Genomic DNA, 62,234 nt, shown 5'->3' with positions numbered 1-62,234 from the left:
AAATAAACAGCACAAAAGGAGACTTGATTGTATTTTGCTCAATTAAAATTAAACTTGACTATTTTTTCTTAAGATTTTATGTGCTTAATTACAATTTAGTTTCTTGCATTATCAAACCGTTCTATAGTGAATTCGCACTGATCGAAGCCGCACTGTGCGAGGTATTGTTGTAATAAATAAATTATGGCTATTGACTAAGTGAAATTATATAATAAAAAATATTTGTAATACAAAACAAAATTGATTTCTTTCAATTACACAAACTTATGCATAATAAAACGTTTATGAAATAATCTTTGAACAGTAGTCAATTATTATTTATTATTTATATTTTCTGTTTTTTTCTCTAAAACGTATAAATAGAAAATGCGCACAAGGATTTTTCTCAGGCCAGCCGGAACCATTGTTTTCCCAACCAATTTTTTTCTTCAATTATATAAGAAACACTAAATATAAACAATACGTACATATAAAAGCAAAAAGTGATTCAGTAAATAAACATCAGGAGATGAAGCAAACAACAAAACAATTTATGAATTCGAAGAATTTATTTAATATTTCAAAATTGAATTACTTCACAAACAAATAATTATTTAATTGAATTACAAGTAATAATTTTAATGAATTAAGACCAACAAATACAATTAAAGTTATTTTTTTTTATAAATTATATAAAAAATAATGTTACTTATATATTTCAGTAGTAATACAAATTATAATGATACTTGTATTGTTGTCTCCAAATAAAACAGAAAATATTAGGTTTGAAAAATGAAGTAGTTTTAATTAAAAAAATGTGTTTAATTTAATTTACAATCTTTTTTTTAAATAAAATTAATAATTGTTGTAAAGAACTTTTAAATGAGATTTTCCTAACATTTCTATACTGAACCAACTGTTTAACGATGATGTAACGCTGGATTATTACTATATAAATAACATTAAGTAGATTATAAAAAATTATCTATGACAAATAAATTACTGTTATTATAATTAACATTAATTATTAATTCCACTCGAGTGCTAAACTCCATTAGGTGACAATCCTATTTATTATTAATAGAAATGACACATAACTATTTATATTTACTAAATTTTAATCAATTTTTTTTTACGAAATATTTTAATGCAAACTTATCTTCAAATTATTTATAAATTCAAGTCATTTATTGTGCAAATTATTTTATTCATTTTGACAATAAATATTGATTTTTCCAGATTTACAAAGCTCCAAATTCTAAATAGGATATTTGCTTGTTTCGCGAGTTACTTGACAAGTATCGCACAGTAAAGCTAATTTAAATCCCCAAATGGTCAATACAAGAATTTTTACTCTTTTACAATATCATTTATTGTGCAAATTATTTGATTCAGTTTGGTAAAAGAAATGAGAAAGTTTTATTCACAATAAAATCATCAATAAATGTTGACTTTTCCAGATCCAGAAAGCTCAAATTACTTGACAAGTATCGCACAGAGAAGCTGGTTGAAATCATCAAATGTTCAATTCCAGAATTTTGACTCTTTAACAAACTGGTACAAGTTACTTGTCAAATAACGCTTTGATGTTATATTATTTGATGCACAATATATTTTTTATTGCAAACTTATATTCAAATTATCTGTAAATTCAAATCATTTGATTCAGTTTGGTTAAATTAAGAAATGAGAAAGTTTTATTCACAACAAAATCAACAATAAATATTGATTTTTCAAGATTTAAAAGGCTCCGAAAAATAAATACATGATATTTACTTGTTTCACAAGTACAAGTTACTTGACAAGTATCGCACAGTAAAGCGGATTTAAATCCCCAAATGTTCAATACAAGAATCTTGTCTCTTTTACAAACTGGTACTAGTTACTTGTCAAATAACGCTTTGATATTATTTATGCACTATCTTTCATTTGCTAATCAAAACGAAAATAATTCCAGTTATGAATTGAATGAAAATAATTTGAAACACATACACGGTTGTTTTTATGAACTTGAATTGATGGAGAAACGGAAATGATCCGAAGCAAAAGGCCTTACGAAAATGATTATAACATATGTTTGAGTCGCATTTATAAACATCGGGGTCACCGAGCAAGACCGACATATTGCAAACGCAAACAACAATAATTTTAGAAGATTTCTAAAAGACTGTTTGAACTAAATTTTCCGGAACACCATAAAACCGAATACGTTTGAACTGAAAACATTTATATTAAATAATTGCAATGTGCAAATTGTATTTTCATATAAACAATTACAATAAAATAATTTCAAATAAAAAGCACATTTATATCTTAATTGATGTAACTTTAAGAAATTTTGATTCGTTAAATTGAATTAATGTTTAACATTGATAACATCCAAGATTCTACATAAAATTTATAATTGATAGGTTTGTCATTTGTGTAAAATGTTAAAAAAAACCAATAAAAAAATACTTGAAGATAAAATGAACATCAAAAACGTTGTTGATTTTAACTATTTACATTTTGGTATTTCAGTAAAGCGAAGTTTTATGATATATCTAAAGTTATTTAAGTGCGATTCGTGGAACCATTCACGAATCGTTCAACTATTTTTGAAGCTTCGTTCGTTGACGAACACGACAATTTACTAAGATCCAATCTATCAACGTTATGAAAATAAGCAGACTGTAATAATATCTTGCCGTTTCTTTATTCACAATATTGCGATGAAAAGAGAAAGTTTCTCTGAAAATATACGCATTACTCATTTTCAGTCACTCCCAGTAAATTCATAACTTGTCCTGTACATACAAGTATATATTTTCAACCCATAAAATTCGCTTTCTTCGCATCAACGTAACGTTATTTATTTCCTGCAATTATGTGCAAAAAAGGAAAACTTTCATTCAACATATTTAATTTACTTAGGTTTATTTGGTAAAATTTATGGAAATTTCAATTAAAGAAATTTCGAATAAAATCTGTCCTTATGAAATTTAAAATAATTATTTGCATTTGTATATAAATTTTACAAATAAATTTCATTAAATTTATTTTTAATTAATTGTATCATATTAGCAAAATTTACTTTGTACATTATACAAAATTAAAATTACATGATTTAAGTATTAAAAAAAAATTTCATACAGAAAAAGAATCGGCTTTCTTTGCATCAAAGTACGATTATTAGTTAAAAAGGTATTTGCGAATTTCATTTTTAACGGTTTTCTTCTTGCATTTTGATGTTTAAGCGAGTGTGAAGTCATTTATTTTATTATTATTCTGCGCCTTTGAAAAGCGTGAGAATTAAACGCGTTTCCACTACTACAACTACTAAACAACAATATGATGAAAGAGAAGAAGCGAACTAAAAAGACGTCGGAATCGGAACGGAAGAAGATTTTCCGCTTTTCCATATCCATTGTTTGAGACCGTTGAATCGACGTCGCGCAGAAATTACGTAATATCCCTAACGCAATCTTCGTCGTCGTCGTCGGAGGTGTAATTTTTTTCCGGAGAAGATGAAAAACTTGGGAAGAAGCCGCGAGAGGTACAACAACAACAAGAAGTCATCTCCGGCAAAGTTAAAAATAGAAGTGGCGATAATGTAAACTCTGGAATGGAAATATATAGACGCGTTCATCTTTGCTCGGCTAGAAGCTATTTTCCACCATATATTCCAGTGGCGCTGTTTCTAAAGAGGGGAAAAACGGGATGAGAGGAGGAAAGGCAATTTTATTTATAATTACGAGGCCAAAAATACCGATCCTCTCGCTCCTTCTGACTGCATCCCGTCGTCATCGAGCCACACAGACACACCCCAACAAAACACCGAAATAATAATAACGAAGGAGAGAAGGACAAGGCGATGATGATGTTGATGGAGAAAAATGAAGCATCAACAACCAACATCGGGGAGCTGCGTATATGCACGCACATACCGCCCAGAAAAGAGAGAGCCCCAGAGTGTACGAGGAGACGAAACGAAAGTGCTTCTATTTCTGGACAACGTCTCTCCTCATTTCAAGCCTTTTACGGACTGAAAACACGAAAAAAATAAATAAAGAGTTGACGAGAAGACAGGAAAAAACTGCGCGCCGATCGCATCGAGCCTCCTGGTTTCGTTGCGTAACTTCCGCGAAAATCGAGCGCGACTTTCTACGTGGAAAAACGCAATTACATGGCGAAGGTGCGAACAACTCGGAGAACAAGAACACGGTGCATGCGAGCGATAAAAGAAAAAAAATCTAGCCAAAAGGGCGTAATCAGCTTTCAGCTCTGCTAAGTGAAATAAAGCACTTTCAGACTACTCGAGTTACTAAGTAAATATATTACGGAGGATCCTCTCCTCCTTCTCCGTGCCTCTTTATACTGGCGGTATTCGAGAGCAGACAGAGTAAACACTGTTTAAAAAATCGATATTCCTCTTGTTTGCAGTTAAAAATAGATAATGGCCTGCAAGCTCGTTTCTATAATGTATCAGACGCATTATTTAAAGGGACTTTAAAGTCTCTTCAAATTGTTAATAATTTATATAAATGTATTTATTTTGTACTCAATTGGAGTAATTTAGATGCATTTATTATTAACACTTTGTATTTTCATAAAGACATTTTAAAATATGAGTAATTTGCATAAATATTTTAGACTCAACTAGAGTGATTTATACTAAACTACAATAAAGGAACATTTTCATCGATATATTAATAAAGGTATACATTTTGTATTTTTTTATATTTCGGAAAATTTTCTTTACATTTTGAAATCAATTCGAGAAACTATACTATATTTTTTCCATAAAGAAACAATTCAATAGCTTAATAAAGTATAGCTAATGAAAGCCTCAACTTAAAGACATAAAGTGTATATTTTCAGTGGCATGTGGTTGAAGACCACCACATTAAAAGCCTTTATTTTCGGACATTGAGATCAAAATACTACAGACTTTAAGGACTTTCCGTTTTGTTTTGATAGGCTCTCAACGGGTAATGAAAATACAGAATGTCCAGAATTAGGTTTGCGCATTTGTTTTATGTATTTCTTAAATTCAATAGCAGTGTTATTCAACCTCTTTTTTGTCACACGAAACATTTGAGAGTTAATGTGTACTACTTATAGTGCTTCCAACTTCTTTACCAAAATACAAATTTTCGACGCTTTTTGAATATAATGGAAGAAAAGAAGAAGCAACATATTTAGAATAAATTTAAAATTAGAATTTTATAAGTTCGTAAGTTACATACTTCAGTAATAAACATTAATAGATAATGACCATACGTAGCAATTCTGTTTATTAATTGATGACTAACGTGGGGCATACAAACGCATAAATAGGACATTAATTCAAATTACAATTTAAACGAATAATAGTGTAGTGAATATTTTTGAAAGCTACAAAATGCGAAGTTTGTTTTACAAACACAAATTGTAATATCAATATAAAAATATTTTTTATTGTAAATGATATTTTCAACGGAAATGGACAAAAAATATCATCAATTATTAAATTTTGAATTAAAATATTAAATTTTTTATTCCAAACTTGATGTAAATATTTTGAATTCATCGCAATGGACTCCGTATACCAGACAAAAGCAATTAAGACACATTCATCGACGAGGCTGTTATTTCCCGTCTCCAATCAACCGTGGTACAATGCACATTGTTTCTACTTCATTACATATGTGCTACTGCATACGCATAGGCTGCAAATTATATGGCTCGAAATTCCATCAAATGCATACCACTCTACTTGCAATTACGAGTAATGAAGACATTAAAAAAATATCATCAAATTTACTCACAAATTGTAGAAAATAGTTAAATAAGAAACAATTGCTGCTATCAACAAATAAAATATAGACAATAGTTATAGATTATAATTGTATTGCAAAAAGCAATTCTATGAAATAACAAACTATTGTTTATTTGGAATAAAACTCAAAAAAATCTTAATTATCTAAATTTTGAATCATTCAAAAAATATGATTACAAAAAGAAGATTAAGAGTTATTGCAATTGTAACAGTGACAGTGTAATTATTGCAAACCAAAACTGACAGCGTAACAAATCGACTTTAGATTGTATATATTATCTGTACCACATAGCATGTCTAATTCGATTTACATTTTCTATTGAAACAAGAATCGTTCAAATATTAGTACGTAAATTAGGATAATTGATTTATGCTTCATGCTGTCACTTCAATATTTGTTACTACCATGATTACAATGCTTACTGTTTGTATGTGTTTGATGTTTAACAACTCTGTGTAAACTTTAAACTAAGATTTCATTGAGCATAAAACTTTATCACTTCGAAAACTACTAACATTTTGTTTGTTAATCAATTACTAAAGAAATATTTTATCAAATACAAATTTTGTAATCGCAATTAGAAAATAATATCAATTTAAGTTTAAATATGACTTTTATTTATGGCGACTAACGTGCGGCAAGATTTGTCGTTTTTTTTTTTAAATTATAATAAAAATAATCTTTATTACTTACAATGCAACCAAAGTCTTTCCGACCAACAAAAAAATATTTATTTATCACACATTTAAATATTTTATTTCAGAATTTTTAAGTTTCTTTTTCGTAATAGATATTGTTTAAGAAATGCCTGACAATTATGCACCAACCCAATAGTAAACTTTATAATCAATCATAATATAAAGTTCAATTTATTAAATATATTGTGTTATGTAAATAAAAAGTGATCAATATATCATTAAAGAAATAATACAAAAAGATGTTACTTGTATAAATTTCGAGTGCAATCTTCAAATCTAAAGAGTAAAAAATCTTAACTCTATGGTCACTTAGTATAGAAACCTTCTTTGCCAACGTGGGGCAGATTTATTGCTTATTAAATTAATTTAGTTGTAAATATGATGCAAATATTCTAAAAAATACAGATATTATAGCATGTAAGTAAATAACAACAAAAAAAGGTAACCAACGTGGGGCACTTTTTTTTTAAATTAATTATTAAATTATTTTAATTGTAAATTGTGTAAACTTTGTAATCTCCATTTTTACGTATATTTATTTAGTGGTTGAAATATATTGAATAGACAGAAATCATTTACAAAAAAATAAATAAATTAATCCAAAATAATGAAAAAAATTAAATCATGAAGGAATTGAATAGGATTATTATCAAATACATAAATTTAATGAACTGAAAAACCATGGGAATACGAAATGCGCTTTCTATAATTAGAGTAAACGAATTAGTGATTAAATATTGAATTTATTCCAATTGGGGCCAATCGAATTACACGATTTCGAGAGCCATCGATATTGCCCCGACGTAATGATTATATTGAATCAGGAAGCAGGACCCGTATGAAATGAATAAGACGATTTTCGATTGGAAACCGTCTGCTCCCTAAATTGATAGAATCAATATCCATCAGCAAACCAAAAAAAAAACATTCCACTCATAGAAGAAATTTCATCTGCACATTTACAGCTGTTCCAGCTGAAACTGTATGTTTTTAGTTGATTTAATTTCCTTCAGGCTTTCAATGAACCAACCCCGAAAAAAAAAACAGTTGGCGTGGGCGCAAGGGCCCAACCCAGGTTCTGCACGTCAGCAGAGAGTTGTGTAGAGGTTTGGAAAACTTTCCACCGTCCACCGCAATTACATCACGCGAATTTTTTATCTAAATTAAAACGAATTAGAGTGTTTATCCTATTTAAATATTATGCATTCGGTGAAAATAAAATAATTCTCGAGCATACATACATACATAAACATTTCAGGCGCGAATTTAATTCACGTAATTGCCCCCGGCGCTAATGACTATTTTTTAGATTCGTTTATTTATTTAATGACGAATCTAAATGCATCATGCGATTATGACGGTCGCAGATATATGGTAATTATTGTGATGCGTTTGAAATGCCGATGTGCACGTATCTATGTTTCAAAGACAAGGATTTGCGTTGGACATATGGGCGTTTAACTTTGAAATAACATTCGTAGTCTATTCTTGTAGTCATTGAAATATCTACGTTTAAGAACTTCAGTTTTACGAAGTAGACGTTTCGGTAAACTGTGTTTTATAAATTTAGATATTAGGAATTTCTAAAGGAAGTTCTCAATTTACGAAATCACGATTTACGAAAAACAAATCAAAAGTGCTTAATTCGTGAAAATGTGCACTTCATTTATTATTTGAAAAGTACATATTTCGTAGACATGGAAAGAACGAACATTGACCAAACTTCTTTATGAATTAAGATGTTTTGAATATTATAAATATATCCTCAGTTAACGAAATCTCGCTTTACGTAAAATTTTTTTTTCTGTCTTGGCCAAAAACATTCTACTTATAGCCAGGGATGTTGGCAGGTTGTGAATGAATAATAAAAGTTAAAAAAAAAACGTAAAAATCATTTTATTCGTAAAAAAAATGTATCTTTGTTGGTTCTCAATTTAAGATTAACAATTTTATGAAGTATACGAAAAAATAATTACAATAAATAAAAAGTGGATTCATGTAAAACAAAATTTCTCCTGAAAACCAAAATTTGTTATGGAAAGTTGCGGTTTTCAATGATATTTGTAATTTAACTGAGAAAATACACGAAATATTCGGTCATTGCAAGATATTCCAAGGAATTATATAGAAAAAATGTGCAATTTTATAAAAAAAAAGCAACAAAATGTTTCTTAGTTAAGATTAAAATAATTATCGAAATAATTGCAATTCTCAGTTAAATTACTTATCCAAATTAGTAGAATTTTATACATTTTTGTTTACAGAGAAAATTTCTTTTTGTGTTTGGAACTAACTTTAAGGTGTTTTGACACAATATTTTCAAGCTATTAATCACCAAATCTTTAACATTTAAAAACTAATAATTCTTATATTAATTAGTTTTCTATTTCTTTAAGAAAAAAAAAGTATAAAGATATAATTTTCTTTCATGTATTTTCTTTTGTTTTTTGTCACAAATTAGTAAAAATTGAATACACGATTTATTATAATATTTTACTCTTACTCAAAACTGTTTGTAATGTCGCAATTTGTTGACAAAAATTGCATTTAAAAACCTAATAAGTAAGTTTCAGGTAAATTGCACAAAGTATTTGATTTACTTTAGTCTTGAGTGAATATTAAAAATAATGAAAGTTTCTATTTTTCATTTTCATCGGGAATTCAATACTCACTACTCTTTTGTTCACAAAAGACCTATTATTTTTTAATACACAGTAGATAGATTCAATGAAAATATCAATATTATTTAAGAATTCTTGATTAATTTTTAAAGAATATGCTTTTTCTCAAATATAATACGCAAAACAAAAATAGATTCAATCAAAATATCAATTTTTTGAGGAATTCTTGATTAATTCTTTAAAAATATGTCATTTCTCAAATTTAATAAACAATAGATAAATTCAATCCAATATCTATATTTTTCAGGAATTCTTGATTAATTCTTCAAGAATATGTCTTTTCTCAAATTTAATCCACAAAAGAAAGATTCAATTCTTCAGTGACTTTTCTCAAATTGCAAAGTTTAAAAATATCCTTTATGTTCTTTACAATTATTATTGTAGACAATGATTTCAATTAAAAAAAATCAATTAGTAATTCCAATAAGAAACCGGACAACAAAGAAAAAGAAAACTTAACAAATAAGCGAAAACGCAATCCCGAATAAATTGGAAGTGCATTTCCAGACAATCGCTTTCCCTTCAAAAAAAACAAGAGCGTGTTGCATTGTTGGTGTCTACGTTTTGCAGTTTCCCAGTTGATCGTCCCAGTCGATTGTTGTTATATAAGTACGGATCAGAACGGAAAAGGCCTTTTGTTCGGAACACATAATAAAAACGGGGCAGCGATTTAATGGACTCTCTTAAATGCTCAATGGATCGAGACGGAGGTCTTGAGACATTCGAAACGCCAACAAAATGACTAATCCGGCGAAAATATTAACCTTTCTCGCCAATTAGCATTAAGATCGAACAGCGAGCACGGAATTGGAAAGGCAACGAAAGCAAACGGCGAAGAAGGAAGGAAAAAAAAGAACGGACAACAAATTGTCATTACAAACAAAGTGACATAAGACTATTTGAAATGAGTCATTTGTGGAAGAACGCAATATAAAAAATATAGATAAAAAAAATAAAAGAAATAATCATGGTGTAACTCATACCAATGACAAAAGTATATATAAATGGCAGAACTAGCATTTAAATTGAACTGGAACTATATATTGAATAAGAATTAATGATTTTGTAAAACTAAAAAAAAAATGACGTTGTAGACTGAAAATCGATACTGTTTGTTTGTCTGAAAATTAAATGATACGTTAATTAAACGAAAAGTAACATCGTTTCATGCAAGGTTCAATACACTCTTATTTCTGTCTTAAGTTTCGTTCTTTTTTTTGAGACTGCAAAGAGAAATTCGCGAGATTGGGCGTTGACAAATAGCACGCAAAAAAAAACAACAACAACAACATGATGTGAAGAATAAGAAGAGCCGTTTCCTCTCTCTTGCGTAAGCAAGACTTCTCCTCCCGATGCAGTGGAAATTGTCCACTTGAAACAATTTAATATCCCCCTTTATGTACGTATTTCTTCGCCCGGGGATTAATTAGGATTAAGAGAGCTTAAACGGTTTGTGCCGGCCTGTCTTCACTATCATACGAATATGACTCATAGTTCTAATGGCTTATGTCATATTTCGGTTAGTTCCTGCTATGGTTTATACAACAAAATATTAGTTTTCTTAAGAAAAAAAAACAGTTTTTTGAATTTGAGTATTAAAAAAAAACTTATGAAAATAGAAACCGGTATTTCAATTGTTACAAAACAAGAAATACATTTTTATAAAATCTCATATTTTGGAACTACATAAATATATACTCTTAAATATATGAAATCATTGAATACAATATATCTTACAAATTGCTATTCCGGTTAGTTAAAGAAATAATTAAAAAAAAAATAAAAACGGGTTTTTAATAACAAAATTATTTTTTAAACCGATAAAATCGAGTTCCTGCTGTTAATTTGATATCGATTTTCGGTTGATTTTAAGGTCACGTAAACATCAATATTGATCGTCGGCCGTTGGTGAACTTCAGATCTGCAATTCGATCGTTGTTTATCATCTTTCTTCTATATTAAGGCATTACCGTTTATTTGGATGCATTTATCAAAACGTTATTTATCTATTCAATTCATGAACAAATTTATCGATAAATACTGACCCGACTGGCCTTAATTTCGCGATTTGATTCACGCACAACGCTGCATTCCGCCACGATGACTCACACACCAGTTTCTTCTTCTGCTCATGCAGTTCAACAATCGATGCAACGAGAGAAGAGAGAGATAGGAGGCAAACGAGAAGAGGACGAAGTTTAAGAATGCAGGAAGAATCTGCTATTTCGGATGAAACCTTTTCTCTCATTCTCTTCGTCTTCTTCGCAAAATTATATTTATTTAAAGAGAACTCACACACATTTATCGATATAACAGTAATACTGTATTATACACATTGCATTATTTGCTTAAGATGAAATTTATTATTAATTTAATGTTATAAATTATGTAAAACTTTTTTTGTTGCAAAAAAAATGTTTTATGTGGAAAATGTAATTTGTCCATCTTGTCGTTTTTCAACAAATTCATATTTATTTTTTAAAATATGTATTAAAAAATAATACAAGATAATTTTAATTGATTCATTACATTATTTAGATCTTAATAATAGATTCGTATTTTTGGACGTGTTCAACCAAAGTTGTGACAACTTCGAGAACAAAATGCGGAACTTTTCTATGTATTGTATAAATAAAAACTATTTATTTGGAAGAAAGGTTGGAACAATATACATTACAGAATGTATACTTGCATAAAGTATAAGAAACAGTTTCTTATTTTTGCACACAAATAAGTTGTATATTTGGAAAGCGGATAAACAGAGATCAGGATAAACAAAAATATACGTTCAATGCGCATCAAAAACTTTCCCAAATCGAGTTGCAACGTTGCGAAATATATATATTCGAAAAGCATCCCGCTCTCATCTCATTTCCATACGTTAGAAGTGCAAATGGAAACAGCTAACTTATACTGTGCAAAGTCTGATGTGTTCATCACTTGAAACCCCTAATGCATTTTATATGCTCAGCACAAAGAGATGCACCAATTGCATGAATGCATCAAGAGATAAGACAACTGCAGAGGTGATGATGATGATGGTTGATGATGATTTGAAGAGGTGTATGAGGTGGGTTGGGTTGTTAGAGCAGACGGCGGGGGTGTAGTTCTCTCATTTCCAGTCGCGGATTCATTAAAGCCCATGAATCATACGTGGAGAGAGAGAGAGAACGCCCACTGAAAGATGCAAAAACGTCGACGACAGTTTGTCTTTCGAAAGACAAACAGGGCAGACCGGAGACGGCAAGACCCGGCGCCCCGGAAGACCTCAAAACACAATGGATCAGAAAGCCCATCATTATTACCACCTCTCTCTCTCACATAAACACACTTGAAACCGAAAAGAAAGCCAATAAATAAGCAAAACAAACAAAGGAAAAACTGTAGGCTGGGCAAAAATCAATTAACTTAATCTACCGAAGCCACGTACGAGGCGAGTCTCAACCTCTTCGACGAGTATAAGCAACACTCGCGAGAATCCCGCAGCTATGTTGTTAACATTTTCAACGAGTTTTCTTTTCCGCTTTTCGCATAGTCTCACGTAACGCTTTCGTAATCACCTTTAAGTAATGATTATGATGAGGTTTGATGAACTGCCCTTCGGACATTATTTCTCCTTTTCCCGTTCCGCACGAACCGCTCGTTCTAATAAACATTTCTACACTCTCTCTCTCTCTCACTCCTCTCATCTTCATCGTGTTCATTCCACTCGCATCAAATTTCCCATTGTCTTCCCAGGGCCTCGTTAGTTCGGGGTGTCCGCTAAAATCCACCCTCATCCCTGATGATTGCTGTAAGCCCGAGGCGCAGTAAGCGGACGACGAGAGGGCGTGAAAAGAAGGGTGGTTGTCTCGTCTGGTCCTGTTCCCTCTTTCGTGGACGTGCGCGTGCAGATGAATCTGCATTGACGGCTCAATTACACAACCCTTATCTTCGCTCGACAATTTACCCATTGTGCGGAGCAATTCGACGCGAAATGATCAATTTCTCCAAAGGGGGAGTGTAGGCGAGTAGACGGAGACAGCCCAATATAACCACCCTCATGAATAATCCTAAAATTTTCTATCGGTTTTAGCCCCCAAACAAAATGCAAATCCGTTCTTAAATTATTCCACATTAGAGGGGGTTGCGAACGTAAAAATCGCATTAGCTTCCAAGTTGACATAGATTCATCTCATCAATGACATTTTGCCCTCTGGGCAAAGGGATGGAGCAGAATAGATTGACACTTTATTTTATCCACTATTCTAACCTTGTATTATTAAATGTGTAAAGCGAGGACTAAAATTAACACTTGCGGTTAATAATGCAATATCCCATTTTCAGGAAACCAAACCTCAAGCACAATTTGTAAACGTCGTTTTAATATATTACACAACTTAATTATAAGAGACTTTATTATTCTAATATACAATGTCATAAAAGAAACGTTACTACTTTATTTTCCGACATTTTACACTATATACATGTTATATTTGTATTTATGTGACAGTACTATATTTTATTGTGACAGAAGAATAGCATGTCTATATTTTTCTGAATTTTAGAATTAACATTAATTCTACTTAATCAATATTTTAATTTGATAAATGGACCTGATTTTTAACTGTCCGAAGAGCAGCACTATTTATTATATTTGCAAAATATATATTACTTACGATATAAGACAATAGTCCAACATTTTTATATAAAAATATTTTATCTATTAAATTAAATACACTATAAACTAATTATATCATCATCAATTTCATTCTAATATAATCTAATGCTTCACATAATAGCTCTTAATCATGTGTTTTACATGTACCCAAAAAAATGTCGATCTGCTGTAAAGGTCTTTTGACCATATGACTTTTTGCCCGGACTTACTGAGAATGGGGAGACCGTGATCAAGAAGGCGATTTCACCCCAAGGTGAGACCTTGCCAAATACATCAAATTGATTATTATTCATTCTGAAATAATGTAATGCATCACATAATCATTGCTTTTAATCTTGTGTTTTACATGTACCAAACTAAAATTTCTAATATAAATTACTGCTACAATAATAATACAAAATAAAACCTTACTACAATAATAATTATAAAATGAAAAGACAAATACTGCAAAGGACTATTGACCATGGATTCTGGCCAGACTTGCAGAGAAAGGGGAGTACCGTGATCAAGAATGTGATTCCACCCCAAGGTAAGACCTTGCCAAATACATCAAAATTGATTATTATTCATTCTGAAATAATCTAGTGCTTTATATAGTCATAGCTCTTAATGACGTGTTTTACATGTACCAAAAAAATATCAACTGCTGAAAAGGGCTTTTGACTATACGACTTTTTGCCCAGACTTCCTGAGAATGGGGAGACCGTGATCAAGAAGGCGATTTCACCCCAAGGTGAGACCTTACCAAATACATCAAAATTCATTATTATTCATTCTGAAATAATCTAATGCATTACATAATCGTAGCTCTTAATCATGTGTTTTACATGTACCAAACTAAAATTAATAATATAATTTACTGCTACAATAAAAATACAAAATAAAACTTTACTACAATAATAATAATAAAATATAAAGACAACTACTCCAAAGGGCTATAGACCATGGGTTCTGCCCAGACTTACTGAGAAAGGGGAGACCGTGATCAAGAAGGCGATTCCACCCCAAGGTGAGACCTTGCCAAAAGCATTAAAATTGATTATTGTTTATTCTGAAAAAATCTAATGCTTTACATAGTCATAGCTCTTAATCATGTACCAAAATAAAATGTCAACTACTGCAAAGATCTATTGGCCATAGGTCTTTCTGTCTAGACTTACTGAGAATGGGGAGACCGTGATCAAGAAGGCGATTTCACCCCAAGGTGAGACCTTACCAAATACATCAAAATTGATTATTATTCATTCTGAAATAATCTAATGCATCACATAATCATTGCTTTTAATCTTGTGTTTTACATTTACCAAACTAAAATTTCTACAAAACAAAACCTTACTATAATAATAATTATAAAATAAAAAGACAACTACTGCAAAGGGCTATTGACCATGGGTTCTGCCCAGACTTACTGAGAAAGGGGAGACCGTGATCAAGAAGGCGATTCCACCCCAAGGTGAGACCTTGCCAAAAGCATTAAAATTGAAAATTATTCATTCTGAAATAATCTAATGCTTTATATAGTCATTGCTCTAATGACGTGTTTTACCTATACCAAAAAAATATCAACTACTGAAAAGGGCTTTTGACCATACGACTTTTTGCCCAAACTTACTGGGAAAGGGGAGACCGTGATCAAGAAGGTGATTCCACCCCAAGGTGAGACCTTGCTAAATGCATTAAATTTGATTATTATTCTTTCTGAAATAATCTAACGCATCACATAATCATAGTTCTTAATAATGTGTTTTACATGTACCAAACTAAAATTAATAATATAAATTACTGCTACAATAAAAATACAAAAAAAAACTTAATACAATAATAATTATAAGATATAAAGACAACTACTCCAAAATGCTATTGACCATGGGTTCTGCCCAGACTTACTGAGAAAGGGGAGACCGTAATCAAGAAGACGATTCCACCCCAAGGTGAGACCTTGCCAAAAGCATTAAAATTGAATATTATTCATTCTGAAATAATCTAATGCTTTACATAGTCATAGCTCTTAATCATGTGTTTTACTTGTACCAAAATAAAATGTCAACTACTGCAAAGGTCTTTTGGCGATAGGTCTTTCTGCCCGGACTTACTGAGAAAGGGGAGACCGTGATCAAGAAGACGATTCCACCGCAAGGTGAGACCTTGCCAAAAGTATTAAAATTGATTATTATTCATACTGAAATAATCTAATGGATCACATAATCATAGCTCATAATGTTGTGTTTTACATGAACCGAACTAAAATTAATTATATAAATTACTGCTACAATAATAATACAAAATAAAACCTTACTACAATAATAATTATAAAATAAAAAGAGATCTACTGCAAAGGGCTATTGACCATGGGTTCTGCCCAGACTTACTGAGAAAGGGGAGACCGTGATCAAGAAGGCGATTCCACCCCAAGGTGAGACTTTGTCAAATGCATTAAAAATGACTATTATTGATTCTGAAATAATCTAGTCATAGCTCTTAATCATGTGTTTTACATTTACCAAAAAAATGTCATCTGCTGCAAATGTCTTTTGATCATAGGAATTTTTGACCGGACTTACTGAGAAAGGGGAGTACCGTGATCAAGAAGGCGATTCCACCCCAAGATGAGGCGTTGCCAAATGCATTAACTTTTATTGTAATTAATTAATGCAAACTTTCTGCAGGTTCTAAAAACCAAAAGTTTATTGTCTTTAATAAACTATAAATGTTTTAAGTCTAATGTAAATAAATTAACAGTTAGTTTAAACTATATTAATTCTCGTCACCTTAGAATTACTCATCATTTTATTATTCAGACTTAGTATTCAAACAACGGTTAAACTAAGTTTAAATTATATGGAGGAGTTAAATTAATTAATTTACCTTACATCATTGCAAAATAGTATTAATATTTTTTGAAACATAACAACGCCTTATGATATTCCATAAAATAGTCTTATATCATTATTTTATCAAATGTGTATTTTAGCACCTAGTCAAGATTAACATACAATTAAATGCAAAATTAGATCTGATGTGATATAATTGTTTCATTAAACATTGCACTTTAATTAATATAATCAAAATAATATCGCAATTTCTAATTAACAATAAACGTAAAGCAATTACACAAGTATGTAGTTACTTCATATATTTCTCTGTAAGTAAAACCTACAAATAGAACAAGTTATCTCTTATGATTTTTTTTAAGTTTTGGGTATATTTATATAATAATAATTGCAAGACCTAAGTCTTTTTGTCAGAGTATGTTGTTATTTACATAGTAATATTATGAATTTACAACTTTGTACAGTAATATTGACTAAAACGAAGAATTATGTAACAAACATGTACAATTGTATAAAAGTCTAAATAGAACCTGGGAAATAGTGGTTAAATATCATCTTCGATTGCATAAACGTACGTTAAAGTTCATTAGTTGAAACTAACGCTTAAATTTTATTAATTGTTCAAAATTTTCTAATTCTTATGTAAAATTAACTAGAAAATACGAATGGAGAAAATTCTGATAAACTTTTTTCTTATAATAATTTAATTTATTGTGAATTTTATCAAATATTGTTATTTTAAATTTCAATTATTTTAGTATGTTCATATTTTTTTTAAAATTTTTCCAATATTTTTTAAAATAGCATTATTTAACCTTGAATCTTGCACGTTTCAAGATAGTAATTGATCTATCTGAAAATACTGATTAATGTTGGAAAGAGTTAAGATAAATATTTATCACATATTGATAAAAAAATCCAATGAATAAGTTCGATGGATGAAGTTTTATTATGCGCAAAAACCACTTCAGTGTATAACTTCCAGTTGTTCATCTTAAATTATTCTACATTTAGGGGTTCGAAGAAAACACAGTAATCGCATTAGGATCTAAGCTGACACAGATTCAATCACCGACGACATTTTAACCATCGCATGAAGGGAAAGTGTGTTCGTGATAGGAATTAGATTAGAATTGACACTTTACTAAAAAAAAACAAATACTTTTTCTAACGAACATGAAACACAAATTATAAAATTGCAAAATTCGAAGCAAACTTGTGGTTTAATAATTCAACATGTAATTTCAGGAAATCAAACCTCAAGCATAATTTATTTATACACGTCCTTTCCCGCTGTGTTTAATATTAAACAACGTAATTATCTCAAGACCCAGTTTCTTCGGTTTCCTGTATAACATAAATATAAACTTCATTCGCATAACGATTATATTTAATTGGTAAATATTGAAATTCGCATTGATTGTGTACACTTATCGTTATTTATAGATTTTAACATCAAATTGAAATTATTTACACAAGAAAATATTACAGTCGTCGATTTCTTGCATTGATTTAGTAATGTTTAATCTCTATACAAATATTATTTATTAATATTGACAAGTAATTTAACAAATAAATTAAAAAATAACGATAATTTTATTATAAAATGCGAAAATTTCAAATATAGAATAATAACGTTTCTTTTATGACACCTTAAATATAGTGCAGAACTTGTCAAAATACTGGACGTACACAGACAAGTACATGTCATATTTGAATTTAATTTAGAAGGCGCGAGTTTCAAATGAAAACTGTCATAATTTCAATTGGAAATAATAAAGAATGATAACGTGTCTTTTATAACAGCTTGAACATACATAATATTTAATTGACAGTAGTGCAGAACTTGTCAATTTAGATACTGGACGTACACAGACAAGTACATGTCCTATTTGAATTTATTTTAGAAGGCGCAAATTTCAAATGAAAACTGATATATTTTCAATTGTAAATAATAAAGAATGATAACGTTTCTTTTATGATTCTTTGAACATAAATGACAACTTTCAAAATTGACATAATTTCAATTAGAAAATGTATAATGATAACATTTTTTATGACACCTTAAAGATAAATGAGTTCAGCTTGCCAATATCAATACTTATTGACAGATAGATTTCCATTTGCATTTATTTTAGAAGGCGCGAATTTCAAATGAAAACAGGCATAACCTCAATAGAAAAATAAATAAATGATGACACTCTGAATGCAAGTATTGAAGTCTAACAATAAAAACACTTGTCAAGTATTTGTTCTAATTAATTTGTGCAAATGCATTTTATCCACACTATGTACTTCACAAGTCGCAAGTAAACATTTCTAATATTGTTACATTTACGTTAGTAGAAGTTTGTGTTTCTTTTTTAATTGCAATGCATGGCAATTATTGCGTAATGTGTAGCCATCTTATGACGCAAATTTATCTCTTCAGAATGTTTCCAATGAATAAGTTTGATGGATGCATCTGTATTATCTGCAGAACTACTGCGAGGTATAAGGAACTGAGCTTACGCTCTCGATCAATCACGAACTTCCACAACAACAATTATTTATTTTCTCTTTGGTCGTCAATAAATTCCAGTGCGGTTTATTTTTATTTTCACCAACAGGCTTTATTTTTGTTTTGGTTTATTGACTCGAGTGAGTGAGAAAGCCTCCCCATATAATAGTTGCCTTTTATCCGGTTTGTTTATGTCTCTCGTATGTATCAAGAGAGTGGGTGATAAATCCATCGCGCGACAGGATAGTTAAGGATTGGAGAGCTAATTGAGTAAAACGTAAATATTTGGAATGCCGCCGCCTCCTTCTTTCCTTCCTTTCACGGAACTCTTTTCATTTTGCACCGTTGCACGTACATTCGTTTGCCGACACATTTCTACGCCTCTCGGCGACAAGTGAATGCACGACAATTGTTATAGCAATAACAATAATAGTAATAATAATAATGACTGTGGAAATATTATAAATATGAATCACGAGACGCAACCTTGGTGAGATTTTATGATGTGTGGAATGGATGGACACGGTTCGTTACGTTTTTCGCAAAAACCAATTTTTCACTTCAGAACGAAAGGAAAATAATTAGGAAAATTTACAACATCTTAAAGTAGGAACGTAGTCTTAAATACCTAATAAATATGTGTTTTTTTTACAAAACTTTAACTTTACTTTAACTTCAAAATTAAAATATTAAAAATATAATTCATATAAAAAACGTAGACTTATTCTCTGGATTAAAAAATCGCTTAAAGTTCAAAGTATAGTTTTTGTTTATATTTAAAGGTTTTGAAATAACACGGTCTAACAAATCAGAACAATTCCTTTTATAAATGATTTTTGGCCTAGAAACTATAAATCATGCAAAAAAAGAATGAAGTAAATTTTGTAATACAAATATTTGAATTACAGTATAAATATATATAAATCTACAATTAAGTACAACTTAACTTACAACTTAAGTACAAATTGTGTGTCTCTGTTAACAAGTTCATAATATTATAGAAAATATTATGAAATGCTTATTTTTCTTTTATTTATATTTTTGATAAATAAAATAAGGATCGTATTTAGTTAATATCATAAAGTATTAAATACAGCACAAATAATAATTAAGAACGAAACGAATCATTTCATTTAGAATTGTGGGAAAATATTTAACAAAAACTATTGCTTAAAAATTAAATTGAAATATGAAATGAAAAAGTTTAGATTAATCAATTTCTTGATTAAATCTTTCTTAAAGTATGAATTATTCACAAAAATGTTGAATTATTCACAAGTAAGAATATATACCTAAGGTATGTACACACTACTTTCGAGAAGCGACACAACCAAATTGTTGAAGTTCGAGCATCCCAGAAATGTTGGAAATACTTGAAGCCAATGAATGAAAAATCAATTAGTTGATAGTTTTCAGTATTTTTATGTTCTAATATTGTAAATAAAATATGATGATATTAATAAATTTGATTATTAATCTAATTTTCTGATTTACTTGAATACTTATTAAAAATAATACAATTTTAACTTAATACACGTATATTTTTGCTTTAATATAATAAAAATATACGTCGGAAAGACAGTGGTCAATAACCTTGTATATATGTAATTATGTGTGCAGCAAATTTTAGTTAGTCAAAAATATACATTTTAGAAGGTGAACAAAAAAAAATAACAAATTACGTTGGCCTATTTGCCAATTAAAGCATCATATCTTCCGCGCGACTGCAGTCCAATTATTTTTAATTATTCTTATAAATTTGAAAAAATAATATCGACTTTCTGCCATATAAAAAATATGTATTTAAACTTCATAAAAAAGGAAGATGCTAATAAATATTTAAAGTACATTTTTTTTAATTCACCAAAAATAATTTAATGCCCCAAATACTTGTTGGTTCACACGTAATTGAGTTACTTGACAAATAAGTAGTTGATTTAATATCAATAAAAGAAAATATTCTTTATATATAATTTTCATCGAAAATCATATAAATTTAAGTAATTCAATAAGCAATTAATAATAGACAAATCAAAAATAACATAAAAATTCAATAGACAATTTAATAAATGAGATTTTTTTAAATTTTAACAGAAATAATATGCAATACTTGAGACTCGCGTTGTAAGTATTCGATTTAAGACAAACAAAAATATACTCATTAATATTTGTATAAAAATTAGTTAGCTAATAAGAGATGAAAGCACAAGTTACTTGACAAGTATCGTGTGATTTGAAGCAAGTACTTGAGTTACTTGGCAAGTTATATTAAATATACAAAACAATTCTCATAATATTTGTGGAACAATTTCTTTAGCTTAATGAGAGAAGAAAGAACAATTTACTTGACAAGTTTCGTGCGATTTGAAGCAAGTACTTGAATTACTTGGCAAGTTAAATTAAAAAAACAAAACAATTCTCAAAATATTTTTGGAAAATTTTCTTTAGCTTAATGAGAGGAAAGCACAAATTGCTTGACAAGTATGATGCGATTTGAAGCAAGTACTTGAGTTACTTAGCAAGTTAGATTAAATATCAATAAACCATAAACAAAAACAATGCTCAAAATAGTTGTAGAACAATTTCTTCAGCTTAATAATAGAGTGAAGCATTTGCGATTTGCATGCCGCTCGCCGTAAGTGACTAACGGAAATTCGTAAAATTGCAACACGCGTTTCGCGCGTCTCGTACGTGCGGAGAAAACGCCCAGTTCGGACGCGTTCTCCGCTGGCGATTCGCAAATCCATCGGACACGTGGCGCATTAAAGTAAACAGACGGCAATAATCATATAGTGTGTATGTACATATATCTTTTTTTCTGTTGCAAGGGGTGCTGGATGGTTGTCGTAGGCGGAGGGCAACCCCCGCCGTTGCATTAAGCGTGAATCATGTTTTGGGGTCGATCAGGGGGACGGACGACAGACGGCCTGTGCGAGTTTGACTCATTTTTACACATCTCCCCCCTTCGTGTTAAAATTCTTCGAAAAACACAATTAACCCTGCGCTATTTTCAGTTTCGCTCTGCACAAATAACTTTAATGAATTTTCGATTTGACGCAGCGGAAAATTATTGCACTTACAAAGTATTGGAATTGAGAATACGCATGAGGGCTCAAAACTAATTTAGAAACTCAATTAACACAAATATTTCAACATGAAACTTTCTTTCAGAAATTTGACAAAATTTCAACACAATTCAAATAAATTAAAAAAAAAGTACTTAGCTACATTCTGTACACAGTAAATTCAGTTACAAAATATATTAAATAAATTATTCTGTAGCGAAACTGTATAATCATTTGTTTAATATTATTAAGGAAAGTATTATTAATATATGAATATTATAAAGAAATGTATTGAATTCTAAATTATTTGAATTTAAGTGAGAAAATTATATTTGTATAACAATTTAAAAAAATACATATATTGAATAGAAAAATCATTTAATTTCTTGTAATTTTTCTAAAATATTACCTAAATGCGATGAGAAATTTCAAAAATTTATTATTAATCTTCCATTTATTTTTCTTTTCTGTTGTATATGTGATTCAATTAAAAATGTTAAAAAAAAAGTTTGACCTCGCCTCATACTTAAATTAAACTTTTTTTACAATGCGACAAAAATATATTACGTACTTCGTTGTATTATTATAATATATGACTAACATTATGTAAACGCATTAATATACTTTATATGACGTATATTAATAAAACATACATGTTATAATAGTGAGAAAACGTAATTCTCTCGTCACGTACATTTTTTTGCAGTTAGATATTTTGATTAGCTATTACATATATTTTGAAAATACTCAACAATATAAAATTAATATAATTGTCTGTTTACTTCTTAGTTAACCTTTGCATATTTTCAACACATTTAATGTGTATATAAACTTGTTTAATTTGTATTACTATTTATTTTATGTGTTTCCAATGAATGGTAACAAAATCTGATTATTATTATTGTATTTTTTAACGACTTAATAAAAAAAACATATGTATTCATCATTAAAAAACTTTCATTGAAATATAAGCAATGTATAAAAAAACCAAATGAAACCTTATAAGAAGTTTTTAAATTATATAATTACCACTTAATTGGTAATTCATTAAATTCAATTGTTCATTATAGATTAATAAATCCAATTAAAAGTACAATTTTAGCTTTAAGAAAATGGACAAATTAATGATTTTTTTTAATAAAAAAAACTATTTTCAAAGAAAAAATAGTGATATTTTAAAATTAACAAATGCTTAAGTGTTCAGAAACTGCAAAATTCTCATGATATAGTAAAATAAGGCCATACATTCTAAATATTTTTGTTGACTTTGCTACATCAGAATTTATTTAGTAAAATTTCTTAAATAAATATTAATACTAAATAAAACTGTTCCATTTGCATAATTGTAACCTGTACAGTTAAATTCAAGAAGTAACTCATAAGAAACAATAATAAAGAAAAAGTATGTATGTAAAACACCTGTCATCAACCAGTAAGAAAGAAACAAAGCTGCGATGAACACATGCCATTTCCATTATTAAACTATTCGAATAAATTTCACATATACCTCGAGGCCCAATTAATATAAACCTACTCCATGTCTATGCTTTACTTAATCCTAACGAGTCTGGGACCTCAGGGCGTCGTGTGTATAGAGCAAACGTGATAATAATGTTGATGTTCGCATTAAGCAGCATTGAAGACGGCGACAATTAAGGGAGCTTTACGAATCAACAGACGTAGCGAAATTTAATTTCGCAAAGCTCTTAATGGACTACAAAAAAAACAAAGAACAGCAACGACGAAAAATATATTTCTCAAAGCAATGAGAAACGTGCAAACTGTTTCGTCTGAAACGTAAAGAAAATAAATGCTACTTTCTCCCTCCCCTCGTCTGGGAAACTAATTGGTATATCGAACTTGCGAGTTAAGCTCGATATTAAAGCGGCAATTTACATTTAATTGCAATTAATTGCAAATGCAGAAATTGGATTTTGCGATGAAAGATCAAGCTATCTGAGGGTTATAAAGAAGAAAAAAGAAGTGAAGAAAAAAAGAAGTGAAGAAAATGGAAACGCAACGGAAAATTGATGGCTTTCGCAAATTGATTATGCCAGAAACGAGGGAGAAAAAATATGATTTATTTTTCCAAGCGCGTTTTTTTTTATATTTTTTTCATTCCTTCCTTAATTAATATTATTAATGTTACGAAACAGGAAATCGCACTGGCTATTAATAATCGGGGAGTTCGTTCAACTAATTTCAGTGTTAAATCTAAGGATAAAGATATTATTATTAATTTTATACAATATAAATAGTTTTCTAAAATTAGACAAAATGCTATAGATCAAAGTATATTTGCCCTTCTAAAACAATTATGTAAATAATAAAAACTCTCGGAAATGTAACATGTTAAGATTATTGAAATAAACTCACAAATTGATTGTAAATATCAAAATTTGTTAAAATGTGTTGGAAACTTTTTGTTGTTGATGATTACGTAAATTTTGTATTTAGGCTTTATTTCATAGTAGAAGTGTAAACATTACATAATATCATGATATTCTTTGTAAATTTACTGTACTTATTATGTAATCTTTCAAGAGTTTTAATATGAACTTCATTATAAAAACACTTGAAAATATTATATTTCCATTTGATTGGAAAATTTAAGTTGTAAAAATATTATTGCCATTTTCAAATCACTTAAAAAATATTCAAAGATTTAAATTTATTAGACGAAAAAAAACATTTTCAATCCATATTGTATCTGTATTTTGTTGGAAATTTTAAGACTTTTATTCTTATTTATTTGTTAATAAAAATCTAATAACATTTAAATATTTGTCAAATTTCTAAATAATTATATGCCATTCTATAATAAACAAAATATTCGAACGAAAGACTATTTTGTCTTAACCTAACTAATCATCTGGATTAGTGGTAGTTCTCATTCTTCAAGACGTGCTAACTGCAGTAAATCGTTTCAATTCTACTAGAATATTATATTAATCACATCTAAAGTTGTGAAAATACAAATGTCCCATCCGTTGAACGCATTACTTAACTATCGTAGAAATAATAACAACGCCATCTATTGTTGACTATAAGTAATTTAATTTAGTTTTGTTTTTTCGAATTTTGTTCAAAAGTAGTTTATTACTTCCATTAAATAGATAAAAATGAGTTAATTATGTTAAAAAAAAAACACACATATTGGGTCTAAAATTTAACTAGAGGTTAACTTTCAGATAAAAAAAATAACCCTGTGCTTTATTTTATAAGTTACTATGACGACGATAACCAATTCAAATATCAATAAAGCATTTCAAATTATAGTGGTATACTTGATATATTTGCACTGAAGGAAGCCCGAAAAACCTTAATCTTTCATAATCAATAATTTAATTAAATAAACGTATTACGTTGTAAAACTTATTTTCGTACCAATAAAAATATGGACTAAAGTGAATTTAAAGACAAAAATGAATTGCACTATTTAAATCAGTGTTTCTCGAGACTCACTTTGAGAATCACTGATTTAAATAACAAGAACTGTGTAAAATTATATACATAATGCAGTAAATAAAGAATAACTAAAGACAGTTAAAAACTTACCAAAAATTTATGATATTGTAAGGGAAAAATCCATGCACCGACGAAACGAGAGCCTTTAAAAATTTTCGCCTTCTTTGTCACAGCCAATCAAGATTACAAATGAATAAAGCAAATCAAAATGGACACAATTTTTATACAAATACAAAAAAAAATCTCTTTACGCACAAACGGTTTCTCGGAACAACGAAAAAAGTAATAATAAATAAGTTAAAAGTCACTGGAGTATAGTTTAAATATCGAACGCGTGTATATAATAATATTGTTCCTTCCTCTTTTCTGAGGGTGAAAAAATATTTTTTTTTGTTGGTTCGTGGTGTGGTCTCGTATGTGTGTTCTTGTTCCGTCAATAGATGGTACGTGAATGAAGAGGAGAACAGTGGTCGGGGGGACCCTAACTAAACTGCACTTACTAACACAGACGCACGAACGTGTACATGTACATGGACACACACATAGGCAGTCTGCAAGTCTGCTGGGTGAGAGAGACTTGGACGACGCAGACGTCGACGATTGGAACAACTACTTTTACCGAGCACAATGAATGCACACAAGAAACGGGCAGCAAAGTACCGAGAAAAGGAAGAAGAAGTAGATGATGATGATGACGGGTGATGGTGAGGAAAGAAGAAGCGAAACCCGAAAGAAAAAAGGAACGAGAAACGAGGACGAACTGAAGAACAAATGCAACCACCGAGGAAGGAACGCGACACGCTTGAATGAGCACTATAATAAAATGGAGGATTTTAACTAGACGAAAAAATTGAAGAATGAAGATGACAAAAAAAACTTTCCAGAAATAAACAACAGTAACAAATAGATAAAATACTATAGCGCAAATATAAAGGAAAGAAGGATTCCGAAGACATTATCGACGTTCTCATGGAGTATTCAAATCTATATATCACAAGCAAAAAGATGGTCTGGATTTACTCTTCACTTTATTCAGCTCACAAATTGAGTGTAAATATCAATATTTACAATAGAAATATTAAAAAAAAAAATAAAAACTATTTGTTGCTGATGATTTTTGTAAATTTAATATTTACACAATTGGTAAATGTATAGTTTACCGGTCTTGTAGGTAAATGTAAGTAATAATCTGACAGCAGCGTCACATATCTACTTCTACCGGTAAATGTATACTTTTACCTACGTATATCGATAAAAGTTGAAAATAATAAATACGAGATACAGTTGTTGTATATATAGGTTAGGTCAATAGCAAACAATGTGTTAGGTTCAAAATAAAATAATTCTGAGTTTGTGTGATTAGTTTTTTTTATTTACCTATATGAACATTTATCGAAGTGTATACATTTCCCAGAAATGGTGGGTAAATGTAAATTGAACTTACACTTACCGACCAAGCTGGTAAATGTAGATATTACATAATTACCGTAGATATTACATAATATTATCATGATATTCTTCATTTCTTTGCAAATCTAGTATGTGTGTACTTATTATGAAGAGTGAAGAGTGAAGATGAACTTCATTATAAAATCAGAAGGACAAAAACATTTAACAGCAAAATCGACATTCGAAATAGATTGATTTTTTTAAATTGAAAATTCGTTAAACTATTTACAAGTTAGTACAAACAATGATTTCATTTTAAAATACAATCAAACTTTTGTCAATTAAATTATATTATTTGTCATTCTTCATTAAACACTTTCATTTTTTTCGTCCATCTTTAAAAAAAAAAGAATAAATAAATTCCTTATGCTTAGAAAATAGAAAATTCCGCAAATGTTTGTTCAAATTTTAATAACAATGTTTAATTAAGTTAGAAATTGAATAGATATTTGACAAGTTGCAAATGCTACGTGTTCTTCTAATTTTATAATTCAGAAATTAATTCAATGTTAATGACTTTATTAGAATATCAAATTCTTAAAAAAAAATATATAGATGAATGCAGCTTACTGATGCATGATTCCTAGAAACAAATTTCCAACCACTTCCATAATTTCCATCGTTAATAGCATTAGAATTCTTGTAGAAGTACATAAATTATATATTTTTAGTAATTGGTAGGCGCATATGTTATGACCAACATACATATTTTTTGTTAATAACTACTTTTCGTGTACATATATATCCATTAATCCTAGTCCAATGGTCAAATAAAAAAAATAGAAGGAAAATCCATCTGTATTACAGTTATTTCAATAAATATCCCAAATTGATGTATGGCTCTAAGAAACATATCTCCTAACCACTATGCTTTATAATTTATGGAATAAAACGTTCCAACTCAATACCCTTAGAATATTCACGTGGAGCAGTGTGCTTTTTCAACCGTGCTTCCATTTTGCGGCTCACTCACTCACGAAACTCGGCCAACAACAAAACCATCAAAAAATATGTATATAAATCGGCCAAAAGCTTTTGTATTCCGGTAAAGAAATATGATAATAGTCTTTAAATTCAGAAGAAGAAAAAACATATTTTAAATAAATATTTATATAATAACGAAATTAATGATGTATTAAATTCATATTAAAAGTCGTTTCATGAGGTGAAAATTATTACATATTTTTTAGTTTAAGAAATGAATGATTAAATACACTTAAAATCTAAATTTAATGTTAAAATCATTCTAAGAGGTGAAATTCAGTTTGTATAATAATTAATATAATAATTAATAATTGTATAATAATAATTTAATTTAACTTAATTAAACGTAATAACATAATAACAAAATAACGTAATAACAAATTAATATTTCTTAGATTTTTGGAAAATATAGTTCAATCAATTGATTGAATATGTCAATCAATTGATTCTTTTTAGTAATAAATTTCAATTTGACATTGATCATAAATTAAGATTAATTCATGGAAGAAACACTTAATAAATTATATATTTTTGTATTTTTATTTAAAACAAAAAAACAAAAATTAAACAGCGATAAATTTATTACTAAACCAGGACATGCATAATATAGACATTTATCAACGGGAAATTGTAAATTAAACATGTGATCTTTAGTTGTATTATTACATTATATTTGCATAAAATGACCGTGAATAGAAAAAATGTAAGTGTAAACAACTCGAAATTATGTAACGCAGCTTCCTTAGCTTTATTGCAAGTAATTTGCAGTCTTTCTCTCAATTAGAATGTTACACGGTACACACGTTCATGTCTTTATTAAGAGTTTATTACTTTGAACTTACACTTAATTCATAAAGCTATAATATTCAATTGTAAATAAATATTTACATGATTCTTAATAAGACTGATTGAAGTCAAGACGATTAATTTTATTTTGGCGCCCAACGTGGGGCTCCCTTAACTAACACACAAAGTAAGTATATAAAACTTTAGCATAGCATTTTTCAACCTATAGATCACATTCAATTTTTAAAGGGTCACGAATGGACAGAAAGCGAGAAACTGGTAAAATACACTTAAGACAACTAAAAATAAATATTTTGGAAAAAAGTTAAGAAACGCTGAAGACTATGAACAAATTGAAAGGAAATGTAAAGAAAGAAAAGTCAAATATTAAAATGTATTTGATTTAGAAAAAGTTCATGCCTTGTAAAAAATAAATTGATTTACTGCTTGATTTGATATACGAAATCAATTTGACCGTAAATATTGAAGTACAAATTACTAAATCAATTTGAAGTTATTAAAAAAAAATAGAGGAAATTTCAAATTCGTAAATAAATCTTGTTCATTCCAACCTCTGTCTCTTCAATGAGAGTAATTTATCACATACCGTTTATTCAAGTACCATAACGTACACTTGCTATCTAACTACTTGATCTTGAAACACGTTTATAGTGCAGAAGGGTGTTTCATGTCATTTGCTGTGATATTAGTAATACAAAATCTAAGAAAGTATCAACTACTATGAAAATACTAATTATCTGTTATACTCAGGTATATTATTTATAATTCAGTAATATTCACAAAAAAATATATAATATGAATGAATCAGTATTCTCAAAATTCTAATCTTTATATCAGCGTTTCTCAATATTTTTGCCGCGCGACTCAATTTATTTGTTTATAGTTATACTACGACCCAATTGCAAAGAGTATTTCACCAGTTCCTCGTTTGGACACAAGGTGACATCTGTCGTTTCGTATTTTATATGTAGTTGTACTGTCTGCTTGTGTCAAAGCGAGAAATTGAAATAAGAGACAGTTATCAGCTGTCATTTCAAGACCTACTAAAAGTTAAACTACATATATCATCAGTTATGAAAATTACTATCATTTATTTATAATTGTTATAAAACATATAGTTGATACTTATCTAAAATCAGCATCACACAAAAAATATATTTTCCAATAAATGTTCAATTTATATGGATTTTGTCTAAAATATAAAAGTTGTGAGATTGACAAATAAATTCGACAAATTTAATTATGAGATAAAACTAAAAAAAATATCTGAAGATTTCTTTGGATTTTATACCTCAAAGCTAATAACACCAAAATAATTGTGTTTCTGAAAACAATACTTAAACGAACAGAAACAATTTCAATAATTTCTTTCGAAGCCAATCAAGTAGTAAAAAAAATACTCGAGCCTCTAATGAAATAATTACACATAATTGCGTTTCCAGGTTTCGGAAGGAGCGTAAGCAAATGCCAGGAAATAATTACTTAATTCGACAACTGAAAAATGCGCATCAGAAATGCGCGGAAGTTGCTCCAATTACGCATATTTCCATTAATCTTTCGGACATTTCCATCGGAAATCCTCACATAATCCCATTTCTTTCTTTCCTTTTCAACATCAAAAGAAACTGCACATTGCAGTAATATTCATATTACCATCGGCGTTAATTGTAATTTGCGGTACATTTCTCGCGCGAAGGCCGTGGAATGTTAATGACGTAAAGAAGAGAATAAGTAGAAAAACGCGGATTTCTGCAAACCGATTTCCAAGCCGCATCGATTTTCCCAAAAACGAGAACAACAACAACCCCGACATTAAAGCTATTGGAGGGTGGAAAGCAAATAATAATATATTGCCTACGATGTATATGTTTGCGGGGGGAGAGAGAAAAGTCCGCACCCCAAAATAGCTCGTCTTCATTTTGCAAGTATAAATAAAACATTTATTTCTTAGGATTGGGAGGAGGAGACGACATCGCTTTCCTTTCCGAATAAAAGCTCGATTCCGAATTTCGGTATAATCCCTTGCGGTTAATTAATTTTGGAGCGCGAATAATTGGATGAACATGTTTATGTCCAACGCCAAGTTTCGTTCTTGGAAACATCCTTCTGCCAAATTTTGTTACACTCTTTTTATTCTATTTTTAGTCGCGTATGACTAATCGCGATTTGCAAATCAAATTATTTATGCCGTGTTGTTGTGTTTTTTTTTATTGCGGTTTATGTACGAGACTCTAATTTGAACGGTTCTTCTGTAATCGCTTTTGCATTCGTTATTAGCCATGATTCATTTGTTCTTGCTACTAAAATTAAAACTGGTGTTATTTTCATTGAAGAAGAACTGCATCGTGTTCTACGACTCGAGGTTACCAATTCGTAGTTAGCATAATGACTGCATTAACAATGGAAACTTTTTGTTGAATCGTGCAAAATCTATACAAGATTTGGAGATACAAATATAATAATGAAAACTGTTGTTGCTTCGTGTAATTTTTTACAAAATTTGAAAAAAAAATATAAATTGGGTGTTAATATAAATATTACGTTTTGTTTTCAATCGTGTAAATGTTGTCAAAAATGAGAGAAATAAATTAATTTGAAGAAAAAAAAATGGAGAAATTATTAATTAAATGAAAAATCCATAAAGTATGGAAATTTAAAAAAAAAAATGAGATTTAAATAAATTTGAAGTTAATGTAGTTAATTGGGATTGTGTAAAACCTTACAAGATTTGTAGATATAAATAAATTAAGATTCAGTTACAAAATTTGCAAAATTCTTGTGACACGCGTATAGCGAAACGGAAATGTACATAAGCTTAGATGCGGGGCTTCCTGCGCCGGTAATCGGCTTACGTAATGCACGGAAAGAGTAACGTGTAATGAAAATGCTGTCGCCAGACGCTGGAAAATCGATCGCGCATAATTGAATTTGGACCGCGATATAAAGCAGAGGAAAAGAGAAAACCTGGATTTAGAAAAGAGAAGAAAGGATGGATGAGGAGCGGGTATAAAAAAAACTATAAATGAGGAACGTGGAGATGAGAGAAGAGGCTCCGAGTTGTATTGTAAATCGCGGATTAGCTTACCGTGACTTCGGAACGGCAATCAGCGCAAAGTCTGTTGAACTGTATTTAGAGCAGATAGTCGTTGTAATTGCACAATGAAACGTTATTAACACATTTCACATTGCTGAAGAGAAGAGAGTGTACTCCGCGAGACTACTTTTTCTCCATTCTAGACAATGACTTCTTAACTCGCACACCCCCCAAAAAAAAAACGAGAAAAAACAAAGTTTTATGAAGTGTTTAATTTTAGTAGACTGCAATTATAATTTGTAAAAAACTAACTATATTTTTTGGTGCAGATGTATTATCATCTTTATTCCGATAATTACGTTGAAATATGATACAAATCAACTTTGCTTACATTCGCTCATTTTCATTTTTTTAAGGCTCAATCCACACTATGGTTAACATGAGACATAAATATCAGGCGTACAAACGACCATGTAAACATGACAGTTATAAAAACCAATTAAATTTAACTATCATCGGATTCCATGTTAACTATTAGTAAATGATTTATCTTTATTACGAAGTATTATTAAAAAACAATCAACATTACTTACATTCGCTCATTTTCATCCAGACAAGAATATATGACTAACTGCTGTGTACACATGACAATTTCAGTTGTCATTTCAGTTTACTGGTCATGTTACTCCATGACAACCAGTTAGGGTTTATACAAAAACCAACTTTAAAAAAACCGGTTTTCGAACATTAGCTTTTTACAAAACCGGTTTAAACTGTTTTTCGCATTTTAACAAAAAAAATATAAAGGGAAAACATTTCTACAACATATTTTCATTTTCTCGCAAAACATTACATAAAACTACAACAAAATAAAATTTTCTCCATGGTAATATAAAAAACAGAAAAAAAATATTAATTTACTCCTTCTTTTTCTCAGAAAATGATGTTAAAAAGGAAAGAATATCTATAGATCTTGTCTTGTCGTTGTCTTGCTTATATTTTTTTTTAAATTTTCATTATTTGTGTATAGCCTCTATTACTCAAACTATTTTTTAGTATCATAGGGCTGGACGAAGTCACTTTTTCAGGTTATTGAAGATATTTATGAATTGATTTTACCATAGAATTTTTTAAAGTTAATGTTCTTTCCGTTTCTTTCATAAAACTTAGTATTTAAGAATATTCCCGTTTCATGTCAAAGAAGATTTTGTGTCAAAATGTTTATATTTTCTATAAAATAATTAATTTGTTTTTATATTTTAAGTTTAGGTACAAAAACCGGTTAGTTAGGTTTTCAAATTATATAAATTTCTTCAAAAAAACGACAAATCCTACAACCTTTATTAATTGATACCTGTAATAGACATTTAAGCATAGTTATGATACAACATTAATAATAAAAACATCTGTGTTTGGATTTAATAAATATTATACCTACTAGTAAAATAATTTAATTACATTTAAATTTTACTCTTTATACGTTCTTAGTCAAATTTAACAAATTTTCAATCTAATTTTTTCTATTACCTTTTGTTATTGTTCATAAATATTAATAGAAAGAAAATGATCATTATTACCATGAAACACAAAAATCAAATTATGATTTACATAAGTTAAAAACATTAATACTTTCAATGCGAAATCTTAGACCAATAAATTCAGATTTGTATACCATAAGAAAAAATAAATTAATATCGTTCAAATTTATTAATTCGTGTAAATTTTAATTGTAAATAATAGAAACTTTCATTTAGTAATGTAGCGCCATCTCGTAAAGTATTTAATAATAAAATTTATTGGAAGCCATAAAATGACAGAAAAACGTGTTGTTAATAAAAAGTAAACTTTACAAATAATATTTTTGAACGAAAACTTGTATGTGGAGATATATTTTCAATGGATGGTCTAACATAAATAACGGAAAATTTTTGGGGAACATTTGGAACAGGAAGCAGGTGGTGAATTGAAAAGGGTTGGCAGGTGAGATTGGCGACGAAATATCAATTGAGCAAATCTGATTAAGTGTGTACATTTATTCAGATACTAATAACTTGTATTCAATCATAACAATCAGGTTGCGATTTAAGTAAGTAAGGAAGCAAAATTATATTATATTAATGAAAAGAAATCATGGACAATTTCTATTTAAATACAACCTTCATATTTTTAACCGACTGCCTTCGAAATGCATTGCTTAGCCCAATTAAATTTCGCAGAACGAATCTTGATAGACGGTAGTAATTTGCATCAAATTACGTGTAATAAATTTAATTCCATGAATATTTATACGAGATTCTCATTAAAATAGTACAAACAAATTTGTAAACTAAGAAATTAGATTTATAATAAAAAAAAATTGATATTATAAAGTACAAAGTTTGTAAAAATTTGTTTTGAAGAATATTTTATTTTAAAATATTATTGCTTACATTCATAATATTTCTCTCACGTGCAATAATTATATATAAATATTCCTTTTGTTATTCACCATTTAGATCCATTGTTTAGAAATTGCGTTTCCTTTCACATAAAATGATAAAAATCGGTTATGGAATGTTCCGCCAATAAAGGCACAACTCAAAGACATGCACATCTAATAGACATGTATAAGAGACGAAGATTATTACTTGGATATATCAACTTGATTAAGCTTCGCAGAAATACGTCTGCGTAACATAATTATGTAATTTGCTTTTAATGCACCTTAATTTTATAATTAAATGAAACGATACAAAAATAGTTTTTAATTTACACTAATTAAGTGTGTTATATAAATTTTATTTTACTGAAATTATAATCAATTTTTTATATTTCCGTTACTTCCAATTGAATTTTCATGATATAAAAAATAATAATAAAAATTGAACAAAAATTACAAGACATGGACTAATTGTAAGAATTTTCAGAAAAAAAAAATGTTATACATTGGTTCTGGTATTATTAACGACCTAATAAATGTAGCGGAACCATACGTGACATAGAGGATCTTTGAAGACAAGTTATGGAGTTACAGTTCCAATATACTGGTGGATCGGTGAAGATTCTCACGTGTGACATTGTCCGGGATAAAAATAGCGAAAAAAAACTTATACTAAATTTCCCATTCCCATGACATTTGTATCATAGCATTCATTCTAAATTACGTTTCATCGCTTAAAGTCATACACCACGCAAATGTGTAGTTAACCAACCGGCAAAGTTCTATTTATTGAAAATGTTATGAATAATTGATATACAATAAAATACCAAGCAGTTCCGTCACTCAGTATTCTATATGCTTTATGCTCTCTATATGTATCTATTCACAAATAATTTGCTTTTATGGTGATTTTTTTTATATACAAACAACTATAAATCCAAATGTGTGACTAGAACATTTCCAGACGGCGCCACCATCAAAGCCGACAAGAAAATCGATTATATAATTTACATGATTACAGACACTACTAATTTACATCGATATGAATTATCTTGCATTAACCTTATTGATTGATTGATTTAAAAAAAGATTAATTAAATAATAACGTGTAAACGAATTTAGTTCACAATATCCCACTAGATGGCGGTAAACTACCTTTCATTTCAAAAGAAAACATGGAGTTTTATTACTATTACTTTTCTCTCTTTATAAGGTAGTATAACGTTTCTCATTTTTTTATTACCCATAATATGACAGCTGCTGCCAATTTACTTCAAAAAGATCGTAAACTATAGTGTCTCAGTACAAATATAAACAAATATGTTAAGTGGAATAAATGTTGGTGTAATTATCTTCTGTATCAATAATCCTTCAATTCTCAATTCAAATATCTTAATAAACTATCTACCTATAGACCATCCTTATGTATATATATAGATATATTTAAACAAATTTAGTTCATGAAGTCATTGTAGATGGCGTCTCAATAAAATTCCTTTATTTCACTCATAGAAAACTAATTTTCATTGCTAATCAAGTTTTATTACCATTCCATTTCTCTCTTCTTATCAATTGTAAGTTAGTATATACCAGCGTTGCTCGTTACATTTTTAATTGGTCGCAATATAAAAGCTGTCACCTTACGTCAAAGCATAAAAAAAATATGTTTTTCCGTTAAGTGTCATAAATCTTGAAAATTCCAGTATTTCCTTTATACAACCTCGAAAATAGTTCTGATCACCTTCTAAACTTTATTGCAATAACCTATAAATTATAGTTATGAAATACCACACAATCCTATAAAGTTTAAGCTACTTTTCCATTGCATTTTGAAATATCGAGCGTGAAATTGATTCTTCTCCCTACTTATATATGAGGGGTAGTCAGATAAACTACTTTGGAAGCCACATTACAGGCGCATAGTGAAATATCATACATGCATTTTACTTGCATAAGAGGCGCACCACTCGCAAGTAATCAATTTGGAAACCTCGTTATCAATTATCTTCCTGATGTGATTAATATCTGTCTGTCTATTGACCTTCATTATACATATTTTACATGATATGTGATGTTTCAAGAAATTGTTTTTGATGTTTCCATAGATGGCGCTTCAATAAAATTCCTTTATATCCTTTATTCATATTCTAAAATCGTTCTGATCACCTTATAAACTTCATTGTAATGAAATGCCAAACAATCCCATAAAGTTTTAGCTTTTTTTTCAACTGCAGAAGGAAATGTCGAGCGTGAAATTACATTTTTTTTCTTTATTCTTTCTAATGCTAGGGTAGACAGACAATGTGGAACCTAATCCAGTTTTGTACAAAACATCCTTTCTTCAGTGAAATCCAGTGTCTTCTTGGTTAACCATTGACATTATTGCAACCATTTGTTTGCGTCCATAGTGTCATTGTCTTCTGAGATTATAATGAATACACGGAGGACCGATTTCTCTTCCCCCAAGCTCAATCTGTCCTATCCCGCATAGAATCTTGCAGATAGAATACGCTTGGGGTAGTATTACAGAAATTGCAAGTTCATATTCATATGACGATTTTTCAGCTTCATTTGCTATCATAGTTTAATGAATAATTGCTGTCCTCTGAATAAAATATGATTTCAGTTCTGCAGTTAGTTGGTTTCTCCCCTTCGCTTGTAGAACTAAATACCAATTTCCGATACGATTATATTCCCTGCAGGGAATTCATTTTGTACTTCATTCTATTCTTGAAAGCATAGTTTTTCATATTTTCATTTTCAGTCTTATTAGAAAATTTTATAGAAATAACTTTATGAGAAACCAATTTATCCAAGTTTATTTCTGCATAAATCTTATAAAAGTTACTGACAAATTATACTTTTTTGATTGATGCATCACAAGGAAAATGAATTACTTTAGGAACACGGCAAAGTTTTTCAAATTAAAAATGATATTCAAATTTACATGATATTCGCAAGCACGTTGTTCCAGAGCATAATTTTCCCCCTCAGAATCTGTTCGTGTCTCTAGCTGTCGCATCATTAAGTGAAAAAAGAAATCGATGAAAATCTACACCTCCGCTTCACCCCTGAAACCCGCATCCCCACAAGCCTCGTATGCCAATCCAATAAAATGCATCCCCTTGTTGTGGGTATTAAGAGGCACGCGTCTGGCATCCAGATTGAGATTGGTCAGGGCTCTTCTCCCCCAAAAGCGAAAACAAAATCCCGGCCACGTGACCAATTGCCACCACGTTCTGACCGGACGGACACATCGTCGAGGGGTTGACCCTCCGAGAGAAAATTTTCAATTAATTCGGTATTAGAAAGTCCCAGTGAATATATGAGTGTTTGTGTGTGCTCACCCGCTAACTTCAAATCCGCCAGAGAGAAAATTACAGCAATAAATTTTAATGACTTACAATCTTCCGTCACACACGATGAAAATTTTCATTCACGAGCGGCAGTACGAAATAAGTAAATGAAGGAAGAACAAGAAAAAAAAAGTAGAATGAAGGAACGAAATGAAACTCGAGTATTAAACTCCGAGAGACGAGCAATATTATTATTATACAATGTTTCCGAACAAAGGAAAATCGCCGACGAACGAGTTGTGTAACTTTCTCCGAAGACCGAACGAAAATTGTATTTCATTTCAGAATTGTATAGCATTTAAATTGAAGTACTTTTTTTGTAAAATATATTGAATTTTACAGAAAAGTACTGTTTCTTTTTATTCGTTATACTTGCAACAAGTTTTCATTATTTCCATATTATTTATGTCTTCAAGCTTTTGAATACAGCATATTACGCCCACAATTCATATTACTTATTAAAACATATTTTTACTGTAAATCTCAGAAATATAATTTAGCTTTTTTTTCTTCCATCAAAATATTAATAAATTTAAACTATTATAATGTAATTTAGGCTAAATATTATTACCATAATACAATAATTTTCAACTATAGTATTTTTCATGACAAAAGATTTGTAAAACAATTGAAATTATATTTTTAAGAGTTTCATTAATATTTTAAATATATAATTAATTTCTGAAGTTCAAATGAAACCGTGTATTTCTTAGTTTATTTTTGAGTATTTTATATGAAATTATAACAATGTTAAACACTTTCAAGTTGTTTATTGTATTTTACTTCTCACGCACTGCAACGTTTCGTCCTTGGACCATTATTACATTTATCCTATACTTAATGATATATGAATTATACTAAATGGCAGTTTGCCATATTACATAATGTATATTTCTAATTCCAATCGCGAACTTTACGTTTGCATATACAATATAAAGAGAACAAACATTAATAATTCTTCATAAAAACCAATAATACAAATTGAATACATGTACAGAAAACAATAATATTTTGTTTCTAAACTCATTTTCGGCGAAATTAGTCATATGAAAGCTGTGAACGAGTTTAGCAGAAAGAAAGCTGGTACACATGACTTGTTTCAATTACGTTTAGCTTCAAAATAAGAAAGATCAATGACCGTGTAGTTAAAATGAATTTCCATTATTATTTTATATAACAAAATAATCAATATAAAACAAGATACCAAAATATTTTTGTACATCTGTTCCATTAGTATTTTTCAATATGCTTTAAAAAGAAACATATTTGTACTCGACTTGAATTTCATCAAACAGTTTCATTTTTCGGTTTTCGTAGCACTTAGACAAAGCCCTTACCTACACTACGCCCCAAACTATCGTCCGAGTCGCCCAACCCAAAAAATTAGGGTCGATCCCCTCAATGAGTAATCCTCAAAAAAAGTAATTTGTATTGTTTTAAATGGGAATGAAATCAATACGTCCACGGCGAAAGCACTTGTTAAATCACCCTAACAAGTTAGTCATATGAGTCACATACATACTTTTGTTGGTGTGATGTAATGTAATATGCAATTTCCATAGAAAATAAATTTAAAAAAGACATTTTGTACAAAATCCAAAGAAAAAAAAACGAATTCAAAAGAGTAAGATTGATCATCAACATGAAATAATTCGTTTTACATAAGATTGACTAGTTTTTGAAGATGCTAAATTAAGTTTTTGTTAAATATAAATCTATGTTGGTCGATGAAAAACACAGGAGTGTCGTATACTGCTATAATTACAAAAGTGTGCATATGGTTGCATATAATAATACATTTAAATTTGTACTGTTTTCATTGAATCTAATTCTATATTAATAAAAACCTATAATTATCAAAACAATTAACAGATTCATTAAGTTTAAATTAATTTAATTCAATAATTTTCCAATGATTTTGTTCTTTGGACTTTCCGTTGACACATGAATTTATTCCAATATAATCATTATGGTTGTAACAATAAATGTTGTTTTTTGTAATTTATCACTTATTTAAGTAACGTTTTGTTACTTTTACGTCATGAACTATTGATGTTTATTTATCAATAGCTTTAAAAGTTGTTTTGAACAACGTTTCTATCTTTATGTAACTTTCGCAACAACTGTCTTTTTGTTATAAAACAAAGCAATATATTTACAAGAAGAAACATTAAGTACCATTAAGAAGGACAATCGAGTTGATATAGTGATAATCAATAAGAAAGAGTGACTTGCAGAACGCAAATTGGAATTTCCCCTTCGACAAATATGAATTGTCTCAACCACCCCAAAAAGAAACTGTTATGCCTTTTAACAAAGGACAATGAATCTCCCCCTTTTTCAAAACAGCATCGCGATTTCCAACGAACACAAAAAAAAACACATTGAACGAGTATCAAAAAAAAACAATAAAATGAACAAATCCTACCTGGATTATCGAAGACCATCTTGTACACCAGCATCGCCGCATCCTCCTCGCTGAGGAAATCCCAGAGGCCATCGCAGGCCAGGATGATGAAATCTTCGGATCCGGATAACGGAATCTCCCTGACTTCCGGTACAGCAATAACGAAAGGCTTGTACTCCGCATCGCCTAAAAGCAAACGCATTCCATCATAATTAAAAACACAATTAATAACAACAACAAAAACTTCATTGTAAGAAAACGTTAATGAACCGTCATAAGTTACCGGCTGTTCATTTCTAAAATATGCATTTTCTAATCATTTAATCTTAACAATTTAGTTTAATTAGTTTTGAACGTAAAACAACGTTAAACCCTATGAGTTATGTGCGCATACGAGGAGGCGAGATGTTGCTCGATTATGGATTATGATTACAGTCTTCGGATGCTCAACAACCAAAGCCAATCGGATGGATTGATGGGGCGAGCGTGCAAGAATCTCGTGCATTAATCTGGTTTTAGTGCGGTTGATTACTGCCGATGAAATGTGGATTTCTATATAATGGGAACGTAAAAAAAAGGGAGAGCTTATTGCAAGCTGGCTGTACCACCCCAAACATAAGTAAATCACAAAAGTCCAATAAAAAAAGGAGCTTAGTATACGGTGGCATAAAGAAGATATTGCCTTGTGAAACGGCGATAAAACAATCCATTCATAAAGCTACCACCGCATGCAGCTCGAAAGCCGAAACTATGGTACGATTAGAGATAAACTGCATGAATTGGGCAGACGACGGGAGAATGATCCCCTATTGATTATCATTAACCGCCGAAAAGTACAGAGTGCTTGTTCAGTCGACCATCAGATCCACTAAATTGGGGAATCAGCAAACTACTATATCAACAATGAGAAGTTTCCTTGTTATGAGAATGTTTGGGATGGCTCCTAAGTGAAAAATAAAGGAAGAAAAGTTTTGCAAACTTTTGAAACAGTGAAATGGTAGTCTAACAAAGCGATTGTAAAGAAATATGATTTCTGTTTCTGGAACTTCTACAAGAACTTCTCGTTAGTTCTTTTCTTCAACTAAAAACTTTTAGCAAACCACAATATTTCTTTATTAAATTTGATTTAAATGTTATTTCATTATCTTACATTATTTGATATTTTCTTAATTACATTTGTTATAGTATTTTGCATCTAATTCTACTTAATACCAAAAACTATGCTTTGATTTAATGATTTAACTTTATATTAAGCAACATCAACGATGATAACTACAGACACATTTCAATCATATATTGCTCTAAATTATGTGATGTATTGCTAAAATCTTTGATGAAACTGTTAAGTTCAACTGAAATAATTTGCACTAACTTTACCATACATTTTAAACAAAATTTTCACTATCAGTAGACATATTATAAAAAAATAATAATTAACAAAATGTATACACTTTACGTATACATAATTAGTTTATTCTAATATATATTTTGTAAGCTTGAAAATAGAGAAACCAAAGTTCATTTTAGTAGGATTGGACTTCCTTAGTTTAAAGCTAGTTGAGAGGAAAGACAACATTACAAAATTTGTAATTTATTGATTAACTCCTAAATTTCTAGACAACTGAATCAGCCAACTTCGTAAACTGATGATATGGACTATCAAGATTCATCACTTGATATACAAATCATAGGTAATTCCTCTTTCCTGGACATTTTCTAGAAAATTATAATAATGCCTCACTAGACATGTTCAAAAAAATTAAATCGAAACACTTCGTTACTTTCGTAAAATCCGTCATGAACTATTGACATAAAGACTAGCTTTCAAAGATGTAGACATCTTTAATTGCTGAGTTTCCTATCAATCATAACGTTTTCTTCATCCTTTCTTAATTTGAAGTTAAAAATCTAATAACAATCACACGAGTTGCTTAAGTTTCGCACGAAAAACGTCAAACAAAATGAACGTTACAAAACCTTAAAGTGATTGTTGACCTTACACAATACGTGACGCCATTTCAATCACAAACGAATTGTTTACAAACACGAAGCGGCCTGCATTTACCGTGATAACCCGGTGTATCCATCTCTTCATTCATAAATGCTCTCAGTGCATCGCGCGGATGATTGAACGCCAAAGTTCAATGCATTACAAAATGGAATCCCGCGATAATGGAGATTCATAATTTACAACTGCCACCAATTATAATTATTTGAGTCATTTTCTACTATACATCAAGCACATGAGCGTTGATTGACTGCGGTTAGATGACCTCCTTGTACGATTTAAAAACTTGTTAAGAAAAAGAAATAAAGCAAACAAAGATACTTATTACAACACAATCATCAGCCTTGAATCTCGATGCGCTGTATATATTTTTTTTAAATAAATAAATTTGTTGTATACTGTTCGACCTATAAAATAATGATGTTAGTGTTGTTTTTCTTTTAACATAATAATTGTTATACCAGACGCAAGGTTATACTTGACATTTCTAGAATCTATTTTTTAATCATTTTAAGATATTGAGAGACAAAATAGCTGGATAACTACAAATGGATTAAAATGGTTGATAGTTGCTTTACAAATTTCAATAATTATTTGCTAAATAAACTATACTAGAAATTACAAGTAATATACTAAAATTTATACTATAACTATTATACTCGATAATAGTTACAGTTCTACGAATGAAACATACCAAACAACATTCCTTTTAGGCACATTCCTAATTTACTAATTATTCAATAAGAACATATTCTACAAAAATAATGTACTTTATAAATAAAATGATGTATTTACTAAAAATTATATATTAAAATAAATACCGGATGTTGAATAATCGAAATTATATAAATACTTGCGAGTATTGAATATTATCTGTAATTATCGATACTCGCTTCACATCTTGTATCCTTGAACTATGCAGATACGAGCATCGTATGAACAATACACAATTTAATTGAATAATACTACGCAATTCTACATTGTCTCAAGTGATATTTAGTTTAATATATTTTGTTACATAATTACAAAAAAAAGTAAGCTTTACCCATAAAATTAATGAACTTTGAATCAAAAAAACTTCTAATTTTAAGATAATTACGAAATTTTAGCCTACTCGCGCAAAAAAAAACATAATAACATCAACAAAAGACATATTATTGATTTATTTTTAGTTTTAACTTTTACATAGCTAAGTAATTGTCTGAAAGATCTCATCAATAAGTACAAATATTACTTAATTGCAACGCTGTTTTTTTACTAAATTAATCAATTAATATAGAATTAAGCAGAAATACTTCGGTCGTTAGCCGTTTGGCCCCAATTTAGCTAATAAAAATGAGTAAATAAATAAATATAAAATAATTTATATGCACTATTTGTATCTAAATATTACTTACATTTAAGCTAATTTAACCATTTATAGACTGTAACCATAGATGCATTCCGTAACATGTTACGTATTATAACATTGGAATTGTTTATTAATTTGAAAATTAATCATTTGTGGTTATTCAGTTGTTGTAAAAATATGTATGAAGAAGAGATATTTTACAGTAATTTTGAAAATTAATTTGATAGTACACTTTATCTCTTTTTGTAGTAAGTCTATGCGATTTAATCTATTACAAAAATGTAGTTTTTATACAGATATTAAAGTAAAGAATATCTTACCAATCTTATATCAAAAAAAAATCTTATTATCGTTAATATTTTGATGTATTTTTATCATCTAATTTTGACTATCTTATTATTGATTTAAATAAATATAAGAAGAACATTTGACCAATCTCAATTGTTTCAAATATTTTACGACGGTCCACTTTACGACTGTTGAAACGAGCGAAAAATAGGGGAAATACTGGTATGATTTTGTTTATGGCCTATTGTGAGAGAAACAGTAGCAACGCCAAGAATTTAGTTTTACGACTCTGTTTTGCTACAACCTAGACATGTCAAGAAAAGTTTCATCCTAATGATTTAATTTTATTAATTACTCAATCTAATGTTTTTTTTGTATTGAAATTGTTCCAATATTATTATTATTATTTTCATAGAAAAGTTAGTATGGGCGACTAATAGCCGAATGTTTAAGTCGCCCTACCCACGATTCCGTGTGCGCCGGTTCGAATCCTGGTCAAGCCAGGCCCTTTGTGAGCTCTCTCGGTGCTTGCAGCAATCGTTCGCCATGAATAGACAGTCAAATGAAAGAAGTTCAGCATATGGAGCTTCAGCCAAGTAGATGGACAATGATGTGTTAAGGATACACAAAGGGAATAGTGGAATTGCTGAGCATCAATATACTGAAGTTAACTTACAAGACGGCTGCCAACCAACAAATTGCTGAAGAATAAAATATAATGATAAAAACTTCCACTGGGAAGTTTATCAAAAAGCAAATATCTACCGCAATTATATTTAATTAATGTTCGCAGGAATAAAATTGTAAATTAAATATATGACATAATAATAAAAAAAAGTTAGTATAATCTGCGTTTCTCAACCTCTCATTATTTATAGGTCACAAAATGATAGCTGGGTCGCACAGCAGAAATGTTAGGAAAATTTAGATGCTGACTTTTTTCTTAATTCCATTGAAAATCTTCTTTTATCTGTAGTTAGTCAAAGTGCAAAATCTGTTGTATGCAACAATAATAATAATTGTCCTCATAATATATTTTGTATAATTATCTCAAATAAATGAATAATAAACGAAATGTATCGCTTCAGCAAAATTTCACAATCGCATTGTCGCAATTTCAGTTATTTGCAACCACTTGAAATGAGTTTGTTGTTTATTTGTCGATCTAGTTTAATGGATAAATATTTCCGTACCGAGAATTAATTTTGCTATCTACAGAGGCCTTAAATAGCAAACAAATATTGAACCAAACGCAGTGCGAATGACGCAACGGATTGGATGGAAACGTAATCCACTTTAATAGAGAGCAAATAATGTATTCATTGCACATTGGATTCGACCGCCTTTCAGCTATATTTGCTGCTGCTCTTATATATATTTTTTATGTTTTTTTTTTGTGTGTATATGTTAGTTTCATCTATTTTCCTTCTTTTCTTACCGATAGCTCTGGAGACTGCCAACTGCCCGTTAACCCTCCACGTGCCCCAGTAGATAATCATTCCGCCCTCGTTCTCAATGCGCTCCTTCTCGTCCGGTCTGAAGGGTTTATGGGGGTTGACGCATTGAAGTATCTTGCCCTGATTGGCAATTAGGGCCTGCGAATCGCCAACCCAGGCAATATAAAGGCTCTTCTCTTTCGGACGGAGCAATGCGCATACGGCAGTAGTTCCACTGCTGAAATTCTACACAAAAAAAAATCAGTACAATGAGAAAAGAAATGATAAAAATATAATTGCATTGCTTTTGGTCAGAACATTTGGATTTCCATTGATAACTGGTTAAGTAAGTTCATTTTATTTTTGCTTAAAACATAAACTTATTTAACTACGTAATAACTTTAGTAATAGAAAAATATATTTTTATGGAGAAACCATTAAAAATTTATGAATAAAAATATTACGTAAAAAGCTTTTAGTACTACGAGGAAATATATAATAAAATAAAAATCAGACTAACATTAAATATAGTAAACTTATTTATATAATCAATTTGCATATTTCTTTTGAAATTTATTTAGAATCATATTCAAATCAGTTTGTAAGAAGACAGCTAATTTTCAAATTTCCAAACTTGATTAGATATTATATAAACTTAGTAGAAACTAAGTTACAAAGTTGCTAAATATTGCATAAAGTATATCTGATCTTTAATTATCATTTTATTATGATGTGTTCTTTGGAGGTAAGAAATTACACTCATTTAAAGGCAAGCTATAATATGTATATGTGGTGATGAATTTCAATTAATCTCAGTAGGTATTTCAATAGAGGAAAGAAGTTTGAAAATTTCTGTAATTAAGTAGTCGGTACGTTAGACAATTAGGATAATGTCGAAAGCATCCGTTTCTTTTTTTGTTGCTGTAAATTTAATGTTGCTCGTCGGGATTTACATATTAACGGATGTTGGTAACGTTTTGATGAGCAGGAGGGGCTCTACGATCGGCGGGCGGCGTTTGAAGGAAGGATGCATAAATAGAATCGTGTAACAAATAATGATAGATACCTCAACTTTGCATTTCTCAATGAACAGTGCATCCGTTTTGCAGAAGGCATCGATCAGAGCCTGCTCTGGATTGGAGACGAAGTGTCTGCTCTCCGCCAGGTACTGATGGAGGTGGGCCGCGCTGTAGGCGGCCGCATCGTGGCCGGCGTGACCATCGAATATCGCATAATAGCTGGACGGACTTGCTTCCTGAAAAAAAAACAAAGAATTGGTGGTTGGATGAGTCCTTCGACTTCCGCCTATCACGACGTTTCAATCACCTGATCATTGAAGATCGTGTTCAGGTCATTGATGATCGTGTGTCTGTCCTCCATCTTGCGCCTGGTGTTCTTCATCGCGCAACAGGTGACCACGTTGTAGGAGGGTCCAGGGGACGGCAGCGTGCAGAGGGTGCTGTTCTCCAGGTACCTTAGGCAGACCTCGTTGGTCTTCATGATCACGGATTGCATCAACTTCAGCGGCTCGTAAACTAGAGGGAAAAAGAGAAACACACCATGTTTAGTCTTATGCCGGAAACCCGGCAAATCAGCGCAACTGTAAATGGAGATAGGAACGCGCGTGTCGCTCTTGCGTTTTATTTGAGCGCTTGATCAATTTGCATTCGTGGATAACCAGTAAGCACGGGAGGAATGGTAATCCCCGATGCGGATGTGGAAGTTCCCGTTAATGACGGCTAATTATGGTTTCGCGCGTTTCCTGATTTCAACCTAACCGGAGGTCGAGGGCTGCTAACCAACTTACAAATTCCCCTCTTCACCTCTTCTGGTCAAAGCTCGTTGCACTACAAGCGCAAATCCACAGCAGATCCGACTTTAAAATCTAATTTCGCAGCAGTGACAAACGCAGCAATGACTGACTTTTCGTTTTGATGATGCCCTCAGAACGAAAACCAAAATAGACTTAGTAGCTGCGCGTAATTGCAATGTCCGTAAATGTTGTTTCTGAAGCGAACGATGGAGGAATGAATATCTTGAGATGTTTGTCACATAATGACGTTGATAGAAACGTGAAAACAATCGAATTTAACATCATAGTGAGCGGATTTGCAGCTTACTGTCTTCTGTAGGGATGTAACCGCACACGATTGGCTGTTTCTGGCAAGTCTTCCTCATCTCGTCGATGATGATCTTTATCAGCGTCGACAGCAATTGCTTTGGACATTTTCTACAAAAAAAAACGAATAATTAATATAAGATTAAATAATAGAAACAAAAAAAAACAAAATATTTATACAACATTTTCAATTAAAATAAACATATTTGATTCAATAACTTATGTAAAATAATTAGTTAATATACTAATAATAATCTATTTAATTTCCATTTAACTTAGAACCAATTGTTTGTAGTTTATAAACAAAACAAAATATTTTTTTAATTCAATTGCAAAACCTTAAAATGATTCATATAAATATTTGTAAATGTTTATGATTGTTGCAAACTTGTCGGTAATTCAGTTTAATTAGAGGAAAACCCAATTAATATTATTTTAAATCCGGTTTTACCTAACAAATTCACTATCTTGTCAGTTTACATCATCATAAATTAAAACCAATAATAAATTTGTACTCACTATATCAACATTCTTAGAGCATATTGAAACGCAATTAGATATAAAATAAATCAAAGTCAATCTAAATGTATAGACAAAATATAGTGAAGTATTGAGAGTGTATAACCCTCAGAAATATTAGTACAGTGGAACCTCGCTTAACGAGCACCCTCGCATAACGAGCAAAATGAATTATAGAGAAGAGAAGTCCCGGATTGCACGCCTACTACATCATTTTTAAAACTTTTTTACACATATTATGTGTATTTTTGAATATGTTTCACGATACAAGTAAAAAACCTGAAATTTTGGAACGGATTAAACTCGTTAAGCGAGGTCGCACTGTATACACTACAAATATTGCTTAACTTTTTTAATCGTGAAGAACGACAATTAACTGAAAGTTAATCCAATTATCAATATTACTTATTGCCTAGATTTTAACTAACAATATCAAAATTTAACCACAACTATAGAGAATGTAAAATTATTACTAGTTATGAACGTTTCTATCCAGCGTGCAATGACATAGAATAATTGAAATCTAGTTGTGGGAGCGAAATAAATTGTTTGAAATGCGAATGACGGATGCACTGATTTTGGATAGTGAGTCATTGAGAAAAAGTGTACGTAATTTACGCCCGGTAATTCTCATCATCGGATTAAACACTGATTAAACTGGCGGTTACATTTACAATTGTCCCCAATTAAACAAAATAACCTTTTTAGTCTCTAACCCGAGCTCATTCATGAAAATTCTGCAATAATTGTTTGTATTGTTCACAAGTAAAAGTTGTAAATGTATTATTTAGGAAGTCATCGATCAGTCATTCGGTTGTGGGAATCAAGTGAATATTTTGTATCTAGTCGAATTGTATACTATTTATCAAGCTATTATTGAAGATAATTTGTACATGGATAAATGTATTATTATCAATGAGAAAGTACTTAAGCAATCCCATAAGTCTAATTTAAAATATGTTTTTCTCATAATCATTTATGAACGATGTTTTAATTATATAAATATATTTATTCTTTTACAATATTTACAATTAAAGCATTTATATATAAAAATTAAAATAAATCTGAATTGTTCTTTAGTTGCAACAAATACAATAAAAAAAGTTAAACAAAATACAAATTAATGGTTATGTGAGTAATAGTAACTCTTTTTTAACATTCTTAAATTATGAATAACTCATATATGTATTTAACCTGGTATTTGTAGAACAAACATGAGTAGCAGATTTTCAAGAATTGCATGTAATGTGGACATAGTTAAGGCGTTAAACTAACGGAAATAATTTGAATTACTGTAGATTCGCGAGTTTAGAAATGTATTATATCAAGAATATATGTATCTATTAATCAGTAGTTGGTATTTGGGATAAAAATGCAGAAATGAAAATAGTAAATAAATTTTAAAACTAATATATTTAATTTCACAAGAGAGCGCGTTGAAGCTCCCTTAAACATAGGTATAAACAAATAGGAAAATCAATATTAACAGTCAGTCAGTTCGCTAAAATAGTAAATAAATAAACACAAGCCATTGGGCATTACAAAAATACTCGTTTTGCATAAAAAATAAATATAAACAATGACAAAAAAAAACAGTACAATTTCATAAAAGATTATATAAAATAAACAAACAACGTCAGATATATATTTCGCCGATTCGTTACGCATAGTTATTTTTTCCCACCCACGCGGAAATCATATTAAGATGAAAAAACTACCGCACTTTGGAAATCGCGGGTTCTAAACTGAAGAGGAACGTAGGAAAAATAGGTCTCGGCCCACCCACACCATTCGCGGTTCTCAAAAGTACACGTAAACGAAAATTCCGGAGCCCTTGCATAACACTTTACTTATTACATTATTTTTTTTGCTGATATATTGGATATTGAAATATTCTCGAGAGGTTTATGAATCGCGACGGCCATTTTTTTTTTGTATGTAAGTGCGTTTTATGTTGATTATTATTTCCCCAAAAAATAGTAATCTTCAATTGTGGTGATATAGGCTTGCTCAGATACCGTACAGCACGTTGATTCTGCTCTTCAGCATCGGCGGGAAATTCCCGTAAACCTTCTCCCAGGCCTCCTCGCCGATCTGCAGCCGGAATGCCACGATGATGCTGGCAATCCGACCTCTGAGGTCGTTCTCGATTTCGTTCCAGGAAGCCACGGCGTCGCAGAAGAAGATGAAGTCGCACACGAGGACCTCGGGCATCCTAACTACCAGCTCGCAGAAGCCTTTGAAGGCGAGGTGCTTCTCCTCGCAGTCGCCGACGTTGCGAATCGTCAAGCAAAGCGGTCGCATCAGGCCTTTAAGGACGTGGACTACGTCCGTTGGACATACAAGTCCTAGGATGCAAAGAGCGATGGCAACAGTTTTATACATAGTCTGTAATCCGTCCGTGTTTTGCATTATCTCAACGCAATGCTCCAAAATTTGCGCCGCGTATTGACTTATACCGGCCTGAAGTGCTATACATAATTTGCCGACCACCCAAGCGGCGTTGTTGCAAGCCCCGTTGAATCTTCTATCCAGGTTTTCCACTACAGCTGGTATGTAGGACTGAATCTGATTGCAGATGTACGGGTAACAGTACATTATCAATTCGCCGAGCATGGCCAGCGACGCCTGCCTCACGGGCACTGTTTCATCCTGGATCAAGTAGAACAAATGGTCCATCAAATTGCTGCCGACGAGGAATTGCGCAAAGTTCCGCTTCAAATTGGTGATCATAGCCACCAGGAGATCCAGCGCGGCCACAACTAAATCTTTATCGTAGTCCTCCGAGTCTCCGCCGCCGCTATGCACGTTGTCCTGGATTACTCGACAGCATTTCGCAAACACCCCCTTGCAGTACTCCACCAACTCGACGTCCACAGAAGTCATTACGGAGGATAAACACTCGCAAATTGCGAGAAATTCCTCGATGTTATTGTATTCATCCAGCGTGGAGAATTTCTCGAAGACAGGATGCATCAGCGGCCTGAATACTTGCTTAAATTCGACGCCAATAGCTTGCGAGAGAACGGCGATGGCATCGTACAGCAAGTACAGCGAGCGCATTTTGTAGACGTTGAAACCGCTGAGGAAGGTTTGCGAGATCATTTCTAGGTGAGGTAGCAATTTCTCCTTGGCTTCCTCCTGAAAGAAACAGAAAGAGGATATGGCAGCCCGTTGCACCCGCTTGTTGTCATCCAACGAATGCTTTAATAGCACAACCATGACAGGCCCAAAGTACAGGTCCACCGGACTGTGGACTATGAATCTCACGTAGCGCGACAGCGTCCAACAAGTGATCGATCTGATGAGAGAGTTATCGTCATCCATGCATTGGATCAAAGGCGGAATCAGATTTGGCAGATGCTTCACTAATCCCTTGAAACAGCCGTCGGCTATGGCTCCCAGCGCCAGAATTCCGCACTCCTTGCTCAATAAATCATTGCAGCCCAGCTTCTCCATGATTAGTGGCATGGCCACCTCCGCCATCTGATCCTGAAACTGCAGCGACATGGAATCCAACGAAGCGGCGCTGCACTTCCTCAACGTCCATCCAATATCGGGATCATCATCATCCTCGCAGTTCTTAACGAACGGTTTAATATCCTGAGGATTGTCGCTCATGTTCGAATCTTTACCGAGCGAATCCCTCAACACGCCCAACTCGTAATTGGAGTATTTCATGTTCCTCAACAGAACCGGAATTAAATCCTTTAGAAACCCACCAACGATTTCCTTGCACGTGGGCAACTTGCTAATAGAAAACCAAAACTCACAAGCTTGCAATGCGACCTCTTCGCACTCATCCGCCGTCTTCAAAAGCATATACTTATTTACGTCCTGAATAGCCGGCAATATGGCCTCGTCCTTATTATTGATGAACACCACGAAGCCCTGACACACGAGAATAACGATCTCCTCGTTCGTTTCATTGGCCGCAACAAATAGCTTCATTAAGTACTTGTTCGTCTCAAAATCCACTTGAATGGACTCGTAAAACTTCTGCAAGATCTCATTCATTATCTTCATACTGTGCTTGCGGATGCTCAAACTCTCATGTGATGTCAGCTCGGTGAACTTAAACAGCAGCTTTTTTATAGACTCATCTAACCTCAATGAAACATTGAACCTTTGCGACAAATAATCCTCACAGATATTGATTAAAGTCTTTATGGTTGTCTCACAAATATCTATATTTGGGGAATCCAGTGATAAGATCAAGTGTGGCAACAGCTCTGGCCAATTATCGATGCCACCTTTGAGAGCTAAGAAGTTTATCAAAGCAGATGCACTCAGTCTTACATCTCTGCTGGGATCCATGAGTAGCTTCAAGCATTTACTTTTCATGTTTTGCAGCACTTGGTGAGGTGTGGTTTCGTATACATACAGCATATTGTTCTTTATTATTAGCCCAGCCAAGCTTCGTGTTCTCTCATCGAACTGCTGAGAATTCTCGAATATGAGAAGGAAGTAGTTGAAGAGATCCGAGTTGGATTGTAGTGATGTGAGTTTGGCCTGCACATTTTTCTGGACTGCTGTGTCAGGTATGAAAGAGTCCTGCAGAACTTCCAATACATTGGTTAAGATCTCCTCCTGCGGCCGCCAGTCGTTCATCTCTATTCAACGAAACAAATAATAATGATGACAAACAAATTCATAGGAGAAACCGCAACGTACTTACTTAATTCCACGACGATCTAGCACTTTATGTTTTGATAATTCAAAACCATCGACTATTGTTTGTTTTGACATTTACGCCGGACGTTGCAGAGATGACCGGAAGGGGCGCTGCTGTCAACCGGAGATCAGTGTGCACCAACATTTCAAACGCAAACTCTCGATCAATATGCATATAAAACTAAATACACACAATCATCGAAAACGAACGCAATTTCCTTAAATTACCAACTGAAATCTTTATATTTTTTTTTTAAACATTACAAAACGTCAACTGTCACTTGGTAATTGCGCGGTAGATTTGAAAATTATCATCAACAAATTGCAGCTGGACATTCCTCGATTAAGATTGAAGCAAACAAGATCTGCACGAGATCCGCATTTGATATTACCATGAATAATATGAAAGAGAGAGGAAAAAAAAACGAATAATTCAATTCTAAATTGGTTTTAATAACTGAAACTGTGTGTGTTTTAATGACGAGCAATTTAACGAGCCCAGATGTGAGACGGAGCGAGGCGTTTATTATTATGGTGAAGAAGTCGAGAAGGAAAGGATAGGAAAGAAAAGGATAAGTTGTAACAAAACAAAAAATACGAAGTAAGAACGCAATAATAATCCTGTGCAATAGGTCTGAGCAGAAAGCCACTGCGAACGGTAGCTTATTGTTCCGAGCTATGCGCCATCTAATTATTATGGTTAAACGGCGGTTTTTCCATAAAAAAAAATGTATAAAAATAAAAACACACTGGTGGAAAATGTAGTATGGATTTCCGTAATCTGGCGACCGCTGATATCGAGGCTTATCTTCGCATGATTCATGTACGCCGGGTTAATTACTTCAGCACGACCGGGATTGATGGATTATATAATAATAACCGTAATAATAATCCTCTGCAGTGTCAACAGATTTAAATAAACTATAAACAAAACACGAGCGAATACCGTACAGATTCGGAGCAATTTGCATACGCGCGCGGCTTTTCCGATGAAATAATCTTACTTAGTAAGGAAATATGTTATCTTTTTGCGGCCGCACGACAATGCTTACAATTGTTCTCAACCACTGGAACAAAATAAGAAGCCGTAACTTGCAATATAAATTACAAATAACATTATTTATTTTTAATGATTTCATCACTTTTTGCAATTAACACTTATCATTTGTTTTATTATTAATTATTATCTAATAACTAACATGTAGTGTATTTTAAAATGTAATAAACAAATTCAAAACAACTTTTTATATCAAATGATGAAATTATTCATTTTGTCGTGTCCCAGGGATGGAATTCTGGACACAATGGAATACAGTCTGAGTCTCAGTTGTTGTGATTTTAATGAAATTCGTTTGGTTTTACATAACTTTATTCGTTACTTGATCAATTTAAGATTTATCTTAGAGTATGCTCATCATATTAAGATTCTTATAAGACTATGTTCATGGTTTAATTGTTAATGTTTAAAGGTTTTGCTGATACTTGGTTCGTTTTTAAAGATTTTACTGATTTTTGTTTATTATAAGACCGGGACAAAATCCTATGCATTTGTTTATATGAAAAAGATGATTGATTACGATTGTACGTGAATTCGGAGTAAAGGTATAGGAATATCGATGGGATTGTTTACGCTTGGTCCCCTTTGTTTATATTAAAGTGTATCGAATCGGGATCACGGTGGAGGTTCTTTTATTCATATGTATATGTTTATATAACAAGGCGACTAAGAAATGCAGTGGATGTCTCTACTTCGTTAATACACTATATTAACAATAATAATTGTAATAATAATGGTTAGACACAACAAATAAAACTAGAGGAAGCAATTAAAGAAAAATTGCCTGAATTGGCAAATTGTGTTTCACCAAAACAATGCAAATCCTCACACATTTGATAACTTGTGGAAAATTATTGATTACCATTTATTTCGAAGTTTTCAGAACTCTTTGAATAGTAAAACTTTCACTAATTATGATGGTCTAAAATTGCAGATTTTTGCTAATAAAGAACAGAAGTTCTATGAGCGCAGAATCATGAAGTTGTTACAAATATGACAAAGGGTCATAGAACAAAATAGAAAATATATAATTGATTAATGTTCATTCTTTGTATACAAAAAAAAGTTCCATTTCACAGTAAAAAACCGAAAACACTTTCTTGCCGACCGAATAGTACATTAATTATTTATTATACATAAACTACTCTGTCTCTGCCAATTTCTATTATCAATAAAAATCATCGGCATATAATGTAAATAATGACAATAATACATATAAATAAAAATAAAGTAATAGATAGACCAATCATGTTTATTGGCCTGTCGTCTCCCAGGGATGGAATTCTGGATACAGTGGAATATTATAATATTACATATTACAATAATAATACTGAAATTATTATAAAATATATATTTGAAACATAAATATTTCATACATTGATAATTGAATTGAAAACGCGCTTCAATGAATATGTTTATATTACTATAAAACGGAATTATTGTTGAGTAGTTAAATTTTATCTTGAAAACCCATAAGCAAATGAATCACATGCACATCTGGAATTGAAATGAAAGAAAACCTATTACAGTAACTACGCAAAAACTAACAAGGAAATAATAAGAAAAAACACAATTAATGAATACACAAAGTATAGCTTAGAACAGCGATTCTCAAACTTGTTGGTTTCTGCGATCCCCCGAAGAATAGGCATACCGATAGGAAACCAACCAAAATCGATATGTCCCCCAAAATATTTTATGCATCCCCCTGGGGGCGCGACCTAAACTTTAAGAATCAAGAAGCTTAGATTAATTTTAACCAAAATTTGTTGAAATGTCATAAAATTTTATTAGTAATTAAAATATTATAATTTTACAATTTGTGTAACAACAAACGCTAAACAAAACAGCTTAAAATGCAATATACATCTCAAATCTCCAAAGTTAAGCAGCGACTGGTGAGGATTTGTATTGGATGATCGTTTGGGAATACGGAGAAGATATATCAACTATCAATAAATAATCTCTAACATAAATAAAATTATTATTATTATTAATACTAAATAAACTTATAGCCAATTAGAAACGAAACTTCCTAACAAATATAATTGAAATTACTACATGTACTTATATGAATTGATGACACTAAAACTAATTAAACAAATGTTTAAATGGAACAGATTGTAACAAATAATTGGACGACAAAAAAAGGTTGTAGTAAAAGTTGTAACGTTTATTTTTATGGAAATTCGATGGACACGAGGCCAACTTCTATATTTCGCTCGATGCAATCAATTCAATATAAGTAAGGATGAACAAACATAACATGTTATTTTTTATGTCATTGCACTATACTTATTTCAAAAAGTTTATATTTTCACTTAGCAACGACCGAATTTACAACAATTACATTATTTGAACTCAATTTATTTATCACAATAATTTTTTTGTATGACATTTTAATTTATAATTATAAATTGTTGTAAATTTAATAATTCTTTGTATACGAAGTAAATAGAATAATTATGATTTATTTCAGATGTCAAAAATAAAATATATATATATTAATATAGTAATATTAGAGTCAATTACTGAGATGAAAATAACAAATTAATAAATAAGGAAATCTCTTATCTTCTCAATGCGGATTATATTTTAAGTACATATTAATCTAATGCATTATAATAAAATAAATTAACTACTTGAAACTTGAAATATTACATTATAATTAAATTTCCTTAAATACGTTTTAGTAATAATATTATTATAAATGCACGATACGATAAAATTCGGTTATCAAGATACAATTAAGGACAAAATAGTTTTGCAATAATTTGTAGACAATATAAAATTATGCAATTAATTATTATTTTGATTATTTACACATCTTGAACATCTCCAAATTAATATTACTTTTTTTTATAAATATATTATTTTTAAATAATAATCATAACAAGTGTAATAACTTTGATGTTATGTAAAAAATATGTGTATCTATGATATATAAATAAATTAGACGATTAATTGATTCGAACTTATAAATTATTAAAACTATGCAGTCAAAAGGGTTAGAAAAATGACAATTAAAACGTTTCAAATCACAATATCTCAGATTTGTTTAAAACAATTGTTAATTATGAGAAAAAAATGCTGAATGATTACCGAAAGTAGAATATTATGTGTATTTAAATGAAGTTTTTATTAAATACAAAATACAAAAAAAAATATCAAAAATGTCTGGTACAAAAAAAAGGGTCAGTTTAAAATTAATAAAAAATATAATAAATAAAGACACTGACTTTCTTCAATTGTTTTTATTAGTTTGATTGTTCGTGAATTAATTGAATAAATAATTTAACTAAATAATTGTTATTGTAAATAATCACTGAGAGACAATAAACTCGGTCAACTGTGACAGAGTAAATGAAAATAATATGTGTGTTTATATATAAATTAATGTCAATTATTATTCGATGCAAGATTTGCAAAACCCATTTTCAGCATCACATTATGGCTAATTTGTAATGTAATTTTATTAATTCATGCAAAGCTCGACTTTGCCCATTTCATGTACAACTGCTATTGTCATAACATAAAGTACATGTAAAAATAATTTTAATTTTATAAAAAAAAAATCTACTACATCTGTTCATTCCATTAAGATTTATTCAGTTCATAAATATTAACTAACATAAAAGTTCTATTAACAATCTTCGATTTGATATAAAATATGTTCAAATTTTATTCTTTTATGAGTAAATTAGTAAGTTTGTAATATTATTTTTTAATTGTAATTTATTATAATTAGTAAATTTGTAAATCTCATAAAACAAAATAAATTAAGTAAATTATATTTTTTTTTTTCATTTACTGAAATAAAAAATATCTTAAATACAGATCATACTAATATGTGGAAAGGTTCTAAAAGTGAATCAACTTGTTCATTATGTGAGTCATGAACATTGTTCTCATTTTATCAAGTACTTGATGAATGTCAGTCATCTATTAAATTACACATTGCAATAAGATTTGATTTCTATATTTATATTTGTTAACTTCAATTGATATTGAAATATCACAATTTATATTTGAATTATAATAATAAAATATGTGTATTATCATGCAAATTCTGAATTTAAAATATTTTTTTATAGTCATATGCAAGCAATAAACTTTAATTATTTTTATGAATAAACTATGCAATAAACTTAAGTTATTTTTAATAATTTTATGATCATCGACAAGAAGGTTCTAGATTTGTTTATAAAAAAAGTGTCGATCATCAATTCAAATAGTATCCAAAACACACGTTGCTTAACTTTTATTTGACAGTCGTTTTGACATTCGTAATTATACATATAAACAATGGCGACTGCTTAACTTTTATTTGACAGTCGTTTTGACATTCGTAATTATACATATAATCAATAGCGGTTAAAAAACAAGTTGAATTCTGGCCAATAATTGCTATACGATTATTAACAATTTGTTATTTCATGGAACAGGTGCTAAACACATGAAAGTGTTCACACATTTTAAGAATTCAGCTAAATGCTCGTGGAAAGTGAATCAACCAATTAAATGAACACATGAGTCATTACGAGACAACGTTTTGTCATTCCACGGAATGTGATGAAATAAAATGAAATTATTTTTAAATCATATTAACAATAAACAAATTTATTTATATAACAATAAAAAATATTGTAAACATATTTAATGTGTTTACAAAAAGCAGGAAATTATGAAATATTGGTATAAATAAACAAAACACAACTGATGTAAAATTTCAAATTTTCATAAATAAAAAAAACATATCCTTCTAAAATAGACAAGTTTACTAAAATTATACTTAATACTTTTACATAATCAACGTATGTGTTTAATATTGTATGTAAATAGTAAGTATTTAAAGCAAATGAGAAAACAAATTGTGCAAAATTGGAAAATTTCGAAAAATAAGTATTGTATTTCTCACAATTATAAGACGCACCCGTTTTTGAAAAAAGAAAAAGAGTCTACAACCTGGGTGCGTCTTATACAGTGGTTTATGTAATACATTTTTTTTCAAATTTCGCGCCCCAAAGTTAAGGTGTGTCTTATACATGGTTGATCATTATCTTGGATACATAGGGTAACTATTAATGTGTACAATAATAAAAATGTTTTCATTTAAAATTGACAAAAAGACATAGAATCCAAAGATCTCCAAATTAGAAACAATAAATTATTGATAAAAAACAATATTTATTTCTAATACTTATTTGCAAAATGCAAATGACAGAAATCTTATACTTTTACTATATAATTTTGTTTTATATATACTTTGATGATGATACAATGCACATCACTATAATAAAATAATGTGCATTTCACATTTAGTTTTTAATCACGTCCGTCGCTCATTTGAATATTCAAACAAGGAAACAGGTAATTTAATACAAGCTTCAATCATAACCAGATGATTGTTTCTGTCAATTTTAAAATAAAAATACTTGCATTTATTTGATTGAAAACACAATGCATTTGTCAATATTTATATTTTCCTTAATTTAGGTTAAAAATTAATATTGACAACTGCATTTGTCAGTATATTCTCAATAAAATTTCTACCAATACCCGAAAAACTCATTGCACGCTAGAGTGTTAATCAATGAAAATCAATCATTTTTAATAAAAATGACAATAATAGTTATTCAATTGAAATCAGCACATTTCTTATTAGATTCGTGCCCTTCATTGAATAAAAAAAACTTATATCGATCAAATAAAGATATTTATGTAAAATTATCAACAAGAAAGTAAAGTAACTTTTAGTTTTAACTACCAAAGATATGGATTTACATGTACTTTACTGTAAAGCAAAATCACATATAACGAAGTCCGCAATTGTCCGAAAACATTGACAGTTCTTAGAAAGAAGTCACTTTAAATGGAGTTTGGTGCAAAATATTGTGAAAAATTTTACTAAAAGAAAAAATAACATCAAAGAAATTAGAAATAAAGTTACCCAGTTGAATCATTCAATAGGTTTCGAAAATATTGATGAAGAGGATGTTAGAAATTTATTGTTTGCTTTTTCAGTAGAAGATTCGGGCAATAGTGTATTTACGTGTGATAACAAAGTTAATGAAGTAACGTTCTATTCGTTAAACGAGGTATGACTTTAAATGAAAGGACATCGTTATTCTGCTCAAAACGTATAAGGCAATTTCCAAAAAAAATGAGAATTATTGAATGTTTGAATAAAATATTTTGCATAAAATATTGAATTCCCAAAAAAAACGAATGTTTTTTTTTTCATTGAATTACACAAATGTCAACACAATAAAATAATGTGAATTTTATTACTACTTTCTCTATTTTACTTAAATTAATATATACAAAATTTTACTAATCTATTTTTAACATCATTATGTAACGTTTTCCATTTAATGGTTTTACTTATTACATAAATATATTAAAATTTGAAAAAAAAAAATGTCATAGTTCGTTATTTACGTATTTACAACTTAGTGCATACTTCATATTATTAATAACATGTAAAATAGGCTTCTATTTAATTGTCATGTGAATTGATTGACATATGTCAATTACAATTTTGTTTTATGTCTGCAACAATATTTATTGTTCATTTTAAATCGTTGTCATCACTTAATAAAAGTAAAGCGAACAGATCAAGATAAAATTTAAATTAAACGTTTACATTCTCAAATGATCTCAGTACAAGTAAAAAAAAGCGTCTATTAGTTATTCAAAGCGAGTCTAAATAATATAATGTTGAATTACATTATTGTGAACACACGCCTCCCGTGAATTCATGCAACTGTAATTCGACGATAATTATGAACTTTACTTAGTTATTCATGCAACAGGTACCTTCCAATGTTATAAATACAAATTACATGTACCGAGAATTCAGTCAAAGCATCTGAAAATGAATCAACCCAATGAATTTACACGTGACTCACACATTTTGTTGTCAGTCCAAATTTTTTTTTATATATATTTATACGACACGCAACTGCGTTTTGCTCTATTTCCATGTTTATTTTTCTCTATTCTCGAATAAAAGCAATATATGTTTGTTAGTATTTAGTAGAAAAAATGTTTTTCTTAATATTCCAAGAGAGAATGATGAGTCACAAATGACCAACAAATATTGAAATAAAATGAAAATTTCAACAGGATACAATTATTTATTATTAAATTACATTTAGTTAATTGTAATTTTGTTATCACATCAATACGATAAGCGAATATTGTTTCATTCAATTTAGAAAAAAACGTTTGTTTTCATAATGACTTATGGTTATGTTGTTAAATAAAATTCAAAGAAATTTATCTAATCGTACGGCTGATAATCTCAAATGTTTAGTTGGGAATACGTCTGTAAGAATATACCTGAAACGAATTCACACCTTTAAGAACTTCGGTAACATTGAGAAAGATAAGTTATCGCTTTCGTGATTATGTGAACGCAAATGACCATGGAAGAAGGTATTGGATTTGTTGTGGAAAATTCCCAACAAAAAAGAACAACATTTTCTGTAACTTCTTAAAATTATTGAGTTTTGTATTTTTTTTACTTGATACAATCAAGTATACTATAAATATATAAAGTAAACTTTAGATAATGCATTTTATTCAATTGTGATTTCCTTAAAATTAACATTTAATTCAGTTTGTCTTGAATATTGGGTTGTCATATGTAAAAGAAAAATTAATATGTTTGTTATACTAATGTTACTATATCAACATTTTTTTACTTTACTTACACAGATTTTGATAAGATTAATATAAATTGTTAAATGTCAAAAATTATACAAAAAAATGTAGTTTTGAAGTTGATACATTTTACCAACCATAAATATTAACAAAAATAAAAGATTTCAAACGTCAAATAAAAATATTAATATAATATTGATGGATAACAATTACAAAAAACTATAAGTCTATAATAAATATTTGTTATATATTTTTATTTGCTAAATGTTTGTAAATAGATTGTAAATATTATAAAACAGTAAATATTAAATTTAAAAAAAGGCAATAAGATTTTGGTTGATAGTCCAAAATAAACTATCATAATTTTTACTAAATTAATTACAAATATCTAAAAAAATACTTTTTCCAGAACCCATTAATAAAAATGTGCTAAAACTAACTTTTAAATTGTGCATTGTATTTAAATTAGATTAACTATAACGATTTGTAACTTATGTATTTATTTCATTGTCAAGGATAAACAAACCAGTTGATATTCAATTAAATCTATATTATTTTTGTTAAAAATATAGTTTATAAGTTAAAGTTTGGATATATTTTAAGGTAATTATTCTAAATTTAGAAGTTATGATTATTAATTTGAATTGTTAATTTGAAGTGAATTTATTAAGTTAATTGTTTTACTGACATTGGTGTCAAAATGTCTTTTTGTAACAAAATTAATTCAATTTATTTTAAATAAATATTAAATGAGATTTATTTATTTAATACATTGTAGGAGTTAATTCCCAGAATATTAAACATATTTGAAATCATAACTGAAAAACGTCAAATTGACGTAAATCTTGTGAGAAATAAATATTATATTTATTAAATGAAGTATAATAGTTTGTAAATGATACCAACATGATTCTTTCAAAAACATAAACATTGATATTTGAGATTCAGGATTGGTTTATTCTTGAGTTAGCATTA

The 62,234-nt window shown here is 30.0% G+C and overlaps 1 protein-coding gene and 1 pseudogene across 1 annotated transcript; both read right to left on the bottom strand.

Moving 5' to 3' along the window:
- Positions 1 to 39,216: 39,216 nt before the first annotated feature.
- On the bottom strand, positions 39,217 to 47,446 carry LOC108558017 (protein phosphatase 1E-like). Its single transcript, XM_017914804.1, has 6 exons — positions 47,343 to 47,446; positions 46,549 to 46,757; positions 46,289 to 46,477; positions 45,225 to 45,468; positions 40,161 to 40,325; positions 39,217 to 39,221 (listed from the first exon to the last, which is right to left on the bottom strand). Exons 1-6 carry the CDS (start codon positions 47,398 to 47,400, stop codon positions 39,217 to 39,219), a joined length of 870 nt encoding a protein of 289 aa, XP_017770293.1. The 5' UTR covers positions 47,401 to 47,446.
- Positions 47,447 to 49,721: 2,275 nt separating this feature from the next.
- On the bottom strand, positions 49,722 to 52,788 carry LOC108558026 (annotated as a pseudogene).
- Positions 52,789 to 62,234: the final 9,446 nt, after the last annotated feature.

The sequence above is a fragment of the Nicrophorus vespilloides genome, unplaced genomic scaffold, assembly GCF_001412225.1.
Source record: "Nicrophorus vespilloides isolate i.1.1-1 unplaced genomic scaffold, Nicve_v1.0, whole genome shotgun sequence".
Lineage (NCBI taxonomy): Eukaryota > Metazoa > Arthropoda > Insecta > Coleoptera > Silphidae > Nicrophorus > Nicrophorus vespilloides.
This window is presented reverse-complemented; position numbering and strand designations above follow the sequence as displayed.

What these genes read in the sequence shown, in the direction of transcription:
- LOC108558017 (XM_017914804.1), bottom strand. Translation starts at nt 47,400, where the DNA reads ATGAGGAAGACTTGCCAGAAACAGCCAATCGTGTGCGGTTACATCCCT. An exon ending in TTACATCCCTACAGAAGACA is followed by an intron (nt 46,758 to 47,342) that starts GTAAGCTGCAAA and finishes TTTTCCCTCTAG; the next exon opens with TTTACGAGCCGCTGAAGTTG. An exon ending in GGCAGTCTCCAGAGCTATCG is followed by an intron (nt 40,326 to 45,224) that starts GTAAGAAAAGAA and finishes GTTTGCTTTTAG; the next exon opens with GCGATGCGGAGTACAAGCCT.